Genomic DNA, 62,220 nt, shown 5'->3' with positions numbered 1-62,220 from the left:
TTTTTAAACAATTAGGTTGCGCACAAAGACACTTTTTTTTACGGAACTACTTCCAGCTGCGCAGCGACACTGACGAAACGGCGTGGTTCGGCTCTGTAGCCTTGACTGCATTGCCACAGAAAGTTGTCCCCGAGTATAGTGCTGATTCACAGTTGAGCAGCCGCCCGCTCGTGGCATGCGTTGCTGTTATCAGTCGGCGATTGCCGGTTCGCGCGCGTTGGTGAAAGCCGATATTGTCGTCTGTCTTTGTGTCCGCTACGCTGTCGAAGTCATAGCGGGAATTATGAATCTTTAAGGTCCGTATGCCACGTGGTATCTTTAAGGTCCGTATGCCACATGTCCGGAATTGCTGGGTATGATTTTTGGAAACGTAATGCACATGGTTTGCAGTCTCACCGGCGTCCTCTTTTAAGCGCTTCTTTAAAACGGAAGCACAAAGTATGTTACTTTTCGGTGTTGTCCTCAAGTCTTCCTGTATTCATAGTATAAAGAGGTTTATTAGCGGCGACGATACTCGACGATACAACGACAGTCAAGGTGGGGCCGACTCTCAGCGCGAGCTGCGTTCTCTTCGAGCCGAAGAGGGCGACCCACTAGAAGGTGCTCGAGAGGACGACCCATTACCAAGTTCGAACGCTTCGCTACAATTACCCCCGGGTAGGAAAAGGGAGCCACCTGGCGACCTAGCAACTAGTCACTATGAGGGGGTCGTGGTAAGGCTTCAGGCGCTCCACGTTGACAATGTCGCGCCCTCGACGGCGCTTTTCCGAAGACGGTTCTATGGGTTCGATGAGGTAGTTGACCGGGGATGTGCATTCGACGACACGGTAGGGGCCTTCGTATTTGGGCAGTAGTTTGGAAGAAAGGCCAGTTGCAGTGGTAGGGACAGAGAGCCAAACGAGCGCTCCAGGGAGGAACGTGGGCGCAGAAGTGATGTTGTCACCGCGAATGCTCTTCTGCCGCTCTTGGTTATGCGTAGTGAAGGTCTTGGAGAGCTCACGACACTCCTCAGCAAGTCTGGCTGTGGCAGAAATAGGCGCACATTCAGAGCGATCCGGCTTGTATGGAAGTATCGTGTCCATGGTGTGCGACGGGTGCCTTCCGTACAGTAAGAAGAAGGGTGAAAAACCAGTAGTGCTCTGAGGGGCGGTGTTATAGGCGTAGGTGACGAAGGGCAGAATGGCATCCCAATTGGTGTGATCGGCGGCGACGTACATCGAGAGCATGTCGCCGAGCGTGCGGTTAAAGCGTTCGGTTAGGCCATTCGTCTGCGGGTGGTAAGTTTCCCTTTTGTCTATAGTTTTTGCCGCGCTGGGTTTATTGCTATTGTAGCGAAGCGTTCGAACTTGGTAATGGGTCGTTCTCTTCGAGCCGAAGAGGGCGACCCACTAGAAGGTGCTCGAGAGGGCGACCCATTACCAAGTTCGAACGCTTCGCTACAATTGCAATAAACCCAGCGCGGCAAAAACTATAGACAAAAGGGAAGAACAACACGGGACGAGCGCTGACTGCCAACGGAAACATTTATTACGCATAACCATGCTTAAAGGGACACTAAAGGCAAATATTAAGTTGACGTTGATTGTTGAAATAACTGTCCAGAAACCTCGTAGTGCTACTTTTATGCCAAGGAAGTGCTTATCTTGAAATAAAATCACGTTTTAGTGGTCCGCATCACGTTAGCCCACTTCAAATCACCCGCCTGAAAGCGGTATTTCGCACGTCACTGTTGCCGTGCCCAACGTTGCCCGCCTTTACTGCGCGGCGGCGTGCACTGGCGGCGTGCACCATTCGGGCATCCGGCAACAGCGATTAATTGTATTCAGACTCTCACACGTCATCGGGGTCACTTCCAAAATGTCCCACTTGTGGCGCTCATCGTGTGACACATTTAGCTTAATTTCCCAGCAAGTAGGGCACTGCTGTTGATAATATTGCCGTTTTAGACGTTGTCATACACTGAGCTTTTACTCTGACATAAATTGTTATTTGCCTTTAGTGCCCCTTTACATAACAGAGCTGCATACCACGTGCACCAGAGGGTCCGGTTAGAAAAACAAGAAGCAAAAAACCAGTAAAAAAATGATAACTATCTTCGTACGCTCAGATAATCCAGCTCTTTGTCAAGTCAACCGAGGCCTTCATCGAGGCAATGTTTCAGTTGGCAGTCAGCGCTAGTCCCGTGTTGTTCTTCCCTTTTGTCTCTAGTTTTTTTCGCGCTGTTTATTAATATAAATACATACCAACTAGCTCAGCTAATCACTCTCTTCCTGTATATTGCGTGCCTTTTTTGTTTAACACAGTGAACCAGTGCATGGGTCGCAAATGACAGGCACGTCATCAGCGTGACGTAGTATACTTGGCAGGATAGCAGCGAGCGCATTGTTTTCGAGAAACATGCAAAACAGGCAGGGAAAAGTTCGTGCATTCTAAATGGCAGGGGTTTTAAGTCCCAGAACCACGATATGATTATGAGAGACGACGTAGTGGAAGGCTCCGGAAATTTGGACCATCTGGTGTTCTTTAACGTGCACCTAAATCTAGGTGCACGAGTCTCGAGCATTTCGCCTCCATCGAAATGCGGCCGCCGCGGCCAGGATTCGATCCCTATACCATCGTTCATGCATTCTGACAAAGAAATTGCACCCTTCGAGACATAGGAAAATTTCTCGACATGTTTTTGATTACTTAATTTTTTTTTTGAGAAAGAGAAAGCTCCGAAGCCTCGTGCCTCGCCATTTTGTGGATAGGCTTCCATGGCTCGACTTGGAACGGTACCGGCGAAGAGCTGTTTTGATAAGGAAAGAACCCTGCATTCAGAACCGCTTTCTTCCCAAGAATTAGAGATAGAGAGAGAGATAATAGAATTTAATTTTTATACATACCGTGTAGAGAAGCATGACAAATGCCTGGCGCATGAAACACTGTCTCGACGTGTGGTATTCACTGTACCAGAGAACCAGCAAAGAAGAGAAATGCCTGTCAGCTCCTTTTGGTCAAAGCGGCTGGCCGAAGAGCAAGCGCAATGTATCAGTGAAATATATACCTTTTATAACTCGATTTAAGCCCCCAGTCTATAAATCTCTCGAACACTGCAAGGTAGTTTGCTTAATGAATGAATGAATGAATGAGGTGTCTCACGCTCAACTGTGTTGCATCGGGTTTCAGAGTAGCCCGTTTCCTCCGATGTCCCCAGTCTCGGCACTCTCGAACACGCAAGTTTCACCGAATGCTCTGAGCAAAATAAACCAGTCTCGGCGTGCCTCCAGGGTAAGCGTAACTTTTTGTACCATACGCCATTATAAGAACGAGAGATGGATGGTGACATTCATGGCTGCACTGGTGCAGTCGTCCCTGGCTGCAGTTATCGGAGCCCAGCGGGGCGAAGAGGAAGACGCTCTGTTGGACAAAGTGCTCGAGCGCCACGTGGTCAACCCGACCAGCGATGCGACCGCCCAGCGCCGTGGCGCGCCCGTGCTGTTCGCGGTGGCGGCCGTCATCACGCTGCCCATCGTGGCGCTGGTGCTGTTCGCCGTGCTGGCCAAGACGCAGATAAACGTGCAAGTGGACGCCGCATGGGGTACTCTATCCACCCTGATAGTATATATACCATGTATGTATGTCGCGAACGGAGAACAGGCTCTGCATACCTTGAGGTAAAGATTTAACGCTAATCTACTATACTGAGCCATTTCGCATCTGCGACCTTTGAACTTTCGAGAGCGAGTCCAGCATGGCTGCCAGGGCTTGTGCTGTCACATTTCTGCGGGACCACCGATGCTACGGATAAATGTTTTATGCATTTTTAGCCAGTTATTTCCGAATGAAGACGTGCTCTTTCGTCAGACTAAAAAAAAAAAAAAAACGTATTGGTGCCTTCGAGCACCCCGTGTCACAACCAAAAATTCGTTTTGAGCCTCGTAGCGACTTGTGTCATCGACACGATTCCCAAGCAGCCTTCATCCGAAAGGAAAAGTCCACCGAAAGGACAAGTGGTCGCAGTCGCCTTGTCTTGACAGTGCGAGATAGAGCTGCCAAGTACGATGGCTCACGCCCTAGTGCCTGGCCGCCGGATGACGAAATGATGCATTTCAATCAGCACTTGAATGGTCCGCGAACTTCTGCCCACGAAATGGCTTTCTTTAAATCGGCAATACATAAGCACAATTCATGACTGGACTGATTGTTCTTGTTATCCTCACTGCACTTGTGATTATTTTCTTGCTGTGATTATGTAATTGCGTTTATTATGTTCATTACTATCATTAGTTTAATACTGAAATCAGTGATTATATTTTTTCTGCATCAGTGATTATGTTCTTGTTTATTGATTATGTTTAAAGTTAATTTGGAACTTTCAAATTCGTTGCCTCTGCTGCCCCAGTGAGGTAAGGCCTAGTCAGGAGGTTTGAAGTTATTCTTTTGCCTTACCTCGCGGGCAAACCCTGTTTGTGTTATGCCCAAATAAATACGCGCGCGCACACACACACACACACACACACACGCACGCACACACACACACACACACACACACACACACACACACACACACACACACACACACACACACACACACACACACACACACACATATATATATATATATATATATATATATATATATATATATATATATATATATATATATATATATATATATATATATATATATATATATATATATATATATATAAAAGCAGCGCTAAAGACGAACACACAGGAACAACAGAGAGGATGAGGACCAAGCGCTGTTTTTCCTGTGTACGTTCGTCTTTCGTGCTGTTTGGCAGTCATGAAACCATACCAACAGGCTCATTCCCAGACCCTTTAATAAGCAGAATTACCAGTAGTTTTAGTGTCGCCAGGTTAGTATGGTTTAGCGACTGTTAAAGCTTGATTCACACGGGAGGACGGATAAGAGTTTTAGATTGCTTGTATGCATACCTCAGTGCCGCGAAATCATCATCAGCCTGTCTACGCCCACTGCAGGGCAAAGGCCTCTCCCATTCAACTCGGTCCTGTGCTTTCTGCTGCAACGTTATACCTACACACTTCTTAATCTCATCTACCCACCTAATTTTCTGTCTACCCCTCACGCGTTTGCCATCTCTTGGAATCCAGTCAGTTACCTGTAATGACCACCGGTTATCCTGCCGACGTGCTACGTGCCCGGCCTATATTCATTTCTTCTTAATTTCAACTATGATATCCTTAACCCCCGTTTGTTCCCTGACCCACTCTGCTCTCTTCCTGTCTCTTAAGGTTACACCTATCATTTTCCTTTCCATCGCTCGCTGCGCCGCGAAATAGCGTCGCATAAAAGGAGGCCGCTGATACACTTTACACTCGTCAGCGCACCGACTAGGCAATCCATGATATCGTGGGAAGCTTTTCAGTTGGACGCCATTGTCCGACCTGAATGACCGCACGCAGGCACGTACCACGGCTCGCACGAGCGTGTCGAAGGCGGACTCGAGTGCGACAGCTTCCTGGGCATCCCGTTCGGCAACGCGACGGGTGGCGAGCTGCGGTTCCGGAGGCCCGTGCGTCCCGGCCAGTGGGCGCAACAGACCACGGCGGGCAGCGCCCCGTGCCTGCAGCAGCCGCTACGCATCGGCAACTTCTCCGTGTACGACGCAGCCAACAGTGGCTCGGAGGACTGCCTGCGGCTCAACGTGTGGACGCCCAGCATCAACGCAAAGGTCTCCCGGAACATATTATTTTGCACTCCTTATGCCGTTAGCTCGAGCCGACATTGCTGCTAGCATTCAGCACGCGCATCCCACTTGCAAATGCTATCGCGTGGACATGGACACTTATTCATATAAACGAGTTCTGTTGGATTTTATTACGATAGATATTGTTTACGGACGTTCAAGGCGTGATTGCGTCGTCGCCGTGGACGTTGTCGTGTTGTCACCTCATAAACGCGTATGTGAGGCCCACACCTGGTGTACACGTCTCTGGATAAGCTTATAAGGTCTCACACAATGCGTAGCAATGGAAACAGTTCGTAAGGGTACTTGTACTTTTGTGGTCCGTTCCTTGTGCCGCCATTATGCCGTTCGAAAGAAATCATACATCCAACCACATTGCCCAATAACAAGTTGATGCCCAGCAGCTGGGCTAGACCAAGGGAAGTGTGCGTCTCCGCAGGGTCTTCCGGTGCTCGTGTTCCTGCACGGCTTCCAGTTCTACTACGGAGGCAACAGCCAGGACTCGTTGCGCGGTGAACTGCTGTCGGCGCTGGGCAACCTGGTGGTCGTGGTACCCAACTTCAGGCTCGGCCCGTTGGGCTTCCTCAGGGCGAACGCGAGCAGCGAGTCTTCTCCCGGCAACTTGGCGCTGTACGACCAGCGCCTGGCGCTCGAGTGGACGCGCGACAACGTGCGCTTCTTCGGCGGCGACCCAGACCGCCTGGTGCTACACGGCTACGAGGCCGGTGCCGTATCCGTCGGCTACCAGCTGCTTTCGCCCGAACCCCACTGGGTCAAGGAGGTGCCCAGGTACAATGAACGGCCGCAAAATCGATCGGTACTAGAGGAAGGTGGGCACACTGAAAGCGATAGCAAGCTTTCTAGCTCACATGGGCTTCTCGCACATACATAAGTGCGGATCTGAAGGATACGTGGAGGGGCATCTTGGCGGGACAGAACGCGAGGCAACTGCTGGTACAAAAACCATACACTCGCCAAGGTGAAAGATGAAAAAAAGAAAAGAAAATGAGGCAGCTATTGCTGCGCGTGCAAAAACAGCGCCCTTGCTACATACGGTCCAGTCACGCTCAATATGAGTTGCAACACTGTGGCTGTGTTTGAAGGGGCCCCAAGCATGAACGATGACAAAGCGTTAAATTGATTTAAAGAACACCAGTAACTCAAACAGTGCTTATTTCACTAAATTTTGCCATGTCGACGCCGCATTGCACTTCTGGTGCTACTTCTAGCATTGATAGCATGTTGCAATTCATACTGGGCGAAATTTTTAGAGCGCAATTCTTAGGCCCCGTTCCTGCGTTGAGCGTCGGCGTGCCTCGTCTGTCGTAATATAGAAAACGAACACAGCGAAACATGAAAGCGAATGCGGAGAGGATGGCGAGAGGGTGAGGAGGAAAAGCAGAGTGTCGCACGAGACTACCAGATGGCGCCATAGCATTTGTGATCTGCGCCGCCGAAGCTGAGGCATTTGCGTCGTCGAGGCCAAAGCTTTTCGCCGCTGCCGCTAAGGTACTTACGAAAACACACGTAAAGCTGCGCTCAAATTTACATAAACACACACACATACACACATTATATATATATATATATATATATTTCACTCCGTGAACGCGGTCGACCGCGCAAGCGAGCTGGTGCTATCCCCTTCTGAACGTTTTCCGGAAGACAAATAAAATTCCCGCAGCGAGTTAAAAAAGACAATTAGTATAAAACACCGCTTATATCAGCGAATTAGGAATCTTGTTTTCATTTATTTATTTATTTATTTATTTATTTATTTATTTATTTATTTATTTATTTATTTATTTATTTGAGAATACTGCCAATATTGTCAGACATCATGGCGGGTAAACGGACAATAAAATTACTTTGGTTACACAGTAATGCATGCTTAACGTTATACGTTGCTATTAGAAAAACAGAGCGTTAAAATAATTTTAGTAACAAATTTATCGAAGAGAATATCACGTAAAATAACTATGAATGAGAAGAGCTATACATTAGTAACATGACATTGGCTCAGCGCTTATAGCAAGTTTAATTATCCTACAATAACATTGGCTTAAGGATGAGTCGCCAGTGGGCTTCAATTTGTTCCAGTGTTCAATTGCTAGAGGAAAAATAATTTCTTTGAAATCCCCTTATTGTGCAGTTTAAATAAACTAGGAGAAGAGTGGCGTATTTTGCACGTTTTGATGTCCTCCCTGGATGGCGCTATTATCGCAGGTTGATTCTGCAAAGCGGCTCTGCGCTGCGCCTCTTCAAGAACAACACGGGCGAGGCCAGCTTGCGCAACGTGCGCTCGCTCCAGGTGAATCTCAAGTGCAAAACTACGGACGACGTGTCACAGCTGGCGATCGAATGCCTGCGCAAGGTGGAGCCCGAGCTGTTCGTGCAACGCAGAGCGCACAAAGACATCGACTTTGTGTTCGGACCAAGCTTCGACACAGAGTTCCTTCCTGGTGAGCTCACAAACAGCGACGCCGACACAAGAATTTCTACGACACGGACTCTTTGACGCTATCGTGTTAAAACTAAGTTTCCAATAATTTCCGGTCGTTCATTCGCTCACTTCGTCAAAGCATGTATGACTGGCACTAGCCGAATTATGGTTCGTTCACACCTGCAGCGACTAGCACTGGTCACGCGACCAAGTCTGCCTTGGCTCAGTCGCTCGCTGCTCGACTCTTCAGTCGCACTACTACAGTCTCAAACCTCTGAACCAATCAGATGCACAGGAACAGGACGTCAGCTTATTTTGCGGGGCAATAGCAATGCGAGCCCACGTGAATTCGGTGTGTCGATGGATATAAGTCGCCCGTAGGTGTGAACATCGGTCGCGTCGAGTCGCTTTTTGATAGCGGGTCGGAAATGGTCGCGCGACCGGTTCTAGAAAATCGCAGGTGTGAAGGAGCCTTTAGGGATGTGAAGCGTCGTTTTATAAGCATGATTGGCGCGAAACTTATTCGCGTCGGCTGTTTGCTGTAAAATACCGTAATTTATAGAACACGTACTTCTAATGACCTAATTTAGAGTACCATTCTACCGCTATCGGTCAGGCGATGCTGGCATCAGAAACTCAGTCCCTACATGGCCAAAATTCACCCTGACGACTCCGGATGTTTCAAGACATGGAAGCCCGATTATCAGCGAAAGAATGCACAGTAACAATAATCAAACGTCCCAAAACCAAGATTATGAGACGTCGTACTGGGTTCTTTAGCGTGCATCTAAATCTAAGCACACAGGCCTATAGCATTCGGCCTCCATCGAAATGCGGCCGCCGCGGCCGGGATTCGATACCGCGACCGTGGGGTCAGCACCATAACAACTCAGACCACCGCGGCGGGTAAGAATGCAATGTAAACGGAATGAGATGGACAAAAGCACTTTGCATTGTGCTTCCCATTCGCGTGCCCTCCCTTTACGTGCCGTGCACACCAAATATCAATTTCGTCCAGTGGTCCAGTTAACTGCGCGCATCTTTACGAGAAAAAAGAAAAAGGAAAATATAAGCTTTTCAATGGCGCCCGTAAAGTACCCATTGAAGAATACATATTAGTTTCAATCTCTGAGTGCTTGCATGCACTGACATCACGCGGGGCAACAGCGTACCCCAGCCAGCTGCTGCCGGACGCAATCCACTCCAAGGAGGTGCTGCTGGGCACAGTGTCCGGCGAGGGCGTGGTGCTGGCTGAGGTCTACATGAGCCTCCGGAAGCACGCCAAGCTGAGCGAGCTGCTGGCCGCGTACGGCGTGCTCGACGTGGCACGGCTCATCGCGCTCTACACCGACGCCGGCCCGTGGGACAACCGCACGCTTGTCAAGCAGCTGCTTGGTACGCGCGCCACTTGCGACTGGCGACCAAAAAGCGACTCTGCACGACAGACGTTCACACCTGCGTGCGATTTATAGCCGCCAACACACAGAATTCATGTCTGTTAGCATCGATATAGCCTCGAAAAAGAAGCTTACGTGCTGTTCCTGCGCATCTGCTTAGCTCAGACGTCTGCGACTGCAGTCTCACGTTTGCGGCCAAAGCAGTTATTTACAAACCATTTGCGAGCAATGGCTTTGCGGCTCTGTGCTAGTCGCAGGTGTGAACGAGCCCTAAGATTTTAGCTCGTCGATAGAGCACTGGTGACGCCGGGCTGGTGGCATGGTGTCACGCACATGCAGAGTTCATTAGAGTGTTTTAGTTTGGCAGTAAACATTTACTGTAGTTTACTGATTCACCATACGTGCATGGAAGCAACACAATGCTGGTAGCGACATCTTGAGATGCAGGTATTGACCAGAGCGCAGACAAAGATAATAGCGTACGCGTTTCAAGGGCGAAGAAGCAAAGGGGCGTCGACTTGACTTGATTACCGATCATGATTATCTTTCTAGGAGAAACGGGGCGGCGACCACTAGTCAATGAGCCCGTTCCTTTTTTAAATTTACGATAAGGTGTTTTATATATCGTAGTCTAGAATACTATCTCTTTTTTTAAATTTATTTTTGTCTTTCTTGATGCAACCGATGACGGCTTATGGTAGCGCGGTGTTGTCGCACGTGCTTTAACCAGAGAGGAGATGGAGCTGTTCTTGAATTAAATTTCCATATTCTCCGTAACTGCTGACAAAGCATCAACAGAGACGTTATCACTCAGGTACTCTAATTATTCGCCGAGGACACTCACAACACAAAGGCGTTTTAAACGCGTTGTTGCTGGACAGAGTTAACAAGATGTTGTTACGCAGCTAATGCTGTCCACGGATCCGGTAACAAGATATTCCGTAAAGGACGTGGGCTCATCCGTGATATATAGGCGGCAAAACTGGTTCATGGAGTAAACCGGAGCCATATGCACTGGCGTTGTCGAGAGGGGGAGGGGGTGTTGAAACCCCCGGAGTTTTTCAGTTCAGGTGTGCATATCTGCACGCACATATGCAAACACACGCAAGAACATAAAGTATGGTTGAACTCCCCCCCCCCCCCTCCCTACCGAAAAAAGGAAGCTGGCTCCCTGACCGGAGCCAGCTGCGGCTGAAATGGTTTGGCGTGTGACATATATCAATAAAAGCTTGATCGCGGCCGTCAGCTCCGATGCATCGCTTCGATGAGTAGCTCCACAAATACACGTGTTTTCTCGGCTGTATGTATGATTGAGCATGTGTCGGCCGGGTGAAGGGCACTGGTAGTGGCTTATGCGCGTCAAGAGCACAGTAAACGAAAATTATCGATCGGAAAGTGCAGGATTTCACCTTGCCTTCATGTCCGCGCTTTTCCTGAACAGTTTCTATGTCACAGTGCACCTCGCCAGATCGGCGTCTCATAGAAACTCTTTGACGCGACCTCACTGTGCAGGCGACGTGCTGTCTTCGTGCCCGGTGCAATACCTGGGGGAGCACCTGTCTTCCGGCAATAACCGCGTCTACAGCTACTTGTTTGTGCACAAGCCGAGCTTCAGCGGCTGGGCCGATTCGTTTCCGGCGCAGTACGAGGACCTGGACTTCGTGTTCGGGGTGCCGCTTCGCCGCGGTTTGGGAACGCCCCAGGAGCAGGACCTCAGCCGCAGGCTCATAAAGCTCGTGGCCACTTTCGCGAACCAAGGGTACGTCCACAGCGCTTACTGGCATTTTTGTTTATACACGCAGGTCGTGTTAGCAGCATGGTACGGACTCAATAAAGTCGCCGGCTCCATTTCCAATGAGGCTAGTGTACTATGCTACAAATGAAAAGTGAAAACGCCTATACCTATACGTACAACGATTCGGAGTTTGGATTCGGCTACGTGGTCTCAAGCAATAGGGTGAGCTTGGTGTGTGGAGAAGACGGGCAACAGCTTTAGACGTTAACGAACTTGCACAAATGGTGCAGTATACCTGCATCGTCTCGTAGTGGGCATAACATGTACCATGTCGTTATTAGTTGCTGACCTGCGCTTCGTCTACATTAGTAAGTGAAGTAGCCAGGCACGTAGCCAGGATTTTTTTTTTTTTTTTTTGGGGGGGGGGGGGGTCAGGCCTGAGTGTTCGAAAGAGCCTTTCCATGGCAAAAAGAAAAAAAAATGTTGCCCGGGAATATAGAAGGCTGGACGAATTTCGGGAACGGAACGGGGCGGGGAGGGTGGGGGCACGTACCTGGAGGTAGCTTACTAGAATTGTACAGACCACAATTTGTTACCCTCGACTACAGTCGATCCAGCTGTCGGCGAAGCCTGGCGTCAAATAGATCAAGGGGAAAGTGACGGCGAAGTTGCTACGAATGAAAGGCAAGCACGCGATAAGGAGCTGGGCATTATCGCACTCGACCGTGGCCTCTATATAGCTATGACTTGACTCCCGTTCTTTGTGCCGGCTTGCACGCAGCCCCTGGAAACATGGCTGCACAAAAGCGCTGCAAATTCTGGTCAATAATTGCCGTATCGTGAAAAAACTCGGCGCCCCATTTTCTTTCGTCGCACTCACAACCGTAGACTCCTCCACATTAAACAATGCGCACTTGTTGTGGTGAACTTGCAGGGTGCTGCCTCAGCTGCGCGAAGGGGGCGAGTGGCCCGAGTTCAGGGGCTTAGGCAACGACACGGTTGCGATCGCACTCGACGGCTTCTCCCTGGCGACCTCAACGCGCACCGAGTTGTGCCACCAGATACGACCTCACATCCTCTACTAGAGGACTTGCGTCGTCTTATGCTGCAGGGTCCACACGCCACTAGGCCAGCAGCCACTGCGCTCGGAGCTAGCACCTGTCGACATCAGCGCACGTTACCTGGCGTTGACAGCGCCGCCCAACCCCCCTCCTTTCTTTTTCTGGGAACGCTATTTCTTCATCTTCACGATAGTTTCTTTCGTTGTTTTTGGTATGTTCGTTAATTTATTTGCGTCTTTCACATGCTAACTACAGTTGCGCGATTTATATTGTTTGATTATATTTCGACGACAGATAAGCTAGATGTTTTTTCTCTTCATTTCAAAGTATATCGTTTTAGTGCGTACTGCGCGTGCTCGCTTGTTGCGGTAGCCGCGGGCTAAGAATCTTGCAAGGACCACGATACACAACTTAATAAGAGAGCGCGCGAATTCGGGCGTGTATGATACCGGCGGCTCATTGTATTCGTCGCTTTAGTGGATATAAACGCTAAAAGAGCAATACTATGAGTATCCCAGCTAGTCACCTGCTGGACCAGCAGGCGTAATTATGAGCAATGTACATTTAGGTCATCTAAATAAGCAATCTGGAGTTGTATACTCAAGTGAGTAAAACGTCTTTCATTATTATTTTGCAAGCGCTAACAAAGTGTATTTTATAAATTATGTAGCATACACGTGCGCGGAACGTTTTAGGAAACTGTGTACCCAAGTGTGATGTTTTAACTTAACTGCTCAGTCAGGAAATGAAAGCGTTCTTGGGACATTACTCGAATTTTTCTTTCCTTTCGCCGCCGCGGCCGGTGGCCTTGTGGTTATGGTGCCCGGCTGCTGACAAGGAAGATGCGGGTTCCATTCCGGCCTCGGCGGTTGCATTGCGATGGAGGCGAAGTTCTAGAGGCCCGTGTAATGTGCGATGTCAGTGCGCGTTAAAGAACCCCAGGTAGTCGAAATTATCGGGAGACCTCCACTACGGCGTCTCTCATACACCGAGTCGCTTTGGGACGTTCAGCCCTATAAATAATTCCTTTCTAGTCATTCATTCTTTCTGGTCGTTCTCTATTTTTTTCTTTTATTATTTAATTTACTTCTCTTTCGTTTCTTTCTTTCGCTGTCGCAATGTTCAATCCGCGTTTATAAATACAACCTATATATATGCTGTTTTGATACTGTCAGTGAACACAGAATGTGTGTGCACTCCTCTTAAGAAATTTTGTCACAGTAGCGGTCTTTTCCAATTTTCCTATTACAACGCACTTTAATGACGGCAAATGTACTTCGACGTGTGATCACGTAGTAGTCTCTGTATCAGCAGCTAAGTTCGGCATGCTTTCCCGCTCTGAACTCGCTCGCTGTGACGGCAGCATCTCGCATAGCGAACCGCGCCATACCCTCAAGAAAATTGAGCACTTGGCGATGCACACAACAGCTACCTAGGTGCGCGCACATTCCAAACTTTGGAATAACGAGTCGTCTTAATAAAAACTCGTCTTCGTGTCGAAGTGTCACTGTACGTAAATACGTAGTTTTTTCCCAATATTTAGCGTCGTAAACTGTAATGGAACAAAATATAAAGAAAACGATAAACCTTAGCCAATACTGTCTCCAAACGAGGTCAAGAGCAGAATATCGACCCCAGAACAGGCTGTAATGTTTAGGCACCTAGATTGTTCACGGCTAAACGCTGAGGCGTTTAACGCCTCTCCGCAGTGAGGCGTAAGGTCCTTAGCAGAGTTGCCAGATGCTACCGAGCAAGCAAGCAGATAGCCATCACGAAAGAAGCCCCAAAAAAGCGGCACGACTTTCGCGAAGAAGCACAAAAGAAGCAAAAAATTAATTATCTCATTCTTGAAAATATTTGAGAGAGAGAGAGAGAACAAGTTTATGAAAATGCCTGCAGAGACGATGAGGCTCCCTCCACGCAGGGAGGACGAGCTTTCATCGCGCTAATTATAATAGAAAATGCCACTCGAATACAAAGGGGAGTTGAAAAAATCACTTTAAATATTTTGTCCAGCGGAAATATCCGACACTATGAACGAAAGCACATATTTACGTTTTGACCTTGTCTCCAGGGTAGTCTCCAGTGGGCTGAATGCACGTTTCCCAGTGCATGATTAACGTTGCTTGTTGATTCCCCCACGTGTGTTTTTGGCTTCAACACACAAACACGATGTCATCGACAAACGCGCTATTAGTCAACGCTAAAAGCGCTACTGGTGAACGTGATGATCACTAAAATAACTATTTGCTGAAAAAATGCTAATAAGCTCTAAAAGCGCGACAAACGACTGGAAAATTCTGCACTCAACTCGGCGAAAAAAAGCCCAAATCCGCTTATTTTAAGCGGAACTGGCAACTGTGGTCCTTATATAGTGAGGCTATGATCGGCGCGCCGGTCACGGGGAGTCGGCAAGGTGCAAAACATGGTGCAAAATGCATGAAGATGGCACGCGACCGGTTATTCATCGGATGCGAAACAATGCGTTGCCATGCACTATATAGGCATGAGCTATTGTAAGTATAGGCAGTGACAACCTGTGAACAAAAGCTCCGTCCCCAGAACTAGAGAACTGTGCCGCGCCCGCCATTCACCAGTGCAAAAGCCGTGCGAGGTGTTCACAGTTTTGACCGTAAGTACTTTTTCACTGCTAACGCACACGGAGAGTACCAAGTTCGTCGTCCCTGCTTTGCATATTTGGCTCAGCAGTGACGCCTGAATCAAAGCTGAAATTGAACAGGAAGTTCAAATTGGACGGGACGCGTTCCGTTTTCGACCTAAAACCCGACGCGAACATGTAGATGAATAGGGAAATTACATGAAATACGCGAAAAGTGCTTGACGTCATGGAAACGAGAACATGCGATTGAATAGGGGCATCATTCAAATGCCTCCTGGGTGAAACAGTGAGGACCGTGAAAGAAGCTGATGTTTATTCTTAGTTGTAACCGACTATAGATATGCATAAACAGTTCTGTGATGAAATATTTGGCTACAACGCTATAGATGACAGGCTATCGGTACTGTGTGGGTGCCTTCGAAGGGCTAGTTTTATTTTAGTGCACCAATACCGGCCATTTATCCCGGCGGATCCGTTGCTCGTGGTACAATCCAACCGTGCGACCGGTGACGTCACACTGAAGGCCGGCGAACTCTGAGGCCGCCAGGAATGGGGTAATACGGCAGCCGCAAGTCATCACACGTCATGCGGACGTATGCGAGATCGTCCTTGCTGAAGTTCCTCGTGAAAAGCATCTCCCTGCCCGGGCTTCCCACAGTTGCTAGCAGGCCCAGGTACTTATCGATATCGCGCCTGGTGTACGGGTCCACGCCTTGTTCGATCGCCAGGCGCCGTCGCGTCACGCTCAAATCCAGGGCCTCCAGAGCGCTTCCGAGACACCTGAGACCAGGACGGACCAAAGGTCAGCGCGCGAAGAACACCTGCCCTACAGGCGAACTTGCGAAAGACACACGGGCGTTGCCACCTTGGGCTATTAAACTTGTTTTCTGTACATCGCGATATGAATTAATAAGGTCATGAAACGTCAAATGCATCAGCCCAATCGTTTTCATGCGTATGCGTCTACCGTAGCAGTGTTCGTTTAGTTGTTAAACATGCAAGGATGCAGCCCAATATGGCGGCACCGAAACGCATCCGTCTTTATGCAGCAGAAGCGAGCACGGCAGCAAGGACTAACCGGCTGAGGCTGCCAGTTTTCCTTGAGAACTTGAATGGCAATTTTGAAGATTTTATCTTTTTTTTCCTTTTGTTATTTGGCCTCGTCGGCTCAATAAGTTCTCAAAACATTTAACCATAGCGGAAGCGTAATTTATCTACATAAGCGAAATTGCCTGCATATCTTTACTTAGGGGCGCATTAAAGTGAATATGATGCCTCCAGACACTGGTTTAAGTCGCGTAAAACTTCACGAAAAGCCCGTTGTATTTTTGATGTGGCGTAATGAAGTTGCAGTGATAAATTTTTAGCAATATACTTACTAATTAAATAATTTCTTCAGGAACTATATCGAAGCATTTCATCGCGTTTTTTTCCTTCTTCTAAAGATGCACCCTCAGTGTTCACACACAAGAAAAGTGAACATCTTGTTCTAATTTTTCTTCAGACAGGACTATATGTGGGCATTACAGGGTTTTTAACTCCAGCACATCCCAAGCATTGTGGGAATCGATATCATGCATGCGAAGCAGTCAGTGAGTAGTTGCCTACGCCACATTTTTCGCTTTGAGCTAAGCGTTACGAGACAGATAACGTAAATAACGCAAAAACGCAGCATTGGCCGTAACCAATATTTCGCGGGCATTCAGAATCGGTTCACGCACACTAAGCGCCCAAACGAGTGCTCGTGGAGTGTGTACGCACCGTTGCACGCGCTTGTCTCGCGCCAGCTCCACGAAGTCGTCATCCTCGAGGAGCACGAGTTCGTTCATGACGTGCTCGGAGCGCGGCTTCAGGACGAAGGCGCGTCGCTGCATACGGGCCGCCTCCTCGTATTCGCCGAGCTCCCGCAGCCCCACAGCGCAGCGGTAGAGCGCCCTCGGGTCAGCCGGGTCCAGCCGCAGGACGGACCGGCAGCTCGCCACGGCCTGAACGAGCGCGCACGCTTACTTTACTAGTCATCATCAGCAGCAGCAGCATCCTGACTACGCGCACCGCATGCAGGGCAAATGCCTCTCCCATGTTTCAACAATCAACGCAGTCCTGTGCTTGCCGCGGCCAAATTATCCCCGCAAACTTCTTAACCTCATCTGCCCACCTAACTTTCTGCCTCACCCTCGCGCGCTTGCCTTCTCTTGGAATCCAGTCTGTTTACCAGCGGTAATCTTGCCATCGCGCTACATGCCTGTCTCATATCCATTTCTTCTTGATTTCGACTAAGATGTCCTTAACACCCGTTTATTCCCTGACCCACTCTGCTCTCTTCTTATCCCTTAACGTTACATCTATATCATTTTTCTTTCCTCCGCATGAATATTCCACGAGTCGCCGCCGTTATTCAAATGGTCCGCTGCATTCTCAAAATATGTTCCTTTTTATGGCCGGTGGACTCTATGTCAAGCGATGGCCGCGCCTTAATTGACATAATTCTTATTCGCAATACGCTGTCCAGCACAGGGACTAGAGGGACCGAGAAACACTTACAAAAAAGAGCGACGTCGCATCGGTACAGCACGATAAGTGTTTACGAAACAAAGGTTACCAAAGATTTCCTCAAGCCTCTATTCAACGCAAGATTTGGGCTAGTTAGTGGTAACTGAACTTATATATCTTGACATGAGCAAAGCAACAATCACGCTAGGAAGAAGCACGTAATCTCAGCGCCCGCCCTATTCACGTGTCTCCTGCTTGTTTGATTGTTGCTTTGCGCTTGTTGACAAGTGTAACCTCAAGCCACTGTCTTCTATCAAGTCCGTCATGCCCACCCCGGACACAGAACATTACATCACGAGGCTGCAGCCACAGAAAACACCGTTGCAATTTTTGTGCGAAGTCAGCATGAACTTAAAAGGACACTAATGTGAAACCGAGTAAATCAGGTTTTAATTATTTATTATTGAGAACTCTAGATTCTTTAATTTCGCCAGGTTATTATTATATGTGAAAATTTCAGAACCTGAACGTCAGTGCGACGTCATGCGTAGTTGTGGGAAGTTTTTTTTTTTTTTTTTTGAGGGGGGAATGGGAGGGGGAGGGCGTCATATCAGCTGAATAAAATTTTCACCAACGTGCCACCTTATCCCCGTCTCCCTCAAAATACAATGTAACTTAGCTTTACCACATTCCATACTGTCCCCCTTTTTTTTTCGCGCTGTTCTCGTCTAAGTATGGTTACAACGGCTCGGGAGTATCGCTGCAGTGAATGTAGTCTGTTCTAAAAGATGGGTTAAAGTCAGTATAAATCGCCTGACCTAGCGCAAACTCGACTGAAATGGCCCCACACGAGCGCAATCGCGCCGGAATTTTACACGGTCGGCTTTGATCGGCGTTACGTGTGGAGCGTGTCTCGAGCGTATAGGCCCGTTTGGTCGACTCGCGCCGTGCACCTGACAAACGCATGCTAACCTATACGTACCATCTTTGGATCGTGAATTTTCAATCCGCAATACGCCAGTTTGTGGTACAGCTTGATGAGGAGCCCACGCCTCTGGTTTCTCTGCTCGTCATCGGGTGGCTCCAGCGCAGACTCCAGTAGCTTCGCCGCATCAGCGTAGCCGCGATCTGCAGCCACGTAGTTTTTGGCGGCCAAGAATCTGTTGGCGTCACGGTACTTTAGGCAACAGACCTGCGGTAGTGTAAGATCGCCGAAGTGGATAAAAAGAACCTGATCGGCGGTGTGAGTCAATCACGAGGCGAGATCGACACTAGAAACCGGTCTCTGGAGCTTACGGCCCGAATGTATAACTAGAAGATATATTCAACAGGGGGTTTCGTTGGATATGCAGTATCCCTCGACATTCCGTCTTAACTGGACATTCTGTTTCGAATGGACAATCAGGCTAGAGTGGGCAATTAATCTCGTTGGACATTCCGTCTTGGTGTAATCTGGTGACCTTATAACGCAGTCCCTGTCACTGGGCACGGATTGCATTTTCGCAGCTACTGCCACAGTTTCAGGAAGGCCAATGTAAAATAATTATCATTTAGAGGGTGCCGCAGAATGATGCCCCTAAGAAGACATCGGGGAATCACAACTAGAGCTAGGGTGATGAGCGGATTGAGGCCTCCGCGAGACGCATCCTACCAACCATCCCGTTTCCCGAATTTGGCGTCCCCACTTCTTCATGTGTTGCCTGAGGCGGCACCAAATTTCCAAGTAACGGCACGCTGTTTACACTAACTATGCGTGAACAAATTCTTAGTCGGACGTTCTGTCTCGTTTAAGATCAAACCCGTTGATTAAGCTTCCAGTACAACCGGCGCTTGCAGTGGCACTTCAAGGAAGGTATGGCAAGCACATCGCCGCATTTTATTTGTGCCTTGAATGGAAGCAGAAAAATCAGGAAGGTTGCTAAATTAGAGTCATCGACGTAACGACATCATATTCTACGAAAATCGTTGCTTTAACCAAGGTTGTCAAGTATATATATATATATATATATATACCCTATCAAACCGCCGTGAGATTGACATATATACACCGATTGCTTGTCTTTATTGTCCTTACGTCATTGCTACCATTAAACTACCCGACTGCAGGATTGCGCAAAACCTATACACCCGCAAGTACACCATTAACTTGTATTATGTTCCTGCACATAGTGGCGTTAATGGTATCGAGATGGCCGATCTCGCCGCTTCTTCGGCAATTACAACAGGCTCCGCAAAAACGGTGAATCTTACCATTTCTCCTATTCTCCGAAAACTGTACACTTTTACAAAAAATACAATGACATTCCTACTGGCAACAAACAGGCACTCGTACCGAGTTATTTAAGTTGATTCCGAGTGTGCACAGCTTCCCAAATTGGTTTCCATAAATAAACATCTCACGCAGTTACTCACTGGCCATGGTCACTATCAATACTATTAATTTCGTTTTAATATTACCTCAACGAACTACTGTCAATATGACATGTGTGCAGACACTGACCATAACCTCAACGTCTGTACATTAACGCGTAGCATTGTTACGAACCTAACCAGTCAAAATTATCCAGACATACTACCATCTCATTACACCAGCATGTCAAAGAACTCGTAAAATCGGGCAGGGCTTCAACTTGCCTCACGTATTAAAACCTTCACAACAACAATTTCATCTCCGAACCCCGATGCGTCTTAGCATACAGTCACACCACATTCACTACACTCGCACGACTTTCCACTTTTAACATCCGCATGCTGCATGGCAATTGACTCGCACGTGTTTATGCAAACTGTGGCGAGGCTGTCCTCACGTGTCTGACATACTAAAAGAACTTGTTGTTGGGCTAGTTGGTAGATCATTTTCAAAACTTAATTAGAGCGCAACCACACGACACATTCACACACCCACACACCCAGTGCGTGGTTGATGTCTGGGTGTGTGGGTGTGTGGGTGTGTGAATGTGTCGTGTGGTTGCGCTCTAATTAAGTTTTGAAAATGTCTGACATACGCATGCTGGTCCAGACAATCGCGCTCACTTTCATCATTTACATTGTACCCCATGTAACTCATTTTTCTTTTTTTTCACTATTACTGGCATTCTCATTACTACTGCACTCTATTCCCTGCCTTCTGGACGAAACTTCGCAATCATTTTCCTTCCTTTCAAAAGTATTCATCACATTCAAATTTCTAAGTTTACAGTCATACAGGTTGACATCGGTCCCCTCAACACCGGCTCTTCGGCACCTGACGCTGCCCTACTTCCTCGGCATCAAGCCTTCACCTACCAGGCGTCTTTCAAGGTTCCGGAGACTATACTTCGCTTGTGTGTCGTCACCTTCTTACTCGTTTTGCCTCTATAAGAACAATAAACAATAGCCGATCGGGGTCAATGCCAGAACATCAAGTTGGTAGCAAAGCGAAATTTACTACAAATTTTTTCCTAATTGGAAGCGCATTCACTACTCAAAACATTTAATTCCCTTTTTCATGATTGGCATAGGGCTGTTACTTGGTTCTTTTTTGGTACAGGCGTTAACTGCTAGCTTCCGGAGTTTTTACGTTTTAAATGCGAAGCATTTCTTAGCGAACCTCAGGCACTTTGGCCGTTTCTATCTACGTATCTATCTACGTATCTATCTATCTATCTATCTATCTATCTATCTAGCCGCCTACGTCTGGGCGCTCTCCAGGTCGTCTCCATAATTTGTAGTATACCAAAATTGGCATAGCAGGGGACCAGTGCATGACGAACACGATCCACTGGTCATGACATGAATAACGCAAAATACCTGTCGCGTACGTCATGATACCCTTTCTCTTAGTCACGTGTGGCGCATACCCGCATACCAGAGTTCATGTTCTGCGGGTATGTGCCACAGGTGATACAGAGTCTCAACGAACACAGTAACCGTGAACACACACACATTGACACGCAAGGAAAGTTATAATAATAATGTTGGGGGTTTATGTCCCAAAACCACGATTTGATTATGAGAGACGCCGTAGCGGAGGGCTCCGGAAATTTTGACCATCTGGTATTCTATAACGTGTGCCGAGATCGCACAGTACACGGGCATCTAGCATTTTGCCTTCATCGAAATTCGACCGCCGATGCCGGGATCGAACTCGCGACCTTTCGGTCAGCAGCCGAGCACCGTAACCGTTACACCACCGCGGCAGACGCAAGGAAAGTGAGGAAGCTGAAGACAGAACGGCTCTGGAAGACGCTCAACTACCATCCACTCGTCCACGTGGACCACGTGGATTACGCAAAAACTGGGATCAATGCCTCCTACAATAAATCTGCCGAGAGAACCAGGCCTCTCATCATTATCGGCGACTTCAACATTGATTTACAAGACCCACCAATGCCTGGTCCTTATACTGCGTGAAAGACGGCTTGGATGTGGACAGAGCATCAAAAGACCTCGCTGCCTCGTCCAGGACAGGAAGCATCATAGATAATTTCATCGTAAGGGGCATCTAGGATTTCCACCAGGTGTACTATACCTCGCACTTTCCTGCACTTAGACCCCTCGTAGCCGCGATCATGCACGGATCCGAATAACAAGTCCGGCCCAGCTGCTGGGGCTCACTGATCACAGTGATGATGACCTTCTTTAAGAACTGTCAAGAACCCCTTTCACACGTGCACACGGGTTTGTGCGTGCGTACGTGTGTTCATTCTGCGTGCGCGCGCCCGCGTTCTCCGTCATAACGGACAAATATAAGCATAACTGCAACTGTGACTGTAACGTACGTGCAGCGCACCTGCGCGTGCCACTCGGCTGTGTATATATCAAGGGAAACTTTCCTGAATAAAGCTTAGTTGAAAGTAACGCCTGTCCTGCGTACCTGTGTTCCTTCTTTGTCTTGTTCGGATTCGCGCTATTCAGTATTGAAGAATATAAGCACTACATATCAGCTTACCGCGTCTGGTGTTGGTAACACCCATGTTGCTCTTGGCATCGTTACGCAACTGTCAACAACTGGTTATATAATGCATATGCAACTCTTCAAGACATGAGTGTGCGTATACCATTTATCTAGCGTCATTCCGTAACGTTTCGATCAATGTGAAAAATTACGCTAAAGTCACCATCCCGCACATGCTTCGCATAACATCGATTCCCACGGTACGTGGGATCTGCCGAATTTTTTTTAAATACAAAATTCGGCTTTCACTCCAAATTACTTCTGGGTACCCCTAACCCTCCTTTTTTTATTTTCATGATTGGCTTTAAACCCGTTGCAGCTTGGAGTGGTACGGGTTACCCTATTAATTTTATTTCTCTTTTTCGCACGGGGGACAAATTCAGCCATGATGGTCATGCTAGAGCTAAGACCTAAAGCGCGGACCCATTCGCATTTGAAAAATGAAATTGCAAAGTACAAATGCCATTATTTATAATATTTTGGTGGCGTCTCCTGGATGCCAGATGGAAAGCAGAAACGCCAGAACCATCCTCGTCAAGCTCCACTTAACTTTAAAAGGTCGCTTTGTTTCCGTAGGCTGCATCTGACAACCGTAAATTTGTAACACCAAGCAAGATGGTCGCTGCGGTCCGAAGTCTGACCACCAACAACGAAAACGCGGTGCACGAGAGTCAAAGCTACTCGCGTCAAAGGCTGTAGCCATGTTCTTGTATTAAGTAGTCGACGCCTGGAGCGGTATGCTGCATGTACTCAGCTTCTCACTACTCTACGTATTGTCTTTAAAAGCGTGTGAATGCGAGCCAATTGGTACGTATCCATCAATAAAAACAGCGCAAAGTAAACACGGACAAGGAACACACAGGACAAACGCCGAAGCACACAGGTAGCGGTGGTCCCGTGTGCTTCTTGTCCCGCGTTCACCTTGTGCTGTTTTTAACTATATGGATTGTCAACAAACTAGCGATGGCATGCTGAACGTCGAGTTCAGCTGTAGATTCCTTTTCCCACGCTCAGGAATTAGCGCTAACTTGTAACACCGCGCATGCATTGCATAATTATCACCTTTTCTACGCCTCATGAAAAGGGTGCTCTGCCTAACAACCGACGCCATACAAAGAGAGAGATAGAGTAAACTGTCGACGTATACCTTAAACAGTTTGCTGAAGGGCAGTTTGGAGCACTCCTCGCTGCTCATGGCGCCGTCGTCGTGGGTCTCGACGTACTCCAGTAAGGTTAGCTCGAAATAGAGAACGGCACTGGGCGGGATGCGATTGCCGCAGCCCACGTCCCCGTATCCGTATTCCGGAGTAACCCGCACCTGGCATTCCTCCCCCACTCGCATGCTGCGCAGCGCGATCCGCAGTCCTGGAACACCCGCATCCTTGATGCTGCGTTGCGGAAAAAATCCTTGTTTACTACGAGTATAAATGTTTGGAACGACATAAAACTGGGCAAGGACGCTACAGAAGATAACCAGACACGTGTACTTCTTTTCGTTGTGTGCAGTTTTCTCGCGCCCCTCAGTCATCACAGACACGTAATGTCCGACTATCAACTGAAAAGGCCGCGTCGTGGCAGAAAAGATCGACATAAAACTTACCTGCGCATGCTCTGAAATGGCAGCGCCACCATTTAATGTCACAGGTACCAACCTACACAATAACCGTTTGGAACTGGCAGTGAGTCGGCCTGACCCTTTAGCAATTGCGTTTTAGTGACGCGGCAACAGTTATCGTATACTCGTGCGGTGGCCGAACCGTGTGGTACGTGCGCATAATTGACACGGGTAGACGACTCAAGCCTCAAAAATGCTACGTCACCATGCGTTTCGGCCACCGCACGTGTATGCAACCGTTGGCCCGTCACTAGTGAAGCTGCTAAAGTGATAGTCCCCTTCACTGTACTGCGTGCCAAAGGCGTTCCTTTATGCAACGTCATCGCACATTCTCTCCCATTTATATACGATCCCGCAAGACGCGTTTCCTCGTTCTGATGTCTATAAAATTCTGCGCAGTCATCGAACGCACGCCGTAACAAATAGAAGTTTCGTGAGCCAGCCTTTGATTATCTCGCACAAAGGAGAAATGTCAACTTCAAACAGTAGACCCGCACGCGCGAAGATTGACAGCTGACAGTGCCATTCCTGAGCATGGACAGGTAAGCTCTGTGTTGGCCAAAACTTTGAATAGGCGCCGAGAATGGCGAAAATATGACGTTTAGGCACCTCACGGTAGCCTTGTTAGCAGTCTTCAAGATTGTGAACAGGGCTCCTGCGGTGCGGCAGAAAGGTTATTAGATATATTTTTCACCTTGGTCGGTGCCTATATTTTAAGTTTCTCCCGATGTTTCATCCCGACCAGACCATACTTCGGCAGACCCTCAACTTCATACGCTTTGTGACTGCCTTCTCTTCTGCCGCAGTGCGACATTTCAGTGGATAGCCTGCGTTTGCGTTATCAGGGTCTTTTCTTCTTTGTGTGCGTTTGTAGCAGTTTCTTTATGGGCACGATATATACTTAAGAGTTTTTTTTGGTATGCAAGTTTTGCAGATTTTTTTCATGTATCGCAACTAGCCCTTTGTATTTGTCTTCGCGTTTGTCTAGCCCACGAGAACTCTTCTTGAGCCAACTTGTTGATCCCTTATATTTTACGGTGAAACTGCAAGTGACTCTCGAGTTGGTCGAGATTTTTCGTGGCGCCTCGCGTCTTTTTCAACAACAACAACAACAACAACAACAACAACAACAACAACAACAACAACAACAACAACAACAACAACACCCAAAGCGAGCTGATTCCGTCGATAGTGCGAAAAGTGGCTGACGCACAGAGGAAGTGAAAAAATTTCAAGCACTGCGCTCACAATAATAATAATAATAATAATAATAATAATAATAATAATAATAATAATAATAATAATAATAATAATAATAATAATAATAATAATAATAAGAAGAAGAAGAAGAAGAAGAAGAAGAAGATTAAAATTTTCACCCCATTCATGCAGGAATCTGTCTTGGAGGAGCCCACAGACACCTCGATACAATACAGTCTGCAGAGGCCATGAGAGCAACGGCACATAAAAGTTACGTAGAAACGTATACGACACAGCAAATCTAAGAAAAATAGGGCACGTATTACGAAAAACCGTAGCACATCTTTCAGAAATGGGCAGTGCAGTGAGAATAAAATAATGATCAACAAAATCTAGCACCTGCTGTTCCCTCAACTTCACAGGCGTGAACACCAGAAAATGTTCACGCCAATTTCCTTCTGCGTATTACACTGTCGGGAATATGTGGGCCAATTTGAATAATCTGATTTACGGGTTACCACTTTCCATGTTACCACTTCCGTGTGTTTAACGGTGTAATATCTTGCTGTAGATGAGAAAGATGACGTAGAAAACATTTTGTAGAACAGTGCCGTACGCTGCTATGCGCGCACTGAAAAGCGTGCAATTGTCTGGAAACACTCACTCGCAGCGGAACGGCGTGTTGCGCATCGTGGAGGAGTCGACGCGCTCCGTGCAACTTGACTGGACGTAAGTGGTGCAATGGAAAGCGACCGTTGCGTGGCGAGGTACACGATGGCCGGATCCGTGCACGGTGATCTGCGGCAAAATTGCACGTGCCTCATGTAGGTTGAGCGTAGATTCAGGGCCACATTTTTGGAACTTTACATATATATAGTAGGTTATAACCTAAGATTAAATACAAGCTCAGCCCACAAAATCTCTGCGCGCTTGTCAACCAACCATCGTGCAGTCTGGCTTCATTTAGAAAGTACTTTTTCGGTGCTAAATAAATGCTGCGCATATCGAAGACTAAAGGTTCGTCGTTCCCAAAATATGACCTTTCGCTAAGTAGAGTTATCAGAATCTCCCATGATTTGCCAGGACAGTTAAGTTTTCGACTGAAAACCAGCTACACGAACCATGTGCCACTATGGGTACACCAACTACATGAATGGAGCGAAAAGTGCTTGACGTCACGGAAGTAACCAAATCTGATTGGATGGAACATTTACGCAGATTCTCTCTGAGCGGTGCAGTGATGGCTGTGGGTGGAACTTGTATTCATTATTAGGTTGTAACCCACTATAGCGTCTCGGCATAATGCGAAGGACTTGGCGTACGCAAACCTACTAACTCTGCGTTCTACCGTGAACAGGCTTGGCACCTGTTGTACTCCCAGCGGTCAGGGTGCACTAAGGATTCTTTATTTTCTTATTATTACGCTATGATGCCGAATCTGAAACTCCCTATTTTTGACGAGAAAAGTGACTGCTAAAGAAACGCGAGACTGGCGTGCCACCGCCTGTCTGCCGGTTGCGTTGTTAAATTATTTAAAGATACCTCCCACGCCTCGTGGGAGAACTGTAATAGAATTGTTGGGGCTTAAATAACCACGATATGATTATGAGGGACGCCGTAGTCCGGAAATTTCGGCCACCTGGGGTTCTTGAACGTGCACCTAAATCTAAGTACACGGGCCTCAAGCAATAGCGCCTCCATCGAAAATGCGGCCGGGATTCGATCCCGCGACCTTCGGGTCAGCAGTCAAGCACCGTAACCACTAGACCACCGTGGTGGGTGGGAGGCGTTGTGTAAGGGGGTTAATGCAAAAAAAAAAGATACATGCGTTGCAAACGCGGTGTAAGCGAAACAGTTTTTCATGCATCGTAGTTGCAAATGAACTGCGTTGTTACAGCGTCACCTCGGTGGTCTGTTTAATCGTCATGCAGATATAAGAGGGAAGGGAACCAAGGAAGAGAGCAGTACCAAGGCAAACACTACATCCTGCATTCTAACGTGGAATGCAACAGTGAATGTCATTTTACATGCTACGATTTCCATCGCATGCGATCATAGCCGTTCTCGCCACAGGGTGTACGTCTGCGACCGCTAGGTTGGTCAGTCAACACGTCCCACCGAAAGGCGACATTGTGGGACGAACAGCACAGCAGACTTGCGCGAACTTACAAAAGCACAGTTTATTTCGAGCAGCTGCAATGCTAATTTCAGTTGGGTAGAACGTTCGAGTGCCTGCCGATCTTTTTTCCTCTTTCACAAAGACAGTAACTCTTCCATCCACATTTTACACGATGGTAATAATAGACGTAATGTACCCAGCACACCCCGTCGGATAAGATTGGCCTCCCGATTTGCAGTAGTTAATTGTCCCTTAAAAAAGGTATACATCCTTCGCAGTTTGTAAAACACATCAACCCTGAGGAGGCTAGCGTGATTTCTCTGTAGATGCATTCGCATTAAGACATAGTTCAATGTTCTTATATCCACCAAAAACAGAATTTTCCTTTTTATGCTGAGTAGTAATTGAAAATGTTTCGTGCCTTCCAAATAAGCAGACGCTGTTATACGTCTGTTATTATGCGGCTGGATCGCTCAGCGTCTAGTTGCTTTCGTTTTTTCATTTGCAGCCCGTGGCGACGCGGTCACGCGAACGCTCGCGCTCGGCCAGCACCCTCTACCGGTTGGCTCGGCTCGCACGAGCATTTGCAACGACAAAACCCGACCACGAGACGCGCGGATTGACACATTTTGCTGGCCGAACTTCTTGCACAGCCTTCACAGCATTGCACCTGATTTGTGCAACTGAGTATAACGATGCCCTGGTTCGCTCACGTATTTAAGTAATATACTTTTAAGGCTGTAATTAGACATCCCAATTTGAACTTAATTTACATATTACCCAATACTTGCCCCTTAAAACTGACTCAAGAAGGCGTCTCGATCAGTTAGAAAAAGGTGCGAAGACCGGCCGCTAGGCTACCGCAAATGGTGGCGTTGTCCGATCTACCACAACCACGTACCACAACGTTCGAACGCGTACGACGGCGATAAGTCTGGCGTCGGACCAGAGGCCAGACGCGCGTTCCAGGTCGGTAATATGGCACGCAAAGTAGTTATATGCGACCGCGTCTTGTGTTCCTTGTCCTTGTCTTAGAATTTGCGCCAATCAATTAAACTTCAGCTGCGTTACAACTAGCCCGACAGCAGACGCTACTAAGGTATATGGATATGTAGAACATAAAAATGCTGATATCAAGACATATACGCCGACTAGAGGGCACCGTTAATGCGTGGCGTTATTCGCAGTTACTGCCGGCCTGATATTTGTGCGTCCAGTCAATCAGTAGATCAATAAATCCATAGCTGCACGGACATGAAGTTGAAGATGGCATAATCATAATGCGACATTCACTCAGCAGGCATTTAGTTGGACGTCCGCTGCAGCTTTGCGGACGCAGACGGTCATTGAGTTTTAGTATAGCGTTCGGATAGGGTTAGCATCGTTGGGGTATGCGTTAGCGTTTGTCACTGCGCATGCGTCGTATGCTAACCCCTTGGGCACGCACGTTATATAGTCCGAAAATATAGCGTACGTATACCCAAGGAACGCTAACGCGACGAACCCTATAAAAATGAGAATGGGAAGGCACAGCGTAACTGAGACAATAGGCAGTTTTAGAATAGCGTACGCTAAGTTAGCGTTTGCGGCCCGCTATTTCCGTCACTTAACGGGAGCCCGCAAGCGGTTAGCGTACGACGCATGCGCAGTTGCGCGAAAAGCCAACGCAAGGCCGCAAACGCTAACGCTAACTTAGCGTACGCTATTCTAAAACTGCCTAATGAACAAGAGCACGCAACACACGCGAGCGCTGACCGGCCGCTAGGCTACCGCACATGGCAAACCCTACAAACTGAACACCACGCATGCCCTGCGTCGCACTGTCATGCGCCGTGTGGTGACTCGATGCCAGCGTTCCATCACTCGTGTCGACGCACGTCGGGACGCGCTAAACTGGCAACAGCACACTACGTGCCATGCTACGCGCGCACACTTGTGTCTGCGTGCACTGATCTGACAATGGCGGCGCAGTCAATGGGTGCAGCCAAGGTATAGCCAAGGAGCCGTTGGTTAAACGATGGGTATCAACCACAGTGAGCCTATTCTAATTCACTATAGGCACCGTACAGTCGAGTTTTCCAGTGCGACTGCAGCGCCAGAACGCACAGCCTAGCGGATAAAAAAGGCAATAATGAGACGGGGTCGGTTAAAACAGAACGCGATGCGCGCGTTTCCCTCCCTGCAAGAGTGGGCGGATTGCAACCGGGCTACACGGGGGACGCGTGCACGCGTCTCTGTGTTCTGCGTGCCCCGAACGGCCAATGTCAGCGAACTTGGGACGGGCCAGTGCGAGCAACGCAGCTCCCTCTGGTCAGTGGACGGTGCCTATAGTGTCAATATCTTCACCCCGCGAGGCGGCGGTGGCATCGAGACACCCTAATGCGTCGTTCGCGTAACAGCTTGCGTGCGTCCCAAGAACACGAAGTTTTTCCCCAAGCCTTGAGTTATGGCTCCCTACAACGGCTCTAGATGAACGCCGAGAGCTCATTAATCGAATTAAGACTGTGCGAAACCCACCTTTTTCTTCACTCCGCCATCCTCGGTGACGTTTTGCATGCCAGTGGTCGATATGTGGAAAATCCTCCGCTGGCTCGGAGGCTGTGTACGGCAGTCCATCATGGCTCGCGAGTGTCGAAGATTCGAACGCCGAATGCGTGCAGATGTGTCCTGGTTCTGGCTCGAGCATCCGCGCGCACACGCACGAGCCAACGCTGCCAACGCCACCAACGTGACACCCTTGATGATGATGATGATGATGAAGGGAAAAAACAACGGTGAAAGATATGAGAAGTCAAAGAACGACATGGGACCTGAACTGTATTATCCATAATTATAATTTAAATACAAATCTGGATAGTGTAATGAGTTGTGATTTGTAATAACAGAAGTGTAGCATGAACATTACGCTTACTACCCCAAAATTTCGATACGTGTAGGCGTGGCCTCTGCGATGAGCTCCGGGAACGCGCCGAGCTAATCATGAATGCCACGGTGTAGGTACAATAGAAGACAAAAAACAGGCCGGTATTGCGAACAAGTTTCAAATGTTTTCCTGTTTTCTTTAGCGAAACAGAAAGCTTAGCGGACGAAGTGTCTAATCAAGGAATATAAACTCGGGAAACGCCGTGAAACAATTTTCATCACACTTTTACGATCTGCAGCGCCAGAAAGTCGTCACGCAGCACACACCGCAAACATCGATAGGTGAGCGCGATAGCGATTTGGGTTCATGCTCTGCGGTTTGCTGCGCATGCGTGTACTCTGCGCGCATTCGCCGCGGCTCGACAGGTTCCACTTGTTGCCGCGAAGGCAGCGTTGCTTTTCATCGTCAACTCTATAGTGTACTAGAACAATATAGTCAACTCTGTCAGCGCCTCCTCTAGACTCTGTTAACGGCGGGGCTGTTTAAGCTCACCGTTCTGCCGTTTCGCTGTAACAAAAACTGCCCCGCCACGGTGGTTATGGCGCTCGACTGCTGACTCGAAGGTCGCGGGATCGAATCCCGGCAGTGACGGCTGCATTTTCGATGGAGGCGAAAATGTTTCAGGCCCGTGTACTTTAGGTGCACGTTAAAGAACCCCAGGTGATCGAAATTTCCGGAGCCCCCCACTACGGCGTCCCTCATATTCATATCGTGGTTTTGGGACGTTATACACAAGATATTATATATTATAACAAAAACTTTCATAATCACGAACGGCCTCTACCTTTGCAGCTCGTGCAATGCAACAACTCGGCCGGCGCGCGATCGCTTCGTCCTCTTCTTCATCTTCTCTCCCCGAACACTTGAGCCCGGAGCGCGCTCTCCCGCTGCGCCAATTTGTACGGCGTGGGATTCAGTAACTCGGACGGGCGAGAGAACGTGTACAGAGTGAAAGAAAGAGAGAGAAAGAAAGAGAGAGAGAAAGAAAAGAGAGAGAGAGAGAAATACAGAGAGAGAGAGAGAGGGGGAGGGAGATAGAGACAAGAAAGACATAAAAAAAAGAAAGAAAAATAAAGAGAAACAACAAAGACCGGCCAGCTCCGCTGTTCCTTCAGACTTGGCAGCACTATTGCGAAGCTGCCTTAATATTCTTCACTTCGGAGTAAGCATAGAATAAAGCGGGGATGCCTAATAACGTAGGGACCGTAACTTCAAGCACGAATTGTGGTGCGCCTAAACAACAGCACTAGCACAAACAGTTGGGCGAGTTGGTGCAAATTCATATTTGAAAAAAGCGCGAAAAAACCACAACACACAGGCACGAAAGAGACAGGACGACGCGACAAAACGAGCGCGTCGTCCTGTCTCCTTCGTGCCCGTGTGTTGTGTTTTTTTCGCGCTTTTTTCAAACAGAAACGACAGCAGACTACGTAAGCATTCCGAACGACTCAATCGCGCTGTACCAAGGCTCGTCGCCAGGTGACGCCACATGCCGGTTTTTGTGACTTTGGAACGCGGTTTAGAAATACAAGTCGTATACAGAGAGAGAGAGATAGAGAGAGAGAAATAATAATAAAATGAGAGAACTGCAGGGAGGTCAACCAGAATTCTAGCATCCGGTTTGCTACCCTACACTAAGGGGAGGGGGAAAGGAAAAGAAAGATGGAAAACGGAGAGAAGAGCAGACGCGCGATAAAAAAAAAAGATATAGACAAAAGGAAGGTGTAGAGCGGGAGTACCAAAGCCTATTAATAGGTCACTGGCCCGCAAAACGTTCAGTAAGGCCTTAATTGATTTCCGGTGTGAAGACAGGTCGAGTCGGCATTCTAGCACTGACTGTCCCGACAGGGGTCTACATGCAGTTGCCCGCGATATTTCCCTCCGGGCGGCCCGGCGTGGTGAAACGACCAGTTCAAGGTGGGGGGATCCCTTGCTGTGTTACGGAGACATTCTCCGTCATTATAGAAGCATTCGCTGCACTCACCTTGCGCCACCACCATCCTTCTCGAGAGAGGAAGCAGCGGCACTACGTCAGTTGCAAACCGACACTTTTCCTAATCTTGTTTCTCTGAACAAATCCTGGCCACACTGTTATGCCGACAATTGTCCGGGCTACAGTGGCTAGAATAGGGAAGTGTGAAGACCGCGCCGCCTGCGCTGACGCTCTCCACAGATGCCTCGACCGGCGCTGGTTGTAGCTTACACGTCGCTCGCTCGGCTCGCTGCAGCGAAGCTGCCATGTCAAGGCTGATTTGTGGCTCATATGGTTTTGTTTGCGCCGTAAATTTTTATTAGTGTCTCTACTATAATGCAGGGCGTAAGTGCCTCATAAAGAAATGAAATTTGCGGCAGATATTATCAAACATTATCACCGTATGGTATGACCGTACGCACAGTATCATAAGTGAAGCTTTACATCGTTCGCAAAGCCAGCTAAGCTTGCCACTGCTTGCTATCGTTCCTTGATGCTGCGAAATGTAACTGATTAGCATTTTGGGGGGATTGCCATATCACAAGGTTATAAGCAACCTCAAGAAGCACGAAAAAAAATGCTACTATGACATTGATATCAATTTTCTTCATGTTACAGTATACCTAACATTTTGCATAAGATAGTTTTCAAGAACTTAAGTATTCTTGCGTACTCACAGTGGAAATATTTTTCAATTAACAACTGCACAGAAAATCGGAGAGCATTTTAGTCTTCTTACACATTTTATTTAAAGTTGGGGGAATCAAAGTAGGGAAGAAAGCTAGCACATTACAGGGTGATGCACATAACATCGCCCTTCGAAACTTGAAGTGCTTTGATCTTTCTCTTGCAGAACTTCTCTGTTTGTTTAGAGATTTCGTGAAGAAGTGAAGCCGTGTGAGAACAAAAAACTTGATTATGTTGCTCGTCAGATCTTGCTTGTGCGCGTCGAACACTATACAGATGGTACGGTCTGCATTGAGTTAAAAAGTTCAACTAAAGTGTCCCTTTCAGGGGCGTAGCCAAGGGGGGGGGGTTCACCCCCCCCCCCCCGAAATTTTTCAGTTTTGCTTGCGTATATAGGCACGCACATATACAAACGCACGCACGAACATACATAAAGTATGGTTGAACCCCCCCGCCACGAAAAAAATTTCTGGCTACGCCCCTGGTCCCTTTAGAGCTTATTATAACTGAACCACGATGTGAATGTGTCCTCCAGTGCCTCCACAAATGAAAATAGTTCAGGTGACAGGTACAAAAGCCCTCCAACATCACAGAATGCTGTGAATGACGCAAGATCCTTTTCTGCGTTCTCGAGGGATTTGAGCACCTGCTCAAAACAGTCCTGGCATTTCGTTGCCATAAGTTTCCTCCGTGCCACATAGCCGGCCAAAGAGTACACCAATCTTCCGTCACTGACTTGCACAGGATACACATGGTCAGAAAGGAGAGTCGATGCCTGTAGTACACTTGAATCTTCGTCCAGCTTTCCAGTGTCCAGTAAATTGTCAACATGGATGGCCACCTCATCAGTCCCAACTAATGACGTAAGTGTGTCACCTGCACAGTTGCCCGTGTCTGGTGCTTTTACCAAATTGCAAAAGCTAAGGGAATTCACGGCAGTAAGGAACTGGGTCGATGTGGGATGATCATTGCACCCGGATAACTGACGAATCATCCTGAATAGCTTTTCGATTGGATCTCGGGAATTGGAACGGCAGCATTCTTTTCCAAAGGCTCGTCTCCTCTTGGTATATTACGCTGCCACTGCTGGAACAAATGGTCGTCTTCGGGACTCCAAACAATGAAAGCTTCTGCTTGCACGTTTTGTACCCAGTTGAGCATCTGGGCACAAAACAGTGGCTCTGACGTCTGCTCATGGCACACACTCCGCAAAAGACATAACGTAAACACGACAAGGCTGTCCGACCAGCAAATGTAGCACGAAAGAACAGCGTAAACAGGCAAAATAATCACGTCTAACCGGCGAGTTCCAGCATTGAACAACGTGCGCAGCCTGAGAGCCTGACGTGTATACGACAGCGCGCGCCACCTAGCGGAAACATCGCAAGGCGGCGTCACTACCTCCCATTGCAGCCGCTTGGCGGTGATCACACTTCTAGTATTCTAGCCACTGTATCCGCGGCTGCGGCATGTCACCCTCCATCTTCCACGTCACTATCGAGTGCACGGCAAAGCTTTTCCCTCCATTCCCACCCCTCCTCTGCCCACTACGTAAAAAAGAGCTGCGGGATGACGCCCTCCGCGACGGACCTCCCGAGGTCCTGCGAGCCATCATACAACGGTCTCAACACGTCGCCGGAGTCGTCCTATGGACCCCGGACTAGGGGTTTCTCCCATGCTTTTTGTTCTACTTACGCAATAAAGATGTTTTCTCTCTGTCGTCAAGGCGGACCAACACAGCAGCTAGCGGCAGTCTGTGCGCGCTGTAGCGAGGGCCGCAACAAACGAGAAAAGTCGTATTGAATTCGTGAAAGGAATGCTTCATTATATCACTATAGTTCACTCTTTCCACTCCCACCAATGTCTTGTGACACGATCTGGCCGACGCCACTGCCGGAGCCGATCACGGAGGCTACGTTCTAGCATTAATTTTCTCTCCATCGAAATCATAGAGTTTCATACAATACCTTAGAGAGGAAACTGGCGCTGCGATCGTTCAACCACCATGGGAATGATGGGAAGTACAGGCTTCGGATTGGATAGCGTTAGCTAGCGCACTGTCTACGGATCTTTTTCTACAGTTTCAGTTTCGTTCTTCGCGAGGCGTGGGTAGTGTGGCGCGTTGCAAAGCAATCAAGCAGTGCCTTTGTTGCTCATAGAGGCTGAAGACAGCTAGGTTTCTTCGTTTGCTGCCCCGTTGCAGCTTTACAGGTTGTATTCGACAGTTTTATCAGAGCGTCGTGCACTCACCGCTGCGCATAGATGTAGCGTCCCATGCCAGTGCAGGAAATTGCATAGAGTTCACGTTCTGTGATTAGCGCTACTTGTCAAAACTCTTTCAAATCGACTGCAAAACGACGGCAAAGCTAAGTAGGCGCACCGTCACGCACTTCACAACAAAACGAGAGACGCGTTGGAGGCAGGCCATAGAGTTTTAGGGGCGAAGCTCCTTAAGGCGGCACCCGTTCGTCCCTCGTAGTCGTAGTCGTAGTCGTAGTAGTCGTAGTGCGTAACCAGTCTTACGCTTTGACCTCCAAGGGGGTGCCGGTGGGAGATTTTACCTGTGCGTTGTTGAACAATAAAAAATTCGCAGCGTGCGCGTTAACTAAAAGCCGAATTCTTCTGTCTCTCATTCCCCATTAGCAGCCATTGGCATGTTCCAGTAGGAAACGTTAGTAGAAGTAGAAGTCTAAGTGTTAGCTAAAAGCCGACTTCTTCTGTCTCTCATTCCCATTAGCAGCCATTGTTTACCTCCAAGGTAGTGCCTGGTGAGATTTCTCCTGTGCGTGATTAAACAATAAAAATTTTGTTCAAAACGCCGTTGATTGATTGATGAAATAAACCAACGAAAGACGCCAGATGTTTTGTAAAAGCAAAACGAAAGAACGCCAGATGTTTCTAAAGCAAAACGAAAAGACGCCAGCTGCTTAACGAAAGACGCCAGATGTTTTCTAAAGCAATGGTTTTCTAAATAATGAAAATTCACAGTGTACATGTAAAATTAAAGTGAGCTGCAAGTCGTAATAACTCATCGAACCTTTAGTATAAACGCGCCCGATCTCACGTCGGTGATGATGTACTGGGCAGAATTCACGGAAGATTCACGGTTTACCGATGAACCTCCGCAGCTTCGCCCTCTCATCATCATTCACTCCGTGAATATGCTGTTTGGTTTTTTCTATGGGCAGGCCACTTGAACAGACGCATATGGCATCGCGGCAGATGACACGTTAAGTATTTCTCACTCAATACTTTACTGTTATTTCCATAAAAAGATAATGCGTACTTTCGAGGGAAAGACAAGCGCGTTTGTTTCAAGTGTTGTAACGAAAATAATTCATTATTTTATGATGCCAAATCTGGAACACAATCGCAGAGCAATGCATACCCTGAGGGTTAAATTTGTCCAGGTTTGAATTCCATCTCACGGTCACGCAAAATTGTTGCAATAAGTTTTACGTACAAAAAAATGAAGCAAGTTTTAATCGGAAATAACTTCATATCGTTTTGTTTTACGCTCGGCAAACAAGCGTCGCGAATCTCAAGAACCTAATCCATCCGAAGCAAATCCGAAGCCTGTACTTCCCATCATTCCCATGGTGGTTGAAGCGCCGCTCAAGGAGCCCGCGTAGACACTAGCGCCAGATTCCCCTCTAGGTATTATTGTAAGAAACTCTATGATCGAAATGGTATCTCAGCAGCTGTCCGCATATACCTGTCAGAAACGTGCACGAACCGTGATTTTGCGGCTTGGCCCGGCCAGGGCCCGACACTTGTAGAGACGTGCCCTTAGCCTTAATGTCTTTCTTTAATCATCTTTAATAGGTTTGCACATAAAAATAGTACCAATTTAGTTTCATCCAGAGGTTTGTTATATACTAAAAGTTCGTATATTATGAACAGCACAAGGACCAAGAAAATAGTAATACAGGTATTAGCCACAGGCGGCGTGGGTGTCCGTCTTCTTTTGTGTGTGTGTGTTCGTGTTTCGGAGCTTGGTTTGTAAGCACATAAAACATGCCTACGTGGGGCTGCACTAAGATGTGTTTTAAAGGATTCTCTTTATTTTGTGAGAGTAATACCGTTACAACATAAATCAAAACAATATGCGACAGCATCTCATTTTCATGGGCACTAGAACAACGGCGATAATTTGCTAAGCACATTCACGTGTGGACATGTAGGATCACTCATTCACCCAAAATATGGTTGATATGCTGCTCACCATGGGCCCGCGTTGTCGCAATCAGTAATTAAATAAGGAACGCTATTGTACATACAAAACACTCATCCACACACCGCAGGTTCTGCCGAGAAAAAAAGGGGGTTTCAGTAGGCTGTAGTTCCGGGCTAAAACCATATGAAAGCTTAGAAATGTACCAGAAAATATTGAGCAATTCGCAATGCCCACGAACTATAGGTGGCGCGCCGTGCTTTTCAAGATGGCGCCAGGAGGAGGGTCAACCAGTTTGTTAGCATAGGAACAGATAGTACGTGCGGACGTACGGCCCCGTGCCACTTTCACCGGATGAAGTTATGAGCTGTGCTGAAATGGATATGAGACTAAAATGCTTTCCCAAACCATGGAAAGTGTTAAGTACTCGCCACCTAATTATTTGCTGCGGCGTGAAAGGTTATATTTCAGCTCTGTTACCGTGCATAACGATGCTTTGCGAAATCCTGTGCGTGCTACATAAAACTGCATGAACTAAAATTGACGTATGAGCAGAACGGCACTCCGAGGTAGTATGCACCGAGCCAACGTTTATAGACACGTTTGTACCGAGCCTGCCTTACAGATTTGCCGCAGTAGTTGGCCGCCAGCGAGTAGCGCCATCGCTGCTGCACGGGAGCGCACGTTTAACGTGGTGATGGTTTCCAAACATAATACGCCGTCGTCATTACTTGTGCAGCCGGGAACGCGGAGTTACGTCTTCAACGGAACACAGGCATTTAACTTCCCATTCAGTAGCGCTTGTGTCACCATGCTGAGACTCTAGCCGTGTGCAATTCACTTCACTCGCATGTTGCAGGCTCGATCAGCACGATCGAAACATGAATGTCGAAAAGAATGCACACGTATCCTTTTCGCGACGTCGACGAAGTTAGCCGAGAGGCGTGGATTATGGCTGTGACTGCACGTTCCAACGCTCTAACCATTTCGCTTCTCTGGTCGAGCTCGAGCGTGTTGGCGGCATGCGGCGCTCCATAATATCCACAATAATTGATACATGCAATGCACAAGAGGAACTATGCTTTTATTTTGATCTCGCTCAAGGATATTATACATTAAATACAATCAAACTGTCTTACGAGCGTGAAATAACATTAACGCACGGGGGACGTGAAGTGCAACTCGCTCCTCGTGAGTTAGCAGCTGGTCGTTCACCGTCGCTGTCACTCTCGGTGCCTTCACAGTCTTCTACGTCCAGTGAAAAATCCTCGTCGTCAAGGTGGTTTCTTTGAACATCACTGCTGAAAGCAATCTGAAGAATTTCCTCCGCCGAACGACTTCGACCACTCCGCGTCACCACGTTTACAATTACAGAGACGTCTGGGCGCGGAGAACATTTCGCTCTCAGATCGGTCAACGACCAAATCGCTTGCAGTGTGCTGCCACCTATCAACAAACGTACAAAAACAAGCGGCGCAGCGCTGTGAAACCTATGAAACACTGGCGAAGGACGGCGTGGAAAGCGTTCGCTCCACGAAAGGCGTGGAGCAGACGCGTCCTCGAATGATTGAAACGTCGCTCGCACGATTAGTAACAGCGCTTTGCTGACAAAGGATAGAGGCATATTTTAAGGTATCGACAACTTGAGATCGCTCAGTTTTACAAGAGCACATCGCGAGCCGGCGCGACCTCCCGCGTAGTGTTATGGGATTCATGCACTACAAGAAACACTGACCAATGCTATATACAAGTAAAACAGGGTGAGCTTCAACTGAATATGTCAGACGATAACATTTAACTAACCTACGTGGCTACAGAAAGCCTCGCGAAGCTGATAGTATGCGTACGCTGTGGGCTAGCATTGAAAGCGCGAGTCGCCACGTATTTTCACTAAAACTTCGCGCCTTGCAAGAACGAATCAGATTTCTCGTGTCACGGAGGGCCCATGCAGTTTGTTCACTGATGCAGGGAACATGCCAAGTCGTAGTGTTCCTTCCTTGCCAACGCGTTAACACTGAGGTTAGCCCAGCCGAACAAGGGAGCGACTGCGTAGTGCTGCTGTTTTGTCGTCTACTAACCCTCCTCGAGAGGACGCTCCTGAATTCCGCTTGGCGGCGCGACAGTCTATGGGCATTGCGAATAACACGAGCGAGAACGTCTTGGTACACTGGCTCCATAATATAAGCAAAGAGTAACCAGTTCTTTTTAACACCACTAATAACTTTTGCGAGACTTTTAAAAACCGTCAGCACATTGTACCTGGGCTATACAAGTTATTTATTTGTTATTATTTTTTTACATACGCTATGAGCGGTCCAACGGGCAGCGACACAGCAGAAAAACTTGGTCTTTCTGTTCCGACTTTGTAGCTGCCCGCTACGTGCTAGAGCGCGTTTCGAAGGACTTTAACAAAGTCTTTCCATCCATCCATCTATAACGAATTTTTTTAAATGTCTCCTGCGGGGCGATAGTAAAGTTATATTTCTTCAACTAGGTGGCTCAAATAAATAGACATTACTTTCACAACAAATTGAAATGCATGATTCATAAATGAGCACGATTTCTATGACTAGATTTCGTGGTTCATATCATATTGCGATTTTGGGACGTTAATCTCCTACAGTTAATAATTATTAGATTTGAGCTAATCACTTCATCGGGAAGTTTGCAAGGCATGTCCACTTGGAAGAAATTGAGGGTTGGCACCGATTTCGGTATATGCGCTATGAAACACGCGGTAATAAGATGCACTGCTGTTCCACTTAACTTCTTAGCGAGACACTGTTTTATAAATCAAAGTAAAAAAAGAAAGAAAACAAATGGATTGTTTATTTACTCCATCGCAAACTTGGAGAAAAATTATCTCGAAAGCAGTGCCATCCCGAGAATTAGCTTCAAGTAGACGCATGCCGTGTTAACTCATTTGCTATAATAAGGTTGAAGTATGTGTTACAAAGTAATATGCAGAAGCTTAATGAAATTTTGTTAACTCTTCAAGTCGGCGTTATGAATTTTCTTTGCAAGTAATGTGCGCGTCCTGGAGTGATGCAGCTTGACGGCTAGGACTGTGTCATTGTCGAATTGTGCTATTTGCCAAAGCCACTGTTTGAGTAGGACACCAGATCTACGAGACCGAACGTATATTGCTTTATGATGTGTTTATGATGCCTATCTCAGAAATCAACTCGAAACTTATGACGCTGTTCATCGGTGTTCTTGATAATATTCTGAAAGTTAAATGAACACCTCTCCGATTTATGGTGTGAGTGAAATTTGCAGTGAAAGTTAGTTGAGGAGCTAGTCTCAAAGCGTCCATTTAGTGGACTGTCCAATTCGGTCGCCGTTGATCGGCCAGAGCTTGACGAGCAGCGCGCCCTCTGTTTTTCGGTTCTTCTTCCACAACGTCATCTTGACACGATGGAGCTTCCGCAACTCTCGACATAAATGAGAGAAACGGAATGGCCGCGCGAATCTCGGAGGCCATGCATTAACACTGACTCTGTGATTGCGTTAGTCTCTCGAGTTCGGTGTAACGCGGCCTCCCTTTTAACGCACCAGTGCGATTACGCCCCGGCTTGCCGCTTTTTGCAGCAACGGAGCGAGCTCTGATGACGTCAGGCTGAAGTGGACATGTTCATTAGATGGACAGTTCCAGAATAGCTCCTTTGTTTGTCCAATCTCAAAGGAGAAGGGGATTGATAATGCAACGATCATGCCCTAACGCCATTCCTTATCGCCCCCCATCGCTGGTCACAGCGGCACACCGCATTCGCTGTCAGCGGGATCGGCCGGCCGTGAATAGTGAAAACAAGAGCGCGTGGCGGGCAAGAAATGACACAGAATCAAGCAGAATAAATCGTTACATTATTCGCCTCATTTTTTTTCTTTTCGTGAAACAATGCGCGGTGATAAACCACGCTTTCCAGATTCGACATTATCACCTGCAGCAATTTTGCGCACGGACTGAGAACAAGAAAGCTGAAACTAGCAGAGTCGCGGCCTGAAACGGCGCGGTTTTCGAAGACGTGCCGTGAGGCACGTTGTGGCTAGCCGTCGAGGCCTCTTTCTCGAGAGCTTTTTGCTGACTCAGGATGACATCGACTTCGTTCGTTACAGTGTGTATCTCTTCTCGAGACTGGTGCCTGCCTTGCGGCGGCGATCCGGGCGAATTCTCGTCTCTTTCGTCTCCCTCTGCTTCGTCATCGCTGACGTCGTAATAATCGTCATCGTCGTAAGGACGCGCGGAAGACATCCCGGACGCCGGAGTGTCGTCAGTTGTGAGCGAAATATCGCCCAGTGCGGGTCGTTCGTAGTCTTCCGTGCATCCAAGCTGTTTCAGGCTTAACCGGACCACTTTGCTGCCGCCGGTCATGTTGGAAGCCGATGCTTCTTCGAAATCGCACTTGACGTGGCGCAGTTCTCGCCGGAACTTTGCATTGCGCGTGGCTTTCTCCAGGTGTAGGATCCAGGCCAGCCGACAGTCGCAGCTGAACTTGTTGCCTGCGTGTGGATAGCAAAGAGTAAGAGTACTTCAGAGGGAACTACGCAGTACACAACGGCCGCGCTGGTTGAAACGCTGCAAGTATACCTTAACACAATGTGTTGACGGGCTAGTTGGTTCTCGCCCATAGTAGGCAGTTTTAGAATAGCGTACGCAAAGCTTTGTGTTGGCTTTTCGCGCAACTGCGCATGCGTCGTACGCTAACCGCTTGAGGGCTCCCGTTAAGTGACGGAAATAGCGGGCCGCAAAGGTAACGCTAACTTAGCGTACGCTATTCTAAAACTGCCTATTAACTTTTAGCGCAAGAAAACGACACAGGAAAGACGAAAGGACATGGCGCTCAATTGACCTGGTCAACTGGTCGGTTGAGAATAGCGTTGTGTCTTGTCGTGTTTCGTGGGTAGTTTTGTCAGGCAAAAAGTTACTATGCTACAAGTAGTGCTTCACACAACGCGGCCGTGGCAGTACAGACGTGCATGCTCGTTTTGCAGCGAAGCTGTATACCTCTCGCTGGTCGGAAACTTTCGTGGCTTCAGCTCAAAACTCCTATAGTTAGCGTTGCGCACGTGTCAACGATAGCCTTTCGGGTACGTTTTCGGGTAATTACTGGTTGTGATTATAGTGTGCTGGCGGAGACAGTTCTCACGTAATAATAATAATAATTGTTAGGGTTTAACGTCCCAAAACCACGATATGATTATGAGGGATGCCGTAGTGGAGGGCTCCGGAAATTTCGACCACCTGAGTTTCTTTAACATGCACCTAAGTCTAAGCACAGAGTGCTCACGGATTGAAATGCGGAAATTTAGGGCTAAGTAATGCACATACCTTTGTTTCTACGCTCTTGACCTTGTCTTTACTTGTCTTTAACCTTGTCTTTAGCGGTCAGTTTCGTAGCGACATGACGAGGCGATCTCGACTAGCTGCGCATACCAGTCCTCATAGAGTTTCTTACAATAGAGCTTTCTCTCTCTCTCTCCTAGAGGGAAAACTGGCGCTGCGAGCTGTTGTATGCTAGAGTTACTGTATATGCATATACAGTAACTCTATTGTATGCTAAGGAGCCTACATGACCGGCCGGTCATACGGGCTCCCTATTGTATGCATGGGAATGCTGGGATATATGAGCTTCGGACTTGACTCAGATGGGTATCGTTCGCGAAGAGCCCGGACGCCTCGAAGGCGCGTCTGGCTTCTGGCTTCGACACGTTCCTTACGTCAAAATGATTGATTTCGTACTGAAGGAGCACGTAGTAAGCTATTTATTTTTTATCAATGTACGGAAACGAGTTTTATTTAACTATGCGTTGATGTTCACTTTTACGAAGCGTAAAAAGTAACGAACGGACGCTAAGCCTGGAAGGCAGACGACAAGGCCAGCGTTCACTCTGCGACTGCTTGTCGTCTGTTTCTTTCTTTCGTTGTTTGGTTATTCCGTACAGGTAGGTGGACTTTTATTCTAGAGTATAATACGCGTGAATAAGATCGCTTTATAAAAGTTTTGTTTTAGAGAAGCTTCATTTCCGCAGTCGTATCCGCTTTTTAGCCGAAGCCTTGCTCAACACCAGCCAACACAAGCCTCGCAGACACACATACTATAGTGCCTAGAATATATAGTGTATACCGTGCACATACCGGCACTATACACATACCGTGATTCCCATCGCGGCAACGGCGTCCCTTAAGAAATTCACATTGACGGTGACGCCAGATTTCCCACCAGGTATTATTGTGAGAAACTATATGCCAGCCCTAATACTGAAAGATTTGATGTCGCTTTTCAATCAGCAAGGACTGTACAGCTATGCTCTTTTTCCTGGCGTATGCATACACTGGAAACTGGAACGCGCGACTATCTGCCGAGGCACGGCAGCGCGCGGCCGTGGTCGAGGATCGAGTAGATTTAGCGTGACGCAGCCATGTTTTGTTCTTTCGCTACGAGTCTGCTTTGGCGCGCGTCGATTTGAGCTGAGCGAAAACGCTTTCAGCTACGTGCACCCTTCAGCAAGTGTGGCTGATGTATTGAGCCTGGCCAATGGATGTTAGCGAAGGATGGGTGAACAACCTTTCACAACTTTGTGCATAGAATTATGTTGCGTAGTTTCCTATGAGGGGCACGGTATATTTTTGTGGTTGTCAGATATGTGTTCTTTCAGTGTTATGCAAGGACTACCTACAGAATAAGTCATTCTGCCTAAAAGGAGCCAGAAGAGCGCTCAGAGCAAAGAAAGGAAGACCAGCACGGCACGCACCGAACCTGTTTGTTATATTTTTGTTTTGAAGAGCCTTTGTCTCCAAATATGAGTATCTGTTAGCGAATAAATTGGCTGATATAGTATACAGCGAGTCTATTGTAACGGAGCTTTAAGATTTAGGTGTTTGCAGATGCCCGAAAGCTTTAGGGGTATAGACTTGGGCCGTCAATCCATCGACAAAAAGTGCCGGGGATCGAAAAACCTAATTGAAATAGAGCGTGAAGCTCAGAATTTAGTTACGCTCATAAAAAAGTAATATTACGCTTCTTTGTACTGCATCTCTCGGCACATCTAAAGAGGGCGAAGTATGTAAATTGTCCTACAATGCTGTGAGATGTATACCACTATTGAGTCGGTTGCAAAACTCGGTAAATAGTATGGTAGTGTCAAATAAATTTTAAACTAACACATTATATTTGCTCGTTGTCAATAAAATAAATAAAAGTTTATGCCTGCGCCATCTGTTCTCGTACTGATTTACAAGCTTTCACCATAGCGCGGCGATTTTTCAAAGCTTACCAATTTTTCGCAATTTCTCAAAATGTTCCATACCGCAAATAACTGTACTTTCAAAACTAGGTAGAATGGAACTTTTCCTCATGAAGGCAATAATTTGTATACACTGTAGTTGTCTAATATCATTCTATGTGTTTCTATCTTGTTCGAGCATAAGAAGTTTGGAGTCACCCCGGAGCTCATTTTCCGACCTTAAGCGTGGATGACACAGGGGACGTTTTCGTCGTCTACGTACCAATGAAACGTTTGTAAAGCGTACAACGCATCTGTGCGGTCATGAAAACATGCAGACGAAATGCAGACGCTTTCCGGAGGGAATATTGTTTTCTTGCAACGTCTCCGGGCGCGTGGCTTTCTGCCTTGTCATATTGCAACCGGGGCTCTGCGCGTTCTGGAGCGACGAGCTTAAAGCCCAAAGTGTGTTGGTACCATACGTCGGCAAAATATGCGGAGCTCGCTCAGACTCACTCATGAAATATATTTTGCCCTCAGCGCTCACTCGGACTCACACTCACCAAAGTTTTCCTCAGTCGGACTCACTTGGACTCAGACTCACAAAACGTCTTCTTGACCGGACTCACTCGGACTCAAGCTCACCAAGATATTACTCACTTGAACTCACTCAAACTCAGACTCACGGCTCGCTCTGAGTCTGAGTAAGTCGACTCTTCAGTCCATTAGCACATAATAGATTTTTTGGCCGCTCTGTGAATGCTCTTTATCACCGATATCTCGCATAATCTGCGCTCTACTTGACGCCTTTTGATATCGTACCTTCAAATACAACTTGACCACCCGGAACGACGTTTTTATTGAAAGAGATGACTCACACGAGATATTTTTATCAAGAAGTTCCTGTAAGAAAGTTTGCGAGGGGGGGGGGGGGCGGAGGTCAGAACTTACGCCTCTGAGCTGGCGTGTGAACGCTAGTGCGCTGAAGTATGTGCGAGTAGAGGTGAATGCAATTGCGTATAAACGTGAGCTGCCATAAGGCTGATCGTAATGCTGAAGTTGAGTAGATAGGACCATAGATCGGCAAAAAATGTGAAGCTCACTCAGACTCACTCAAGATTAAGGCTCACTCGGACTCAGACTTACCAAAGTTTTACCCAACCGGACTCAGATTCACTAAATGTTTCTCAACCGGACTCACTCGGACTCAAACTCACCAGAATATTACTCACACGGACTCGCACGGACTCGGACTCACGGCTCGATCTGAGTCTGAGTGAACCTGAGTGAGCCGAATCATGAGTGAGTTTACCGACCTATGGTTGGTGGTACACGCATACCGCGTTTAGGGAGTTAGGAAACGGCAAAAAGCAGAAAGTCCATGTTACAAAGACAGACGGCGTTAAGCAGACGTAACGTGTCTGTTTAGGTTTGCGTCAAGGCGAAGAGCGACGTGATCGATCCATCATTCTTTACCTCTTGCCGAGCGCCTGTCGGAACATCTGATTACGAAGAAATATGCTGGTGCCGGTCCGGGAAGCATCGAGCAAACTGCGCAAGGCGCTTTGCTTGCGCGTCTCTTGACGAGGTCGTTTGCCAGTTTTAAGCGGATGGCATTATAGAACATGTATACGCCAGCATTTTCATTCCACGCGACCAAAAATTTATGCGATCGTATGCAGTGCAAAGGAGGTGTTGACCTGGTACTAGGTTAATTAGCTAATTATTAATAACGTCATTGCTTGTACCGAACCACCACCAGTTTTGCTACATATAAGTTTACGTAGCATTATTGCACGTTTGTGAGGGAATACCACCTTCCTCCCAGTGTTTTCCCATTCATCCCAACAGCATTGATAACAGGGTCTTACCTTTCTAAATTATAATCGTATACAAATATTCAATTCGGCTGTGTGCTAATAATTACGTTCCTGCATTAGCAAAACAACTGTTTCTGTCGTGGGAAAAAGAAAATACGCTAAAACTAACGATGGGCGACCGATGGACTCCTGAAGTTCCCGCAGCAGTTCGGCTTTGCCCTCTATATTAGAGCTGTGCGCGGGCCGTATTTCCGAGCCCGAGCCCGGCCCGGGCCCGCTGACATTGTCTAAGGCCCGCCCGAGCCCGACGGCAAAGGGCTGCGAGCCCGCCCGGCCCGGCCCGACGTACGAAAACACAATCCCGGGCCCGGCCCGGCCCGGCTTTTTGAAGGTTCGCTGCGAAAACGAAACATCGTTTTCCGGTAATTTGGCATGCAACAAATATTTTATTTGCAGTGCATACCTGCGACAGCGCGGCTCTGTTGCTATACAAGTAGACGGCCTCATGCCAGCAACAATGGAGTTCGCTCGTCAAAGCCGTCACGTGTATGGGGTATGCCCATGCAATGGCCCATGCAAGCATCAGCTTGCACGAAGGCGATCTACGTCGGGTCGCTCGTCGCTGTCGCGTGCATTTTCACTCGTATGGGATTTGGCCTTAAACCTAACGCGGAACAGTCGCGTGGCGCCGTCACTAGCTCAGGTGGTGTTACTTCTCTGTTTGTTAGAGTGCAACAGAGGCAGTGCTTTACCTGCTCCCCTTTTGTTTAAAGTAGCGAATAAAAGGAAAAGCGGTAAAGGGCGGTCGCGGAAAAGGCGCTGTGTGCGTGCTGGAAAACAATTCCCGTTCATTCTCTGCATTTCGGGCTTGAGTCGGGCTTTGCGCCGGGCCCGAGCCTGGCCCGATAAAACTCCGAGTAGCCCGAGCCCGGCCCGGGCCCGAGCCCGGCCCGCGGGCCGGGTCGGGCTCGGGCTTTCGGGCTTTCGGGCTACCCGGAGCCCGTGCACACCTCTACTCTATATACTCGTTCTATTTATAGATATACGCAAAGGTCAAGGTTGGATTTTTAATGGATCGCCCAATTTAGCAGGTTTCGAAAAATTTTCCTGGACAGCGCTGATACGAGAAAATTGGAGTTTGGGACGTCACACTCACCTATTGACGCCAAGGTTTGACGATAAGATTGTGAAGCAGAAGTTATGCTTTCATTTCTCTTCTCTAATAATGCGAGCACTTTCCCGCTAATTGGGTATTTTGAGAAATTCACACATTTGTTCATGTAGGATTTCCTTCACCAGTGAGCGGCTGCAGAGCACGCGGCTGGAGAGGCTGGAGGCTAAGGGGGGGGGGGGGGGTACAAAGTGTGCCCCATGCTTTTACTCAGCCGCACTTGTCCGTTCATTGCTTAAAAAGCAGGGTCATGTGGCCATGCAGGTTTTTGACGATGATGGCGGCCGAAGGCCCCTGATGACTTCCAAGAAAAGTTTACTGGCCATCTTTACTCCCGGATAGCCACGAACTAAATGCAGGCCATTGTGAGAAGCACGTCATGGCTTGATTTTCATTTGTTCATGCATTGTGAAGCATGTTGTCCTTTGGACTCGACCAGGGGGGAGGGGGGCTGCGACAAAACTTTGCCCCCCCCCCCCCGCCTCTAATGGGGAGCCCTGCGCACGCCTACGGATTCCAGAGGATGGGACGCGGAAGTATTCTTGGAGCCAGAAACGGACGCTCGCGAAGTGATGACACTGACAGATTTGTGTGCACAGAAAAAAAGAAAAAGGGCCGAAGTGGAGAGATGAAACGCAGAATTGCGAACTGACTGCGGAGATACAAAAATAATAGTACAAAACTAAATGGGGAAACATTTGCGAGCGTTCTGCTCGGCTCGGCACGATTTTGACGGATTTCGTTGGCCGATTTCATCCATCTTATCGAAATCAGTGGAGCTACCTCTGGAAACGGTATGCTGTTCTTTCTCTTTTCACTTCCGTTTCCTGCTTCTTTCACGCTCGCAGGACGAGAGCGACATCTTGCGAGGCTTTCATTTCCGAGAGTGTTTTTCGCATCTGCTTCTTTAGACGTTGAGTGCCCGGCCGTTGCCGCCCGGCAAAGAGGAATGGTAGATCACGTTCCGATGTGTCGATCAATCATTTTCAGCAATCATAATAAAGCTGTGTCGTGACGGAGAAATCCAGAAGGCGGTGAATGCAATGAACGACATGTAAACACACAAAGAAAAATTGGTTCGCGATATCGTCAGTTGTCGGCACTATTTAGCTCTGATGCTATGAAGCTACAACAGAACACAAAATCGGTGGACAGAACCTTACGCACAATTTATAAAGGCGGCTAAGGTACCTACAAGCAAATAAGTGAAGAAAAAAACAAAAACACGAGCACCAGTGGACGCGTTGAGTACGGATAAGCCCAAAGCAGTAGTTATTACTTCCAGAAGAACACGAGACTCATGGGTGCATGGCATAAATATGGAGTAGGTATAGATCCAGATACACACAGCGGTAGCTTGACTGTGCAGATAAAGGTATTTTGCGGGGTGAAATGCCGAGCCAGGTTATTGCATCCTTTAATCCCGTTAATACTGAATAATTTCCGGTCGCTCCACAAATCGTTCGGCTCGTCGCGCGACCAGAAGAAGCCTTCGTCGCGCCGATAGGTCCGAGACGGATTTTCGTCGTCGGGAGAAAAGCATCGCTTGTCGCTAGCCAATCAAAACGCGAGGTTACGAGAGAACGGAAGGCAATGCGTGTATGTCTACGTACGCCGTGGAAGTAGAACGCTGCCAACGTGGCCGTGGCTCTCATGCAAGCAGCTGCGCTGAAATTCGTCTCCCTTCTTGCCATGATACAGCACGTTTAGGTAGAGTTGGTGGCATAGGCGTGCGCAGGGTTCCCCATTGGGGGGAGGGGGGGGGCAGTGTTTCATCCCAGCGAGGCCACCCCCCCTCCCCATGCTTTACAATGGATGAAAAACTGAAAATGAAGTGATGGCGGCGCTTTTCGCAAAGACCTGCCTTTGGTCCCTGGCCTTCCCGGAGTAAAGATGAGAAGTAAAGAGTTCTTGGAATGCAACATCTGGAACCCTCGGCAGTCATTATCGTCGAAAACAAGCAATGACGGGTCAGGTCCGGCAGAGTAACGGTATGGGGCAGACTTTGCCCCCCCCCCCCCCTCTTTTAGTCCTTTTCGGCTTAGAGTGTATATCTTCCCAGTGTGAACGGGGCTCCAGGTCAAGAAATGAGGCCGAAAAAGCCAACCGTCTCGTTCCTGCCTGTGCTAACCTCGCCACCAGTAAGATTAAAGAAGCTCCATCGGAGATTAATTTGTCGCACAAGGCGTCTATAAGGTCAGAGAGCGTCTTAAAGACGAAGAAACAAGAAGATTAAGAGAGGTCAGATGTAACAACCGACGCTAGGAGTAGCTGAGTCATGGAGTCCTGATGATTCTTTTGTTTAGGCTTCCTCGAATAAAACGATGCGGTGACCCTTGCTCGCAGGCCCACGTGGCGCAAGCATGTGCGACGTGGCGATGTCTCGATTCCTCGTTGCGTCGGGACCAATAACACATGTAATCACTGGGAGGCTGTGCCGAAACGATGTCTATTCGCGTTTCACTCGCCAACGCGCGTAGCCTGCTGTATGCTATATCAAAAGGCCAGAGCCCTGTCACACACCCGTAAAGGAAAGGCGGCTTTGTATACATGCTCGAGCGCAACTGCGATAAAGAGAATAAAAGTGAAGTATCTACGAAGAAACGTTTTGCTTCTTTTGAGCGCTTTTCTTGTTCACAACGTGCGGGGCCTGTTCTTCGTTGATCAGCTTGCTCGTTGAGCAGGCCGAGAATAAGACTAACGGTAAGAAAACGCAGCCTGGTTTCTATGTTGGTTGCGCCTGGAGAGGTTGTGCCACTTATATAGAAAGTACGCATCCACCGTGGTGAGGGGGTATGTTCTCTCGATCCTTTGCTACCGCTCTTCTTTAGGAAGCACGGCGGCAGGAACCGATCTGTCGGCACGAATGTATACTGTATATAAGGTTGTCCTGTCTCAAAGGCATGCCGGCTGAGGGCACGGGCTTGGGGGTGCCGTGTGTTTGTGTACGCTATCTTCTTCTCCCCTCGGTCTCTGTTCTACGAGTCAGTCTCGCGCATATGGGCTGCCCGAGTGCCGTCAAGGTCAAGTGCACGAGGGCGAAATCTTCTCGTGCACTTCTTGCGGCTCGTGTTCCCGTTGGTCTACGTGGTGCATGGCACACATAGCTGTTTTGAGAGAATTATGAATAAATATGCTAGGGCGCATGGACTACCAAAAACGTTATTGTAATATAAAGAGTCTATGGGGTTGTGCAATATCTTATTTCCCCAACCAAAACTAGCTTCTGTGGGCGCAGGAGGATATTTTCTAAATCTTGCAATGCATGTATGTATGTATTTAGGATAACTATATATATTGCGCATGTTGGTTTAGGTTAATAATGAAAAAAGCGCGACTTGCCCGGAAACTCCTTCCTGTGTTCTTTCTGAGTCTCCGTACAAGTTGTGCTTTTTTCAGAGTTTAAGGGTTCGAATTCACTTGGTTTCGCGATAGAGCAAGGTTGTCCGGCTCCTACTCGACTAACCCTGGACAGACTTTCGACCCAGGTTCGATATCCAGACATGGACAAATTGTCATTGAATTAGCTGCGAAACTTTTCGAAATACCCATTTATTCTTTTTTCTTTGCAGTTCAGTCCTCCCCGTGTTCGCGGATTTTGAGGAATCGATTCGCTCATATCTATTTGTATGTCTGAGCTTACATCATTATGTTGCCAGAATCAAAATTTTTAAGCAAACCAACGCGAGCGTTGCAAAAAATAAAAGCAAAAAATAAAAGCCCACCTAACCTATAGAACCATCAATAAATAGTCAGAAAATGCGTCTCCCCTCACCGGTGAGGCTCATGTCGAAGGACTCGGCGTCAATCTTGGCCAGGTCCTGGATCGTCCTCCAGGTAATCGTGAGCAGCTGGTTCTGCGACAGGTCCACGGACACCAGGTTGGGAGCCCCGCGGAACATGTTCGCGGGCAGCACGCGCAGTCGGTTGTACGACATGTAGAGCACCGTCAGTTGCGGCAGCCCTTCGAAGGCCAGCGGGTCGACTTCGGACAGCTCGTTGTACTTGAGGTCCAACTCGGCCAGCTGGGGCATGCCGCTGAACACGCGGGCCTCGAGGCGCGTCAGCTTGTTGCGGAACAGGTCGAGCCTCGCTACGCGCGCCAGACCGCGAAAGCTTTGCTCGCTTAGCTTCTGGATCGCGTTGTCGCTCAGCTCCAGCTCGCGAAGGGAGCCCAGGTCTTCGAACGCGCCGTCGTCCACCAATTCCAGCTGGTTGCGCTCGAGGAACAGATGCGTCAGGGAAGGCAGGTTCTTGAGGGAGCCGGCCCGCAGCCTTCTCAGCTTGTTGTCGGCGAGCTCGAGCTTCTTGAGGCGCGGAAGGTCCGCGATGGCGTCTGCGTCTAAGCTGGTGATCTCGTTTGAGTCCAGTGAGAGGACCGCGAGCTGCGACAGGTTGTGAAACGCGTGTGGCTTGACGTCTCCGAGCTCCGCTTGGGAAATCTTGACACGTTCGATTTGTGGCATGTGGAGCAATGCCAACGTTGGCACAAAGTCGAGCTTATATTCGCTACCGAACGCCGTGAACGCTACAGAAACGACACTCGGTTGCCGTTCGAACGACTGAAAGACAATATGATCCACCGGAAGTTTCCGTCCCACGTAACAGGTGACTTCGGCAACTTCATCCATGTCATTGGCGTCGCAACGACAGTACATGGGCTGGTCAATAAGGTTGCAGAGGTCAGGTACCAGATCGTCCGAACCCGCACGACGAACTAGGACTAGCAGCCAGGCAGCTACCAGAAGGGCAAGTCCAGATGGCCTGAAGTGAAGGAAAATAAAGGATGAAAAGTAAGGCATATAGAAGCTCTAAAATGTTTTTTGCAACTCGAATCATAGTGTCGAAACTTCGAATCGCTTAGCATGATTCACTCTACTTTGCTCAACGTTAATTTTTATTCCTTTTTTTTTGCAGAATATGCTCGAAAGCCTGATGAAGTGTCATACAGAACACTCGCAAAGTGGTATTTTAGTTGCAATAAAGCTACATCAGTAGGTTTTATTCAGTACACCGTCTCCATTAAGTCTGACGCTCGGTGTATAGGACTGGCGCTAAAATTCAACTAACGTTCAATGTACAACCTATAAATTGTAGATGCGTTTCTTATACTTTGTTTATATATTATTATAGACATGAAAAGCCTTATCGCGCGAGGTAATAAGGTACGGTGCAAAAAGCGAAAAGAGCTTGATTAATTTATTGATGGTTCTATTACAGCCGTTTTCCTGCGATTGTTCTGTAAGGGTCATGTTTTCTGCCAAGCCTCAAACATAAGGGAAATATTCCGTTTTATGGGCTCCTCACCAAAACAATGTTATCTGCCTTGTTCCAGTGTTCAAGATCGTACGTTACTTAGCTTCCCGCTTTATGGCCTTTGTGCGCTAACATGATCCTCTGTCTTTCCCTTTGTTCTATGTACAACTGCGAATGATTTCTAGGGCGTAATTCAGAATTACTCTTGTGCACTTTGATGCAGTCTGAGAGTACGTAGCTAGCCAGTCTCAGAAAAGCGATAGGGTTTTTCTCAGAAGGATTGATTGGTTTTCTATATTAGAACTCATTTAAAGTTATAATGAGCTTTGCGATAATACTTATGTAGAATATGGTAAGGTAAAGTTTTAAGGGTTGATAAAGTCAAACAGAAATAATAAACCCTGCGATAAAAGTTGACGGGTAAACGGAGTGAGAAATGTAGCAGTGGGAAGGCGGACAGAAGCGGTACTTTTTGCTGTCTAAAAGCTAACCACAGCTTGCACTCGAAGTCATTTATATTCGAATGAATCGGATGCATAGGAATTGTTACTGTACTTAAAAGGATTTGCCGGACCAATCTGCATAAAGATGCAGTTCAAAAGAAATCAGTTACAGACTAATAATGGTAAAACTTGGAACTTTTTTGCTAGGTCTTGAAGGTTTTTATTGCTCATTAAGAATGATCTCAACATCTGAGCAATCAAGGCAAGAATGGAAAAAAGAGATTACGTTTAGAACTTCGTTAGCATGCAACTCGAATATATATGCAACAATTCTATATATGTCACAGTTCTGTAACTAAACCCTCGCCGAACATTTAAAGCTAATGAAATCAACGTAGCTTGAGAGAGTTAGCTTTCTGACATGATGTTTATAATAGGCGGGATTCACAATAGCGCAGCCAATACCGGTACCCCAATTTTAGATGCTTCATATACTTTAGACATTTTTAGGCTGCGTATAGCATCTTCAGTTGAAGAAAGTCTGTTTTATTTTGCATTGTTACATGGTTTATACGCTTATTCTTCCCGTGTTTTATTTAGAGGAGTTTAGTGCAATGATTATGTGGGTAACTGCACGCCCACATTTAACAGCGCAGCTGTTTGAAGCTAGCCGCAATGTGCGGCCTATCGGAAAACTATCACCACCATGAACGGGTATGTGCCACAGAATTTGGGCAGGTCCCACTACTCACTGCTAAGGCGTGGCCTGCAGGGGCGTAGCCAAGGGGGGGTTCAAACCCCCCCCCCCCCCGAAATTTTTCAGTTTTGCTTGCGTATATATACACGCACACATACAAACGCACGCACGAACATACATAAAGTATGGTTAAACCCCCCCCCCCCGAAAAAAATTTCTGGCTATGCCCCTGGTGGCCTGTAATAACCCTGAGAACGAGTGCAGAGAGAGAGAAAGAGAGAGAAAAAAAGAAAGAGACAAACAAACAGAGAGACGGAAAGAAAGATTTATAAAGAGCAATATTCTTGCCGAAAAGAACATTCTTCACGACGCGGGATTCGAGCCCGCGTACCTTCGATCCGAAGGTGAGCGTCCTAACCACTCGGCTACCCAGGAACGCTAGCAGAGCATAGCGTAGCCTTGTATAGTATAGTGTATCAAAGGGGGCGGGAAAGGGAAGTGAGCGTGAGGAGGAGAGATGTGATGATGAGGTGAAGGAAATCCCCCTACTCACTGGTTCACTAAGAGAAGAGGGTATGGAAAGAAAGAGAGAAAGATAGAAGGAATAATGGGAATAGAGACATAAAAAGATAGAAAGTGTTGGAACGACTAGTTGCCATACTAGGGAAAGGGAAAAGCAACGGCGGCGGCGAGAAGAGCCCGAAGCGATGGAAGCCCTACGCCAACGACGACGTGCCCGTAGATCTATGAGAGGTGCAGAAAACGCTCTGTTATGGAGTTGGGGCATCCGTGTCGTGACTAACCAGGCTAAAGCCTAGCAACAACCTATAAGCAGCCAGATTAGTCTTCGGAATCGTCCAGTTTCGCCGTTGCAAGCCTTGCGCGACTTAGTGCAAGCTTCGCCATTTTTTTTTCCTTTACACGTGAAATTAATTCCTTAAATGGCTTCATCGCTTTTGCTTAACTAGACGGCTGCTGTGCGAATGATATGGATACCGTATGTTACTCGTCTTTTATTAAATTATGGAAGGACACAGCAAAAAAAAAGGCGGTTAAGGTCACCCGAAACTCTTCTGAAAACTTGAATGATGGAGCAATGGCATTTCTTCTGTGCGTGAATTTTGTTTCAGTAAATATTTACCCGCAAGAAATCACGTACAGTCCTTGTGCTTGCTGGTACACCGTTATCTGTTGCAGTGAATGCACCGTCCTTATGTAAATTTAAGCTCCAAGTCCTCCGCACACATTGATATAATTTCAAGTATATATTTAAAGGCAGGTCACAAATACGTGTGCGGGCCTGGCGTGCTTATTAGCTTTGTGATTAGCTCGTTTATAAGCAAGTTTCCAGTTCAGCGGATCTTAAGGACAGCGCTGAGAGCTGGATGTTTGCAAAATAATAGGACGTCGTGTTAGCTTCTTAGTCGAATAGAAAATTAAGTGGTTTGATTGCGTCAAAGAAAGGTTGAGATGGCAGTAAAGGCAAAATGAACGCAGATGAGCTGCTGATACACTATTCAAATGCACGCTCACCTTATTAGGCATGGTCTTTCATTATCTGTGCAATTAGCTCGGAATTGCGTTACATTGCTAATTTGAGCTTAAGATTGTGTAGCGTGAGCAACACATAAGGGGAATCAAGAACGAATGCAAGGTGAGGCATGTCGAAGAGCTTGGAACTAAATAACATATGAGTCTCTTTCTCCATGTCTGTATGTATGTAGAGGGCAAGAAATACAGATAGGTCAACCAGGTTAGTATTCCGGTTGCTTCTTGTGCACCGGGAGTGGCCGTGAGGTAGAAAATGTGCGGAGAAAATAAGCGCAAATAAAATCTGGCCCCACACAGCATTCATTCATTCATTCATTCATTCATTCATTCATTCATTCATTCATTCATTCATTCATTCATTCATTCATTCATTCATTCATTCATTGTGTGTGTGCGTGTGCGTGTGTGTTCGCGGTCACGCTGTCCTCTGCTTAAAAATACCGAGGCAATAAAGGCACAACATAGGCGACGTCCAAGCCTGGCTCCTCGCTCTCAGAAAGCGAACCTAAACGTACCTAAACATTGGCGCATGTAGCGAGCCTCAACGAAGTGTCCACGATACTTTGAAATATCGAGAACGTCGATCGCATACAAAGATACCCAAGAAATTGTGTTTGTCATGGGCTCAAGGCGGCGTAGAGGGGAAGTACGTGCGTGTCAGAGGCAGGAGTGGAAAAAGTGGTTATCGTAAGAAGAAGAAAAAAAAGAGCGGCGCTGTTTTCTGCGGGCAATAAAGGAGGAAAGCTCAGGGGAACAACAGAGTAGAGGAGATAGTAGATTTGAAAAAACGTGCGGAGCGGGCGTCCGCACGTATCCATCGACAAAGTGGGGCAGATGCGTGCTGTGTCTCATCGAGGTTCCGAGTACGATGTGTTCTTCTATGACTGCAGCCGCCCAGCGAAACTGGGTCATTTGTGCTGGCTTTGTTCCAGGAAATAGTTACGCGCTGATACACATAGTGCGCGAGGAAAAAGGAGCGCCGCGATCTCCTGTGTTCTAGTGCGCAATAACACGAGTGTCTGCGCGCGAACATAAACAGCCCGAACGATGTTTTTGCAAGAGTAAGTACACATCCTGGACAAGCACTCGCTGTAAGTAACCACGGAAATAATATCGGAGGATTTCGTCCAAGGATGTCTGACGCAAACTTTAAACTACTCGTTACAGTGTATACTTGGTGGTTAACGGTTGAAGACAAAGCGGTGCTCTTCGTCTGCTCTTTGTGAACTTAACGATTTCTATGGTGTTTAGGCTATATGTTCGTGGATAGCGCACACGATACACTTGGTTTGCTTTTTAATTTTTTTGTTCTTGTAATTTGTAGTTGTAATTTGTTGATGTTGTAATTTGTTGTAGTTGTAATAACTGTTGATGAAATATCAGCATGCTGAAGTCAGTTGCTCATTAAATGCAACAGTATTATTAAATGGCTATTGATAAAAAATCAACAGAGAGGAAGCATATGCGTAAGTTGGTTGTTGATTAAGTGCAACAGCTTTAATAAGTGGCATATAAAGGCACGCGTGACTATCACAGAAAAGATAACCCTGTGCTTTAAATAGCGGCTGTCGATAGGGCCTATTCGTGAGCGCGGCTGCTTGACATGATTGATATAATCGCTAATCGTACGCCCTTCGTTCGAAGACGTGTATGTATTTTTCCTCATTGTGCAATGGTGTGAGTTTTAACAAGTAATAAATGTCATTTTTTTTCTCGAACATTCACGTAAAAGCCGAAGATGTGCCACGTAACAATTTTAATATTTGCAGCCCTAGTGTGCTTATAATTATGCGTTTCAAAACCCTCATGTGGTAAAAACTTAGTTCCGTGTCTTCGGCATCTCTCATGATTAGATCGCGCTTTAAACACTTAAGATTCTGGAATTTTGCAATGGAAACAAAGTAGGAGTTTTGGCGAAGACGGATGCTTGAAGTGATGACAAGTCGTTGAGCAAGGGGTGCTTTAAGCTCAAGGGACGTTCCCTGTTCAACGACCTCTCACGAAAATTTTGCAACAGCCTTGTACTACTGAAAACTAATACAATCAACTTATATTACCACGGACTAATGCTATCTGCTGAATTTCTTCTCGCTTCGCTTGGATGATCATACCTACTTGAAAAATGATGCAGAAGAGTTTCAGCAGTCTGTGTCTGCGATCGTCCTTTGTCTTGAACTTGTAACGGAGAAAAAATATCCCCCTAGAAGTAACTATATTTCTCCTGCACAAGTTCAAGGGAAAACAATCGCAGATCCAGACTGCTGAAACTCTTCCGCATCATCTCCTAAGTACGCATGGACATCCAGATATTCATCGTCATGATTCCATAAGATTCATTGTACAGACGATGTAAGCGACGTCTATAGTTCACAGCGCAGACAATCGCACAGAAACGCACGCACCTGGTCCCGCAGAGGGTTCAATGTGATACTTTTGTTTCTCCAAGCAACAAAAATCTTACACTGCGTAAAATTTGCTCGTACGTGTGCGTTCTTAAGGAGTAGCTTTTATATAAGTACTACTTGAAAAATTCTATAACAGAGCGCACGAAAGTGTAGCGACAAGTGACGAAAAGCTGTTTCACTTACATGACAGTAAAACAGTGCAGTGAAGACCAAACAAAGAAATTTGGGAAACACGTCAGACTCGTACGGTCGTCGGAAACGAATCCTGGAGAATTGACGTTCAGGCGTTTCCCAGATGAAGTATTCCAGAGGAAGTAGGTGCGTAACACGGTTGAGTTTTCCAGCGATACTTGTTCTCACAAGAGGAACAGGGACGGACGAGTCGCGGGAACCGATGAGACATGCACAGTTGGTGCACGCTGTGACACTCGCGAATGCTAGCAACACCTGAAGACACGTGGCCCCAATAAAAATAAAAGTAATAACACGATAAAGGAATGTGCAAATACGGGAAAGCAAATTTTTCGCGCGCGGCGGACGGTCCAGCGTCCGCGTCGTCTGCACGAGGAGAGAGATGCGGCTTGCCTGCGGAGCCCCACGAGCCGATAGGAGCGCTTCTGAGCGGCGCTTCGGGGCGGCGTGGCATAGCGGAGCAGAGAGAGAGAGAGTAAATGAAAGGGGGGCAGGGATGAGAAGGCCAGCACTCCTGGTCTCTGCATCTCTGGCAAGGATTCCCGGCCGCTGTCAAAGTTTAGGCAAAGGGTGCACCTACGTGATCTATAGGCTGAGCAGTAAAAAAAAAAGGGGGGGGGGGGCTTATATTGGTGCGACAATTTTATGCCGGATCTGTTCGCTAGACTGTCAGCTCTCCTGACAGTAGCGCCGCCAGAATTTTTTTTTTCGCGTAAGTTCAGCCATACTCTCTGTGTTCGTGCTGCATGCGTTTGTATGGGCGCGTGTAAATATGCACTTGCGAAACAGACATTTTGGGGAATAAGGCATAAACACCTCCCCCTCCCCCACCCACCCGCCCACCCGCCCACCCGCCCACCCTCGGCTACGCCAGTGTCTCGAGAGGTCGTGGGTTTGGCTCACAGCGCAGCGCGTTGTTTTTTCGTCTGCTTTTTGCCATCGTCTTAGTATTTATTTGTGCATTTAGAAATAATAAAGCGAGACGTCATATTGTCTCCTCGACTTCATTATCAGTCGGCTTTACATGAAAAGTGCGATGTTGTAGGACTGCGTATTTTCTCGTCGGGGTTCACGATAACTTGCGACAGGGTGCTTCGATCGCCGGGAACCATTCAGAACTGTTAGGCACAATTTGGCGTTTGCTATGGAATGTGGCCCGGCCAAGTTAAGTAATTAAAGAAGATCAATGCGGGGTCCACTATGTATCGAGTTACCTATAGCTACTTTTCTCAAGTCCGTTAGGCTGTAGTACAATAGGAGGCAGCAGCTGTTAATGGGTGGATCCTGAGCTTTGGCGGTATGTGCCGCACGAACTTGCAACCGCACTTATTTCATTTGTACAACTTACTTGCTTTAATTGTCCATACGTTTTACTGCTTACACCTTTCATAAAAAGAAAAAGTTTCAATGAAGAAGTAACAAGGGTAGCCCGCAAAGCGAAATACAAAACTGCCATGTGTCGCGCTGCTATATATAGCACCAACAGCTTGATTTGGGCGAGTTGGTTCATACTAAATATTGTACGTACAGGGCAACAAATTTAGGAAGGAAAGCAAAGAGACAGGAAAGAGCGCTTTTGCTCTATCATTGTTCTCCTCCCTGAATTTCTTGCGCTGTACCTACGATATTTGCTCTCTATAGTAATTTAACTAATTTATTTACGCAAGCGAACGGTTGAATCAGCTCAAACTGTAAGTCGGGCGCCGTTATGTATTCCATGAGTGTAGAAAAAGATGTGCCTGATATTTTGTGCTTTCTTTTACGTCATTTTCACTACCTTACCACAGGGGCAAAATTATTATCGAGTGAAAAACGGTGAGGTCAAAGACCTTTTGGTTCTACGAATGCGTAGTCAACTCAACTGCTGCTACAGTAGATTGTAAAATGCGAAACATTAGTGCCAACTCCTAGTTCTTACGCCATTCTGGGCTACACTAAAGTATCTCGACTTGCGAGTTCGCGAGTGTCTCATGGGAGGCCGCTGATGCAAAACACGCAAAACCTTTCTGGCACTGTTATCCATCATTCCATGGCTAACACGATTAAGGCGAGTTTCTTGTACAGGACACGATGGCGTTTTCGGTATAAAAGAAACAAAAACGGGCAGTCCTGAAAAAGCGGGTTTCAACCCTGGGGCTCCAGCGAAACAAGATTTCGAAAGAAAAAAAACTTTTATATTCACCAAAGGGAGTATACTTCATTTCTTGAATTTTCTTAGTTGAGGCGTAAGAAGATAAACCGGAAACAAAACGAATGCGAAACCGCGGTAACGCAATTACATTTCGAGTCACCGAACTCATTTTAATGGGTATTTATTTAATTTGAAATGGAAACAAGAATTATCAAGTACATCGCAGGAAGATTGGAGGTGCAGACCCGTTCGCAAGTGCACACTTATGATTTCACTCGCTTTTGTATGTCTTTCGCTCCCGTAGACGTCACGTGATCTTTCACTTATTTCATTCCGGCTTTTCTTTCAAGGAAACGTTCGAATGAGACATATAATAAGACTTTCGCCTCAATAAAAGCTGCTCTTTTTTGCCAATATATTAAGCAGTAGAATAGTAAATACAACTGTAAAAAAATTCTGTGTATATTTATCCACTCATTTTTAATTCTAGTAATTTATATTGCCGCTGCTATTTTCCCGTCGCTGTTCTTGTGGCTCCTTTAACGTAACATTTCTAATACTTCACGTAGAGTACTGGACATTGTCTCGCAATGAATAATGCTTGTACAGGGTCGTCTAAGGTGAGAACCTCATTAGTATTAAAGCCGGTAAAACTAGTACGCTTACTATACTTCACGAGTTTGTCTTCTGATAGAAGAGGAACCCGTTTACGGAACACGATAACAATTTTCTGGATTATGTAGTAAACATCAGATTCTGTGAGGGCTTGAATAAAATGAGCTTTTCACCTTAGATGTGGTCGACCCGGTACATCGTAGCACCTGAAGCTCTCCGCAGAAATTGCGGTGACGCACTGACTTCGAACATGCCGTCAACACGTTCAAGCTGCTCCTTCAAGATGCTGGATACCGGAAGGCTCTTCTTGGATCTCATTTTTCTCTGCAGCAGGAGACGGAGCCAAAAATAAACAACACGCCGCGTCTGCTGCCACCATTTCCCTACCTGAGTCTCATCCAGTTTGCTAAGCGGCTTTCGGAGCTGGCATACAGTCCGAAGCACTTGTCATCGCTGTCTCCAAAAGCAGGAGCCTTGTACGCAGTGCGTGAGAGCTCAGCGATATAACTTGCAAATGGCACATTAGCGATACACGTACTCGGGGCGCCCTGCTAACTTGTAAGCTATCCAGCTTCGCCAAGCCGCTCGCCAGATGCGAAAAGTGTGTCGCGTGGCTGGGCCCCCTGACGCGCAATATGGAACTTAGTGCCAACAACAAGCGACATCCTCGGTACGAAGTGGATAACACTAACAACTTTAGTATAGCTGTAACGCTGGGCATAGCTGTTAGCGAGTCCTTAACGTTCCCTTAATCGCCCGAGTGCCGTAATTGGTGTCATAACTGCTTCTCGTATATTCATTTCTTTTCATAACTTACTGCTGCATTTATAGTATGCACTGGGTATCACGCAAATAATTTTCATTTTTTTAAATGACTGTCAGTCCAGAATGCATATCACGATGTTCAGCACCAGTAGCGATACACGTGACCTTAGGAGGGATACCTACGCAAAGCTGTAAGCCAAAAGTTATCCAGTACGTATTACATTTTGCAATGTTCTTCAATAAGAGAAAAACGAGATCTTGCGACTGTAAAAGGTTTAGCGCACTGGCTGGCCAGTTATTTCTGCATGATACTGGGATACCTTCTGCGCGTTACGCCGGTAATTTATTTTAAAAATTCAGTTCTCGAGCCTTACGTGCCAAAACCACGTCATCATTGATGCTTGCCATAGTGGACGACTCCATTCGTATATATTTTCACCCCTCAGGGTTCTTTAACGCGAACCTGAATGTGAGTACACGGGTGGTTTTGCATTTCGCCCCCAATGAAATGCGACCGCCGTGGGCGGGAATCGAACTCGCACCCTGATATATGTAGCATCACACCACATAATAATATCTGGGGTTTTACGTCCCAAAACCAAGATATGATTATGAGAGACGCCGTAGTGGAGGGCTCCGGAAATTTCGACCATCTGGTGTTCTTTAACGTGCACCTAAACCTAAGTACACGGGCCTCTACCATTTCGCCTCCATCGAAATGCGACCGCCGCGGCCGGGATCGAACCCGCGACCTTCGGGTCAGCAGCCGAGCACCGTAACCGTTATACCACCGCGGCGGACTAGCATCACACCACGTTAGCCGCTAAGCTGCCACTGGGGGTAATATATGCATATATTTTT

General features: G+C 47.3%; 4 protein-coding genes across 4 annotated transcripts; 2 read left to right on the top strand and 2 right to left on the bottom strand.

Annotated features, from left to right (window-relative positions):
- Positions 1 to 3,174: 3,174 nt before the first annotated feature.
- LOC119392763 (uncharacterized) lies at positions 3,175 to 3,749 on the top strand. The gene is made up of 2 exons (XM_037659721.2): positions 3,175 to 3,270; positions 3,349 to 3,749. Exons 1-2 carry the CDS (start codon positions 3,187 to 3,189, stop codon positions 3,658 to 3,660), a joined length of 396 nt encoding a protein of 131 aa, XP_037515649.1. The 5' UTR covers positions 3,175 to 3,186; the 3' UTR covers positions 3,661 to 3,749.
- LOC119393106 (acetylcholinesterase-like) lies at positions 3,734 to 12,800 on the top strand. Its single transcript, XM_037659929.2, has 6 exons — positions 3,734 to 3,749; positions 5,434 to 5,702; positions 6,157 to 6,506; positions 7,944 to 8,179; positions 11,070 to 11,316; positions 12,227 to 12,800. Exons 1-6 carry the CDS (start codon positions 3,734 to 3,736, stop codon positions 12,375 to 12,377), a joined length of 1,269 nt encoding a protein of 422 aa, XP_037515857.1. The 3' UTR covers positions 12,378 to 12,800.
- Positions 12,801 to 15,389: 2,589 nt separating this feature from the next.
- On the bottom strand, positions 15,390 to 30,043 carry LOC119392762 (inactive peptidyl-prolyl cis-trans isomerase FKBP6). The gene is made up of 6 exons (XM_037659719.2): positions 29,851 to 30,043; positions 25,879 to 26,012; positions 23,547 to 23,787; positions 18,446 to 18,655; positions 16,735 to 16,958; positions 15,390 to 15,753 (listed from the first exon to the last, which is right to left on the bottom strand). The coding sequence occupies exons 1-6, from the start codon at positions 29,950 to 29,952 to the stop codon at positions 15,486 to 15,488; spliced, it is 1,179 nt and encodes a 392-aa protein (XP_037515647.1). The 5' UTR covers positions 29,953 to 30,043; the 3' UTR covers positions 15,390 to 15,485.
- Positions 30,044 to 39,233: 9,190 nt separating this feature from the next.
- Positions 39,234 to 58,229, bottom strand: LOC119393231 (connectin). Its single transcript, XM_037660140.2, has 3 exons — positions 57,840 to 58,229; positions 51,080 to 52,068; positions 39,234 to 41,589 (listed from the first exon to the last, which is right to left on the bottom strand). Coding segments are annotated over exons 1-3 (1,554 nt in total). The 5' UTR covers positions 57,842 to 58,229; the 3' UTR covers positions 39,234 to 41,026.
- Positions 58,230 to 62,220: the final 3,991 nt, after the last annotated feature.

This window comes from Rhipicephalus sanguineus, chromosome 5, assembly GCF_013339695.2.
Source record: "Rhipicephalus sanguineus isolate Rsan-2018 chromosome 5, BIME_Rsan_1.4, whole genome shotgun sequence".
Lineage (NCBI taxonomy): Eukaryota > Metazoa > Arthropoda > Arachnida > Ixodida > Ixodidae > Rhipicephalus > Rhipicephalus sanguineus.
This window is presented reverse-complemented; position numbering and strand designations above follow the sequence as displayed.

Bases quoted from the DNA above. Each gene is read 5' to 3' on its own strand.
- LOC119393231 (XM_037660140.2), bottom strand. The intron at 41,590-51,079 runs GTGAGGGGAGAC...ATCCACACGCAG, and splicing joins CTTCGACATGAGCCTCACCG to GCAACAAGTTCAGCTGCGAC.
- LOC119392763 (XM_037659721.2), top strand. From the start codon at position 3,187: ATGTCCCCAGTCTCGGCACTCTCGAACACGCAAGTTTCACCGAATGCT. The intron at 3,271-3,348 runs GTAAGCGTAACT...GCACTGGTGCAG, and splicing joins AGTCTCGGCGTGCCTCCAGG to TCGTCCCTGGCTGCAGTTAT.
- LOC119393106 (XM_037659929.2), top strand. The intron at 8,180-11,069 runs GTGAGCTCACAA...CTCACTGTGCAG, and splicing joins CGACACAGAGTTCCTTCCTG to GCGACGTGCTGTCTTCGTGC. The intron at 11,317-12,226 runs GTACGTCCACAG...GTGAACTTGCAG, and splicing joins GCCACTTTCGCGAACCAAGG to GGTGCTGCCTCAGCTGCGCG.
- LOC119392762 (XM_037659719.2), bottom strand. From the start codon at position 29,952: ATGATGGACTGCCGTACACAGCCTCCGAGCCAGCGGAGGATTTTCCAC. The intron at 26,013-29,850 runs GTGGGTTTCGCA...ATTTTGCCGCAG, and splicing joins ATGGCGGAGTGAAGAAAAAG to ATCACCGTGCACGGATCCGG. The intron at 16,959-18,445 runs GTACGTATAGGT...GCGCTCGTTCAG, and splicing joins AAATTCACGATCCAAAGATG to GCCGTGGCGAGCTGCCGGTC.